This window comes from Dendrobium catenatum, unplaced genomic scaffold (assembly GCF_001605985.2).
Source record: "Dendrobium catenatum unplaced genomic scaffold, ASM160598v2 fragScaff_scaffold_847, whole genome shotgun sequence".
NCBI lineage: Eukaryota > Viridiplantae > Streptophyta > Magnoliopsida > Asparagales > Orchidaceae > Dendrobium > Dendrobium catenatum.
Genome location: NW_021319309.1, coordinates 5,061,656 through 5,133,744, shown reverse-complemented (window position 1 = coordinate 5,133,744; position 72,089 = coordinate 5,061,656). Strand labels below are relative to the sequence as shown.

Genomic DNA, 72,089 nt, shown 5'->3' with positions numbered 1-72,089 from the left:
CAAAGTCATTCTAGCTTCAAACCTTACATTGCTACTGACATCCTTTATTGTTTAATACAAAATTTAAGTCTTCGATGACCTCCAAATTAGGGGTGTCAATTTTTGACAACGACCGAAAAATTCGACTCGAACCCGACCCGAAAAGTTCGGGTTAGGGTCAAACCGAACCCGAAACGAGTCGGCGTTCGCAGTTCAAATTTTGGACCCATTTCAAAAATCGTTCGGGTTCGGGTTAACCCTTTGACCCGAATTGACCCGTTTTGACCCAAAACCCGTTTTGACCGGTAAACCTGAGAATGACCCGATTTTGACTCATGTTTGACTCGTAGAAAGAGGAAATAGACCCGTTTTTACCCGTAAAAGAAGTAGATAGAACCCGTTTTTTACCCGAAAACATATCAATTTTTTTTTAAAACGGGTCATTCAGTTTCGTCAGGTTGACACCGACCCGAAGTGGGTCGGTTCGCTCAGGAAAACGACCCGCATTTTAAAAACGGTCGGGTTCGGGTTGACCTGAATAAGTGTCGTGTCAGTTTCGAGTTCGACCCAACCCGACCCGTTTGACCCGAAATTGACAACCCCTACCTCCAATTATCTTGTTGCACTTCTCATCAAGATGCTCATGTGATCCTTCCATCAAACCCATCTCATGATAGTAGAAAAAAATTCCATGTCACACTCATATCACCTTTGTTATTTTTGTTTTATCTCTCTAATGCCCTACTCTCACAATTCCTCATTCCCCTCAATGCTACAACTGGCGCTGAACTCTTCATAATAGCATTGTTATGTATGTAGAAAGTGAACCCAATGATCCACTGTTTCTTCAATTGCAAGGGAACCTTCATCACATAACATTATTAGAGTTATTATCTTTAAATATATAATATAATAATATCATCACATGCGGCAAAATGTGAACCTAATGATCCTTCCTTTTCAGTTGCAACAAACTTATCGTAATTTAATCATTGTGTCAGGCCAAGCTCTGCAGCGTTCAATTGATTTGAAATCTTTTGATCAATTACGCCTGAAAGCATCTTATAGCCGTATTTTATGGCCTTCACATATTGTGAAACTTAACTGGATCTATAGCCTGGATCTAGCCGTTGGCGATGACTGTCTCTTACCTCATGATCCATTCTATAATTCTGTAGATCAAGAAATATTCTTGGATAACTCTACGCAAAGGATTATGATCAATGGTCTCTATCACATGATGGCTAACTAAATTCCATAGGTGCTGCTGAGTGGCAGAAGAGGCTATCCCTAATATGAGATAGGCTGCGAGCCTAATCCAATAAATTCGCACCTTTGCATTTTGTCTATCACCCTGCGTTTAAGTGTGGTAGTAGGAATATTTGTCAAACCTGCAAAGGCATCCCTCTCCAGCTGCATCTGATCTCTCGAAGTCGTGTATACTTATCTACAAATAATACATAATATAAGATTAACATGTGTATAATCGTCACCTAAAATATTTCTGTAAGTATAATATCTTAATACGTTACATTATGCCTCCAGAACTAGCTCATCCACCACTGTTGATCCTACTGACTCCCCATGAGTGTGACTATGTAACTCAACCCGCAGTGGGTTCTCTACCAAGCAATCTCCTTAATGCAATATACTTAGATAAGAATAAAATAATAATAAGTAATAAGAAAATAAAGTATTAATGCACCATCACAACTCGAAACCAAAATCAAAAACATATTATTAATAGCTAGTTATTATCCTAGTTACTTGTAAAGGGAAATAGAAATTTTTTGGGGGGGAAATTTGAGGAACGCTAGTCTAAATTTCTTTGAAATTTTTGTTACTAGAAAATAATTTTATAGAAGCTACTCCAAACAAAGCCTTAATTACGAAGAGAAGCCATATAAACAAACTCAAAGAAGAAGTACAGTCTGATGAGAGCTACATCTAAAACCAATACTCCTGAAACAAAGATAAATAAACGAGATAATACAATGCTCGTAAAAATTAGAAGATGGGAAATAAACAAAAGGCCCCCAATAAGACTAGAGAATCAACTAACGAAGAAACAGACTTAATTGAACTCAGTCGGCAAACAAAAATCCCACATGCAGAAAATTCAAGAATATGCAGGAACCAGCGCGCTGGTTGCCTGAGTAGCAGACACAGAGACTATCCAAGACAGCATTGACATGAACAAATTAAGGTTGCAGACTTAGTGGAATTCCAACAAATATAAAAATTCTGTTTGTTATCAGTTCCTCGTATGATATGATATATTTTTTACTCATTGGTTAATGTACTACTTAGCTAGTTCGCCTCCAATGTATATCTTTTCCATCTCTAATATCCCAAGTGATTAAAACCGCCTAAGTTGTCGCCGATTGGATACTAAATAATGATGTTATATCAAGAAACAAAATTGTACACTATATATAAGATATCAAATTTACCTAAATATGTAAATAAAAATAGTGCTAAATATCTTAATAATAGTATAATTCAATCTCTTAAGAGAATCCATTCATTTGTAATGTTATGAGTAAACTTGTTTTGCAGTTTTGAAGGGATTCGAAACATGATTGCACATAGGGAGGAAGCCTGCTTCGCTTCAACTAGCGAGCCGCAAAGCACTATACTCAGATTATTGAACTTGACGTCCTCTACTAAGTGGATAAGTAAATGAAACCATGACTTTTTTCATCAAAAAAAAAATTATGAAAAATCATGAGAAATAGGAGTTAAACAAAATTATAATTGTTGTTTAAAAAAACAAAGCCGTCAAAAAGTCCTTTCTTCAAACAGTCAAAAATAAATCAGTCTTTTCTTTTGAGAGTGAGTAAAATAAATTATAAATGCCAATAGTTTTAATGTATGAATAGATAATGAATTTTTTCTCACTAATTGAATATTTGCGTTTATTAAAATTGTGCAGAATAGTTAAATATATATATATATATATATATTATATATATATAATATATATATATATATATAATATATTTAAAATTACCCGACCCAAAACTCTTTGGAGAAATTTTAAGGAGCACACTCCTTGATATATTAATTAGTAAAATGAGAATGAAATCAATAATTTAAATTAGGCCTCAAATTACTTATCATGTTTTTTTTTTAGTTCAAATTACTTTTTTAATTTTTGGCCGTATTCATAGAATGCACTAAAATGTTTGGTGCATCTGAATGTGCCAAACTTTTTTATGCTTTCTATTTCAATACGTCAAAATATTTTGCGCTGCATTCTTTTGCTTAATTGTAAATTTTTATTTAGGCTTGGTTTGCGACGGTTTTTTATTGCTTTCTAAGAACGAAGTTTTAGTTACAAAAATAAAAAAATTGTATTTCAAAACTCCGTTTTTAGAAAGACAATATAAAAAAGCCGTCCCAAACGAAGCCTTAATTTTTTTGTTTCATTTATGCTCCTTACCAAAATCTTATAATTAATGATTGTGCCCTTTCACCAAAATATTTCTGATAATATATATTTATATATATATGGCACTGTCTATTGAAATTTTTGACATGACTTATCATTCGCTGCCATGTGCTACTCAAGACATAAATAAATAATACGGTTTGAATTTTAAACGTACCATCTTGATATTAACAATAGCTTAAATTAATTAATCAACAGTACTCATTAAATGAACTGATTTTACCTTAAAATTTCAATACAATACGCTATATATTAACTGCTAATATCACGCTTTTTTCAAATACTAATAAATAATAGTTTAAATAATAATAATAATAATCATAATTATAATTATAATTAATAGTTGTTAAAATCATTAAATACTAATGATGATCAATATAATTATCTCATAAGTTATTACTTATTAATTATTTATAAAATGGCAATTTTAATTATTTTTCTTTACATAGCTTTCATGATTGGGTTATTAATGAAGAAGCCACACGTGATATTGCTACAACTCCATGCCTAATTCACAACCACATTGCTGGTAATAATAAGCTGTAAGGAAAAAGACATTGAGAGAGGCTGATGAACGTACTCATCATATATGCAAAGGATTAAAGTTTTTCTCTCTTTAATTCCTCCTAATTATGAGTTCTTAATTACGTCATTAAGTTTAACAACTTGGTATTATTTTATAAATATATTACTTTCGACGAGCTAATCAATCCATAAAGCAATGAAGGAAATCATTCTAGCGAGAATAGACTCAACTAACTAAAAAAAAAAAAATCAGTGAACGCCATAGCGTTCTACGTGGTCAGCTTTTATTCTCTCCTTTTTATTTGGAGATTTTATTGTATAACTTATATTTTTATTTTTAAGGAAAAGTTGACAACGACAATAGCAATAATATCAAGTATTTGTCGCACTACGTGGGGTCGGCTACATTAATCCTTTTTCTCTATTGTGTCCTGTTAAAAGTCAAATTCTCGTTTAGATCTAATAAGGAAAGATCAGTTATAATATTCTCTATCCAAGCCTGTTTAGGTCTACTTTTACATTTCTTAACATAAGTCAAATCTAATAGCTCTACTTTTCTAACCGGGTCATCAGAATAAGGCTGCCATTTTATGTGACCAAACCATCTAAGGCGACTCTCAATAATTTTTTCTTCTACTGAAGTTACTCCAACATTTTTCACGAATATGCTCATTTTGTATCCTATCTCTAAGAGTTGAGAAGTTCAATTTATTAAAAATAAGTCACTTAAATATTGCCTATGAATGCATGTGGATAATAAAAATATAAGCTCGTTATCATTTGATCACGAAGTAGTCACAAGACGATAAAGAGTAAGGTTTCATTTGGGACAGCTTTCTTTTGGCTTCTTAAAACAGCTTTCTATTATAAAAATTAAAATTTGTGTACTAAAAAATTGTTTTAAGAAGCAGTAAGAAAGCCGTCCCGAACGAAACCTAATGCGATATAGCAATCCTAAAGGATCCTACAATTTGATGTATGTGTGTAGTCATCATCATCGTAGTTATAATTTTGATTTTGAAGGATTTGGATAATATAGCTTTAGTCAACTTGAGCTGATTATGATTTTGATTGATGAAGAAAATTGATGCCTAATTGGTTTATTAAATTAGTGAACAGTGAAAGTTGGTATGATTTGGTGTGTTTGCAAGTTGTTTGCTTGTATGGTTAAAGCGTTGAAAGTGTAGTGTTTTTTGGAACCTTTTCAACAAGATTAGCTTTTCCAAGCTCTGAGTTTAATTAATGTGCCAAATTAAGTACTAATTGTGCTCTTAATTTTATTGTAATTAGATTTCAAAGTCCATTAAAATATCAATTAATTATGAACAACTTACCAGCATCTTGTCGGTAAATATTTTTATAATGTTTATTTTATAAATTAGTACTTAATCATCTTTGTAATGACAAAACTGATGAGCATTATAGCTTTTAATGAATATTTTAAATTATGATTTGATGAGTGGCGTGCACAAAGCATTAACTATGCAATTATATGGCTTATTGTATTAATAATATATAAGAATTTAGGAGTAACAAAAACTATACATATAGAGAGAGAATATATAACCCTAAAAGACTCAGGCTTTGTTTGGTACAGCTTTATTTCTGTTTTTTTTTTTTTTTTTTTTTTTGTGACGAGGAAGCACTGACTTTAGGCCAGTACGAAAACCCCGGTCGATCTAGCATGCAACCCACACCAATTTACACGAGCCAACACTTAAGGCTTTTGCTGCTTGCCAAGAGATTCGAACCAGGGACCGAGGCTTTGTCCAGCCTGTTCTTCACCACCCGGACAAACAGCGGTGAATTTCTTTCTGTTTTCTAAAGCAACTCTTTAGTAACAAAGCTTTCGAACTAAAAATTTATGTGCTAAAGAGCTGATTTAGAAAGTAGTAAAAAAATTATCTCAAATAAAGTCTTAATATCTTTCTTCAACTTGTCATTATCTTGCATTCACAATTTACCTAGTTGACAAGTTGCAGCTTCAACTTTACTCTTGCTCTTCAACGTTTGATTCAAGGCACAAAGTTTCATATGTTTAAGCTTAATTTTAAGATGATAACTTTTTTTTATTAACAGATTAATAAACTAATATTATTAATAGAGTTATATCACTCTTGCTTCTACATTAAGAGGGATATATAATCCTAATCATATATCATTCTTGAAAATACTAATTTGTACGTTAATTAGCTCCTAATTAAATATATTATTGATATATCATAAAAAATAATCATGACTGGGCACGAATCTTGAGATAAAATTGTGTTGGAACCTTTGAAAATTTAATTCGGGATCATCCAAACTTTGATTTTAGCAAAATTATAGTTGAATTGAACATCTCGAAAAGACGAGCCTAACGGCACTAATTTGACCGAATCTGAGCCCAAATGAGTCAAAATTGAAAACCCAAAGCTCATTTGGAAGGTTCAAACCATAAATTGGACGACCAAATGATTTTCAAATGTGACATGCTTACAGTCGAATCGAGCAGCTCAAAGAGACAAAATGCATTTGAATACTCGATAAATTATCTATGATCAAAAGAGTTGAGTCGATATCGGCCATCCATTCGAAACACTCCAAACATATCCTTGATATTCTCTCTATTTTATTGTCATGCCACTCTCAAAAAATTATAAATAGACCCTTCATTCTTCACTAAAAAAGGTGGTGGGGGGGGGGGGGGGATAAGGAAGATAAGTAATAGAGGAAATAAAGAAAAAATTAGAGCTCTCTTTGCCACCAGACTCCTCGCACACCCAATCACCGCCATCATTGGGCTTTCGTCAGACTTCCACCTGGCCATCGACAGTTGCCAGACTTTTATCCAACCACCAGCTGTCGCCGCACATTCGCTTGGCCACCACGGGAACCAAATTTATGCCCAATCACTAACCGTCATCAGACTTTCACCAAACCACAACTGTCAATGGAATTTTGCCTGACCACAACTGATGCTAGATTTACACCCGACTACAGACCATTCTGATTTTTGCCCGGTCACCTGTAATTGCTAGACTTCTACTTGGCCATCAACCGTCGCCCGACAATAGTCTTTTTGATCTTTGTTGCAAAGCGACACGGTCCTTCCGACCACATTCACTTAGACTCTGGTCTTCTGACGCTTGTCACATGCAACTACGGTCCTTCTAACCACTATCATCAACTATGATATTTTCGACCTTAGTCGCTTGCCGATTATTGTCCTTTCAACCATCGTTATAAGACAACGGTCCTTCAAGCCGTCATAGCCTGACTATGGTCCTTCCCACCATAGCAACACAACTACTATCTTTCCAACCTTTGTCACCCGCGCTGAATATGGCCCTTTTGACCACCATTCACCGATTACGGTCTTTCTGATCTCTGTTGCTTTCCAACTACGAAACTTTTCAACCGGCGTTACCAAATAATGGTCTCTTTTGACCTCGTCGCCCGCGACTGCAGTCTTTGTTACCATAGTTATTCGAAACCTGATCTTTCTGACTTCCGTCGCCCTCAAACTATGGTTCTTCTGAACACAGCCATTGACTACGATCTTTTTGACCATCCGTTGCCCTCCAAACTACGGTCTTCTGACCATCATCGTGCAACTACGGTATTTTCAATCTCTGTCGCCCGACTACGATCCTTTTGACCTCTATCGCTCGACTATAGACCTTCCAACCTACATTGCTCGCCAACTATGATCTTTGCCGACAAACGAATATTGTTAACACTGATTCTTCCAACTCCATTATGTAATGCACCTATATGATGTATATTTCTACATTGAGCCATGGCTTTCCCTCCAAGGAAATGCCTCATTTGTAGTGAATCAGCTGCAAATACTAGTTGATTTCATTTAAATGCGGGCAAAGGCCCCATAGTATTTCTCCCCTTTTCATGAGTTTCCACGTAAAAATTCAAGTTTCTTATAAATGCTGCACTTCTACTCTATTATCTATATGCATGCTGAATCTTCATACAAATTAAGACGCTAAACATTATATTTCTCAACTGTCGCGAATGTCTAGTCCGCAACAATTGTTATCTTAAATTAAGCTTAAACATATCAACCTTTTTGCTATGGAGCACATGTTGAATATAAGAGTAAAGTTGAAGCTTCGACTTGTCAATTATGTGAGTTTTGGACGCAAATAATGACAAGTTGAACAAAGACAAAAATCATTTAGCTTGAAAGAGACATCACATGGCTTGTTTTCTCGGAGCTCATGATTTCTAAGTCATACAAGAAGATTTCTTATCATTTTAAAGTACTTAAAATTCATAACGGACGTATATATACTATACTATTATAAAAACTTTTCACTCAAAATAAAATATAATTCTTTTTATATATAAAAAAAAAAAACTCTTCATTAAAAAATATATTTAAAACATTTTTTTAGACATTTAGTTCAATTAAGGCAGACTCATACACACATCGATCATATACACAATATTCAGAATCAAGATCTCTTAGTTGATAGACTAAGCTCCCAACCAAACAAACCAGAGAACGCTGTTAACATTTAGACTCTTCGTCACCTCATCAATGTAATTCAAATTCATTTAAGTGATATTATAATCTATTTGAGATAGTTTTTCTTACTAATTTATTTTTAGATTTCAAACTAGTTTGCTTGACTATTATTTTAAAAATAATTTATAATAGAAATCTATTCTAACAATCAAAATAGTTAATAGATAAAAACTTTAAAAATTAGCTGTTTGATTTCAAAATATATTTATATTTCTAATATTCTCTGCAGCATTAAAAAAATTCTTCGTTGCATAATAATATTACAATTGTTTAGCAAAAAATAGTACAGCCATTCTCCAATAGATCATTAGCTTTATAATATATTATGTTAGTCTATTTGGACGGTTGCAGCTTTTACAAAGACGATTGAAAAAGTAATGTACAAAATTATATATATTATAGAAAACAATTTTCAAATATAAAAATTTATTCAAAATAGTTACAAGACAACGTCAATAAATATTGTAAATGTGATGATCTAAAAAGAAAAACAATAGAGAATGTTTCAAAAGAAGCCTGCAAATTTGTTTGGGATAGTCCAGCATTTTATAAAGATGATTATTAAAATTGTTGTAAATAATAACTTTTTAAAAATTATTGCAGAAAGCTTTTCAATAAAAAATTTATAAAAATAGTGAAAAGTCAATTGCCATACATAAATTATAGTTGTGGCATAGAAAAACAAACAATAATCAAAACATGCATGCACTTGCTATATATAGTAGTTAGATTTAATAAATAGGAAATATATCATTATTTAGTTGAAAATATTTAGATATTTTAGAAACATTCGGTAAATTGTTATATGCCGCACGTGCCTTTTTCGCTATAATGAAAAAGGAGCACCAACTTGATAAGAGTGCTTATTTGCTCTTATGAGATAATGATAAGAAGGTCACTTTTTTTAATAATTATATGATTATAACGCAGCTCTCTTTGATTTGTTAAGTTGGAGTTTGTCTCTCAATTAAGAATTAGGAATTTGAGGTTTCGTTTGGGACGGTTTTTTTCTGCTTCTTAAAGCAGCTTATTAATACAAAATTTTAATTTTTATACTAAGAAGTTGCTTTAAGAAGCAATAAGAAAGCCAAACAAAACCTGAATCTCTTAAATATATTTTTATTATCATTATTTGAAAAACATATTATTTTTTATTAATTATTTTTCTTAATATAAAATCAGTCGAAAAAATATTTCGAATAAATATTTAATATGTTATGCTCAACAATAGCTTTGAAAGAAACACAAATACATCAAACAAATTTAAAAAGTATATTTTAACAATATAAATCCAAAATTGATTATTTTCAATTGAGATTATTGTGAAATGATTTGATTTATTAGTTAATGAAGAATATTTTTGTAATGTTATGAATTTAAATCATAAATTTGATAAAAAAAATTGTTATAAAATAATGATAGTTTGAAGCAAATTATGAAAGTTCCAAAGAAAATAAAGCCTAGGCATAAAATATGATAAATTGAAGCTAATCGACGTCATTAGAGTTTAATTAAACTAATTAAAAATGTATTAATCAGCTTTACTTGATTATTAACGTGTAATATTTTTGTTGGTCCATTATCAGATGGGCCATAGCCCATTCAAACAAATCAAGTGGGCCGTGGGCGTTCAGAAAGTCTCAAGACATAAATACGCCTGACGTTGGTTTATCCAAAAATTTCATTTATTTGAAAAGAAAATTTGTGCCAGCGTATTTCGACATAAATTATACTAAAATTAATTTAAATTTTACTATATTGTTAGGAGTATTTATTATAACAGATACAGATTAATGCCTAAATTTTGTTTAAAGATATAGCAAGGAAGAAGATAATAGATGATTAGGTAGAGATCTAGAGAAAAAATTATTAAGAGTTGATTCCATTAAAATAAATTTACTAGGCATGTAAAATTACATAAATGGTTTTCTTCCCAAAAGATGAGATTACATAGTTAGAAGCATTTGATTGGCCTTTTGAATGGAGTATATATTATTGGTTAATAAGTGAAATGTGCTGATGACGTTCTAAAATGTTGATAAGATGAAGATAGTTGAGTTGACGACAATTGAGATATCTCAATTAAAATGATTATGGTGGTTAAGATGATTGAAAGATGACAATCTTACAAAACAACAATGAACGGATGGAACTATACTGATGGCTGAGAGATAACGTTAGAGAGATTTCAGGAGGAACAATAGTTGGACGATAACAGTAGAGTGACGTAATCTCTGGATCTGATCATTTGTATTGTAAGCCTGACAAAACTTTAGTGTTCTTCATTATCTTTAAATTTCTCCTAATTTTAAGTCAACATCTATTTTCAAATTAAGAGTGTATTAATATTTATAATTGTTTAGTATGAAATTGATTAACTCTAGTTAAAAAATAAAAAAAAATTAATTGTCAAACTACCCAATTAATTCGTTGATTATATATCATTCTTTTAGCATTTAAAATGTATTTCATGAGTTTAGAATTAAGGGATATTGAACCGATTTTTTAGTTGATGTGTCCAATATTAGTTATAAATAAATAAAAATGTTGTGTTGCCCTATTCTCAAATCAATTTCTATGATTCTAAGAGTTATTCTAATTCAATATGTTTCAGTAAAAAAAAAATTGTACCATATTTTTAATCATTAGATGTTTTTAGTGTCTTTTAGCTCGAAAATTAGATTTTTTTTTTTTAAATTTAAAATTCATCCACTTATATATACATATTTTTATAACAAGATCCATTATTCAAAAAGAAGAAAGATAAAGTCCATGCCCCGAGCCATTGCAACAACATAAAAAAGACTCAAAATAAATAGCGCGAGGCAAATCACAGATAAAATAACACAAACTGCGGACTCATGAATGGAAGCCCCCTGCACCATCCACTTGACAGCCATTAAACCACCATTAGGCGAGGAAGGACACCACATCCAGCCTCCAAGCAATCTAACACAAGTCCAAATCACCTCGATTGCCAACAAGCCAAATCAGCGAGGGGGACAGCTAGGGGATTCCTCGATCATTGTCCACACAGCCAACAAAAAACCATCGCCGAAGAACAAAAAGGAAGAGGAAAAACCTTATTTCTTATTCCCTTTTTTTACGTTTTACCACCATAGAAGACTAGGGGTCAGCAATGCTTAATAGGCACAAACCTCCTACAAATCGTCAAAATCCTCCTCCTCCCCATCAACACGACGGAATCACTCAAAATAAGCCCAATCATTGCATCAACACTGAATTTTTAACATATGTAGCCACCTGAGACTTCAAATCACTAGCAGACATAATAATAATCGGGACATTGATAAAGGAGTGTTGAACTTCCAGAAATGCCAGTTGGACACAGGAGGAAACTACGAGTAGTAGTGGACTAAAGACTGGGTAGAGGGAAGATACCAAACCTGGGACAGAAAGCACCCCAGAAATTAATTCCCAGACAATTTCGGATCGGGTCAAACACAACATCCACACAGAAAAGCGAGGCCTTATAGTAGTATCACATTGGCATAACTTCAACTTAGAGAGAGCAAAAAATGAGAAGGGCCCCAAAGGAGAAGCTAAAGTCTCAGAGCCGCCGTCACTCCCACTACGAGGTTAAATTCTTGATAGGGACATATGGGAAGGAGAGGGGAAGGGACTCCATTACCAACAACCGGGCCCTCAGAGGCCAAACCAGGGGACCAAGTTTCACACGCATCAGCCTGGTTTCCACAGAAATCCATTATTCGCAACGGAAATTAGCCTAAAGTCAGTATTCACCGATTGAACATTATCTCCAAATCATAGCACCGTCAAAATAGAACCCGCATTAATCAAATTCATCCCATGCAAACGCATACGGAGCAAAAAACAAGCCAATAATAGGTTTAAGTATGTGTTAGGACCACATTATCAGATGAGGATGTTAAAAATCCGGCAAATTCCCTTCAAATGGCCCATATGAATTACAATGCAATCCATATAGAAGTGAGGGATATTATCAAAAAACACAGACTGAATATAGCAATATTAGGCGACCCACTCAAATTTTATCATGATTTGTTTGGTGACATCTAATTCCACGAAGAATGCGAGCAACCGAAGGTTGGGAACCCGAAACAGTTGCTGCGTTCGATTTTCAGTGTTGGCGGCCAAAGAGAGAACCCAACCTACAAGAGGATTCGAGGAGAGAAAGATGGGCCTAAGATAGGAAACGAAACTGCATATGAGAATAATTCGAGGAATCAACCTCAACATACTAAATTAGGGGACAATTTCACCACTTTCATATAACAATTATTCAAACAAAATAAGATCGCATTGAGAGAAGATACGATAGTAATCAAATTGTTCACAGCTTAATCAAAACGTTCTAGTGGTTAAGAACCGTGATCAAACAATCACCAATGAGTTTCAAATATGAGAGAAAACTTTCGAATGCATCAATTAAACGGTCGCTTTATGGGAAATCGATCAACCAAAGCAAATTCCAATGGCGCAGCAAGCGAGAAGAAATTTTCTTCCTCCGAAATCAAACAACGCCGCAAACCCCGATGAGAGAAATACACAAATCATGAAAAGTACTGAAGACGAAGAGGCCACAGACAAGACCTCCTAAACGAAAAGCCGTAAGAAGCTCCATTCAAAAATCCCGGTCACATTAGCTGGGCAGATGCCCATTAAGGCCAAAAAATGAAAGCCAAAAAGCACACAAAAAACAGGGAGACTATAGAGGAGAAGCTTCCCCGAGGCAAAAATGGCGGCTGGAACCATCCTTGCAGTGAAATTCCGGAGCAGGGGGAAAAACCCTAGCATAGCAAGCATCGCCAAAGAAAAACCTTCACTAAATTCATACACTATAATATTTCATAGCTTATTGAGATAGTTTGGAGGTTCCTATTGTTGAGGATAATGAAAGTTTCCTTTGTATTTGAATCCCATAATTTTCCACTTCAAGATTTTCGATCATTAAAATTCTTTGATATTTTATATGCTTAATTCACAAACTATTAGAGTTCTTCCATTTTGTAAATTGACTATTAAATTGCATACAAAAATATTTTGATTTATGGCTATTATTTTTTTAACATTTCCATGTTACTTATGGCTTTCCAATAAGATAATAGATTATAGAATGTCTTCTAGCAAACATTTGAGTTAGGAGGCTTTATATTAATCCCTCATTCATTTATTTGATCTTAGGAACTATTTTTTAATTGGATTTTATTGCATTATTATATGATTATTCTGCTACTTAGACATCATTTGGGGCGTCTTTCTTATTGCTTCTTAAAACAGTTTTTAGTATAAAAATTTATAAACTTTTGTACTAGAATCTGTTTAAGAAGTAATAAAGAAAGTCCGTTCCAAAGAAGCAACTTACTTACTTTGCAGATAAACTTTTTTTACTAATTTACTTTTCACCACCATGGCCAATAATTCATTTTTGGCCACTTACTTGTTCGCCAATATTTTTTAAATTTTTGTCCTAGAAAGTGCTTTTATAAATAACTATTTTAAAATTTTAATTTATTACAGTAGTTTTACAAAAAGTAATAAAAAAGTATCCCAAATGAAAACCTTGTGATTTCTGAGAGACAAAGCGCAAGAGATGTGAAGGTTTAAATTTTGTACTTATGATTTTAAAATAAATAATGTTGGAGATTGCTCTTTAGCATTATCTTCAAATTGTTCTCTTTCTTAATCTTCTTTATACCATTCACTTTTCATTGTTTATGTGATTTTCATACAAATAAGATGATGTTTTCACCACTATCTTTTGTAGGATTTTATTGTAATCCTTTTGTTGGGATGTTGTGTCTGCTATATAACCAAATGACTATTTATGATATTCATAAGATCATATTCTAAGTTATAAATAATTTAATACGAAAAACTAGAATATGAAACTTAATAACATTGAAAAAAAAATAGAGTGGAAGGCGACGAAGCTGCCATAGTCAAGTTTCAACAATAAAAATCATATGAATTTTTGAATTATTATGAAAAATAAAATAAGAAATGAATTTGAAATTTTATCAAATTTTAATTTATATTTCCTTCTTCATCAAACAAAATCTAAAATTTAAAACTGTTTTATTCTCATTTTTCATAAGCCAAAAAGCCTTAAATGAAACTATGAAAGTTGGTTTATTTCTCGGGAAGCAATATCTGGATCTGGACCAGTGTAGTTGGGGGACGAGGTAAGGCTGCTATCCTGTGGAAAACATGGTGGCCCATCTGCCAGTTCAGAGTTCTTTCATTTTGGAACTAAAGCCCTTGGAACAAAATTCATTAAATGGGCCACAGATGAAAGCTTTCGGCCTTTTGCTTCGTAGTTCCCGTCATTCTGCCCTATTTTATACAAGGATTATAAAAATTCAAGCATCTTGCCATTTTAAGGTTGCATATTTGTCTCACTTAGGGGCAAAATTATTTAGTCCGGGTCATCTAAATAGAGCAGGATACATTCGAATCTTTTTCTGTCTACAGTAAAAGCGCAGTCAAAATACCAGTTTACTATAGTAGTTGCGCTTTGACTTGCGCATTTTACTTGTAAACAGTGATAATCCGGTGTTCTCTATATTATAATTTCCCCACTTAGGGGCTGTTATTTTTTCAAATAAAACTAGATTATTAATTTGTACTTACGAGTTTTTAAAAAATTGATATTCATTATATATATAAAAATAATGCAAAAATTTCTACTTCATATTGAAAAAATAACCCATCCAATGAGCAAAAACGTTCTTTCACCGCAGAACAAAAGTATTCTGTCGCCCAACCGAGCATTATTTATGCCAGCCACTGCATACGCCATCAGTTCTATTGGTCACCAATCATCTAATATTTTTACACTTTACACTACATTCATATCACTTCAAGTCAAATATATATATTCAATATATTCTCTTTAGCTTCGTTCTCCAAAAAAACAACTTCAATCCTTTCAAAATTATATTTTTTTTATTTTGAATAGCTTTTTCAATCAATATACTTTTGTAAATTAGTGGCATTCATTTTAACTTTAAAAGTTAGTCTTTCACGGATGTTTTCATCATTTCTTTCATAAAATTTATTAATTTTTGTCAGTTTGAGGTTTTGAATATTGGGGTGTGTTGTTTTTTCAATTTCCATGATTAGGAAAGTAAAACTTAAAACTATGTTTTTTTATGAAAAATTTTGCAATATTCCCCCCAAAAATTTAATTAGAAAAATTACTTTTTAAAAACAACAACAATAAACCTTTGTCCCACTACATAGGTCCGGCTACATGGAATTTTTTTTTCTCCATTATATCATCTTAAATTATCACAATTTTTTAAAAAGAATTAATGTCATGATTATTCGATAAATTTTACGCTAGTTGTCGGACTAACTAACATCAACTCCTGACTTTTCTTATCCTAGTACTTGGACCTGGTAACGACAGTTTTAAAAAATTATATTTAAAATTAAAAAAAAAAACGACTGACTTAAAAATTTTAAAAAAAAAATTAAAAGTAATTAAAATAGAAATATAGACCACCTCCGATGAATAGTTCCTTGTCCTTATCCAAACAGGCAATGCCATACAAAATAAGTTATTTAGTACATTAAATTCAAAAGCATTCCAGTTTAACAGTTAAAAACTGTGAAGCATTCCTATTGTAACAGCATAAGCGAAAAACAGGATGTTTTTAGGCTTCGTTTGGACTGCTTTCTTTCTTGCTTTTCTTAAAACAGCCTTCCTAATACAAAAATTTAATTTTTATACTAAGAAATTGCTTTAAGAAGCAATAAAAAAAAACATTGTCCCAACAAAATCTTAACCTAGTTTTAAGGAAAGAAAGCAGCGATTGATAGTCTCTGAAGGCTTAATAAGATTTTTTCTGCTTTCTTGTTCTGCCATCTTTGCGATTCTGCTTCAATTCTTTGCATGACGCTTTGCTTTAAAACCTGGATATGGTTCGTATCCTGATGGAGGCTTTCAATTGCCGTGGATCAGAAATGTTCATGAAACTCTTCAAGAAAATTCTTTGAAATTACAATGATTTTGATTATATTTATTTTTTTTAAAAAAAAAATTTAAGGTTTAAAAGAAAAAAAAAATGTTAGATATTCTATTAGTTCTAATTAAAAGATTTGGATTTATTTGAGATTATGCAATACAAATTTTTAATAATTTAATATACAACAAGATTGTGAAAATTAGACGGAAGATAAAATCGAAAGAAGAGATTCGAGATTTAATGGTTCGATCAGAGTTAAACTGAATGAGAATGGCGTTAATAAATATTAAAATCATTTAAATGATATTTCTAAGTGACATTATAAATAAATTAAATTTATTTACATTTAAATAATTAGTTTAATATATAATTTTATAATTAAATATAAAGAAGTATTAGTTTATTTTATATATTTAGTTATAATTTAGGCATGTTAGATAATATATAAAATTCACATTATTAAAATTATATTATAAATTTCATTTTAGATCATTAAAATAAAAATTAATTTTATATTATATAAATTAAGGGAAAAATCAACATTAAATAAATTATATTATTTGTATAATATAAAATTAATTAAAAATATATAGTGTTTTAACTTCACCTTATTTATTTAATCTCAGATCAGTTAGGCATTTTGTCTTAGTATTATTTATATAGTGTTTTAGTTGTATAAGAAAGCAAGTCATATGCAATGGTGGGGCAATGTGAAAAAACTTTTGTTGAAGCTTGTTTATCAAATGATTATTACAAAAATTTATACATCATTATAAAACAAATATATATTAAATTTAAATTAATTTTGTAAAATTCATATTTTATATTAATTTTATTAAATCAATTTATATAATTAAGTAAATGAGATAATAATAAAATCGATAGGTTCTTAAAAACTGAGGCTGATTCACCGGTCAAACTATCGGTTCAAATCGTTTTCTCTAAGTTTTGGAAATAGTCCGGATCAACTAGCCAACCGGTTCCCATTTGAATTGGTCAAACCAGTCGGTCCAGTCTGATTTTAAAAATAATATATGCATCACAAATCTCAAAATAAATTTAATGAGTTTCAAGCTCATCATGAAATTAGTATTATATATATATATATATATTCAGCCAAATCAAATTAGGATCAGAATATTCTCAACAAATTAAGAGGGAAAAAAAAAGGTAGATGGGAAAGAGTACCTCAAGCAAGACAAAGAATGGGGCCATTAGAAATGCTTGAGAAAGGTTGTCAAGAAGAGCTGGTGCTCGTTTCTGCAGAAAAATATCATGCAAATCAGATATTTTACATTGAGTTTAACGGTAGCTCAGTTAATAGGACTTAATATCTCCTGAAAGGTGTTAAGCTTACCTCGAATACTCCATGGCCTATGAATTGCCCAATCCAGCAGATCAACTGAGCAGCAAGAACTACCTGCGAATTATATATCAAAGAAAAGAATTAATCACTAACACAATCCAATGATTAGTATGTTAGATGATTGTTTTGCTAGAAGGGTACCAATAATTGGTTCAATGATAAGGACAGTAGAGGTCATAAATATAAAAAAAACTTCAAAACAACATTTCTTTGTTGTCTTTAAACTATTTGACAGATCAATTGGTCTATATAATTCAATAAAATAAGTGCATTTCAGGATGGTTTTAGATAGAGAATCTAAAACAATATCAAGGACTTTAACAAATGTATATTGATAGATAGTATAATCATTTCATAGATACATCAATATGCTGGTCTTTAAGGTTTTCTTAAATCGGGATCAAGCTGTGTAGCGCATTGGCAGATGAAAGCTTATTCATCCCCGCTACTCGTTCTCGAATCCCATAAACCACCCAACAACAACAATAATAAGCCTTTATCCCACTATGAGGTTTGCTACATTAATCATTTTTCTTCATTGTGTCGTGTTAAGAGTCAAATTTTCATCTAAATCTAATAAAGAAAGGTCATTTCTAATATTTTAAAAAAAAATTCTTAAATCATAACGGTTTTCCTAATGATGTTCAGTACGTAGTTTCTCTTTAGACACATGTAATTGTGAGATCTTGCTCTAGAGGAAGAAGCACTTCCTCTTCTTGATCTTGAGAGAGGAGGGAGAGAGGGACGGGGAGAGGGTGAGCAACAAATCAGAAAATATTATTGCTTGACCATACTCTATTACAACCTAAAGCCCCTATTTTATAGACTCAAAATAGTAACACCAAAAGCTACACTAATGGCTATACAAGCCATACAAGAAACAACCTAAATCTAGAACCAATATCTTACAGTAATAATAGAAGTTGATTGTAAGATTTGAGTTTAATAAAATTCAGGCTTAGGGTAAAAAGTAACCAGCTAGTTCTGCAGCATTTCATAGTTAAGTTCTTATTTTTAAGTTTATCAATGGAACTATGCTATGTTAGCTTTTAATTAGAGACTTCCAAATTATTAGAGTAATTAGGGATTTGTCATCCACAAGGTAGGATTTGATTTATTATTGTTGTTTTAGAGGTGATTAGTGTTTAGTTTGACTAATGATGTCAATACAGCTTAAGTTAGGCTAACTATTGTTTTATTAGATTCACCAGATTTCTTGTTATGTATTAATAAATATTGGAGTAACTATGAGCAAATTAGGCATTAAAATGTATTAATTAATGTTTATAGTGATTAGACTAATTAGTGTGTTGCTGGAATAGTTGAGTTGATTAGTAATTAATAGCACTAATTAGGAATATTAGTGTTTATTTGGATTGATAAAGGGATTAATCTGATTTTATTAAGGGTTATTTACAAAATCATGGCCTGATTAGAGATTACATAAAGATTAGATAAAATAACAACTAGACAGTTGTCTGGATTAAAAGATGGGGGTTTTTAATCCCTTAATTGTGTTGCTCAAGGTGTTTCGCCCAAGGTTTAAGGGTTTGCTTACTCTGCAACTTTAGCCGAGAGTTAGGCAGGATTTAAAGTTAGTCCTGTCAAAAAAAGTTACTGTGGTGATTCAATTGGAATTTAAACTAAAACAAACATTTAGACATCCATCTCTAAATCCTGAATTCAATCAATCATATCGACAGCAGGATTTGAAGAGTTTAAGGCTCCAAAGATTTAGCATCAACTAAAATTAATGTTTTTGGCAACCAAACTCTTTAAGGATTTAATACGCCAGAAATTTACAAAATCAGAACTTACACAGTTCTTAAGATCAGATTTATTTAATCCTAGGTTCTATTCAAACTGGCTTGATCTTATCAAGTTCACAATTATCAGAGTATCATCAGGCTAATAATTGAAGAATAGAAAGAAACAAATTGTACGAATTGCCCAAAAAAAAGGATCAACAAAAATCCAGTTCTAAACAAGCAAGAAAACAACAAAAAAGAAAAGAGGCGGAGGGATTCCACCTTCCAGGCCAGGGAGAAGCTGAGAGCTGCAGCGAGGGCTTGGCTTCCGAACCAGCAGAGGAAGCAGAGGAGAGCGGCGAGCGATCCGGCCTTCTTATCCAGTGCGATGTAGAAGAGTGAGTAGAAGACAACGGAGATGAAGGCAAAATTAAGGTCGAAGCCGCCGAAGACGGGGATATGGAGGAAAGGAGGGGTAAAGTAGAAGAGGATGAGGGAGGTAAAGAAGATGGGCCAAACGAATAAGGTGTGGATGAGAACGTTCACAGGGTTGCTGTGATACGCCCCGTAGAAGGAGAAATGCTTCTCTAGATCAAGCAATCCTTTTCCCATCTTCGATTCGACTCCGATCGGTGCAGTTCTCCGGGATTGAAGGGTATGTATAGGGTTTTTAGGTTGGAAAAAAACGACTGGAATAGGAGCAAGAAGAGGATGGAGCTATCGAGGGAGGAAGAAGACAATCTTCGGGAGAAAGATCAAACATTGACTGACAAGAAAATTAATAAATGGGAAGGCGGCGACAGAAATTTTTTTATGAAACTTCGAGCGAATCTAACCGGACGCCGTTTGTTTCTGCCCATCTTTCATTTACCAATAAATGAGAGGAAAAAAATACTTTGGAAAGTTGAAACATTTGTGCGATTTTAGTTGACTTTAACAAAGTACATAGAATTATAGACTGAAATTATTTTATTTAAAGAATATATTATTATTCACATAAATTGATAATGGGAAAATTTTATGTAAAGATATTACTCACATGATTTATGTGAGGGTGGACTAAGGAGTCTTTATATTTATATATTATTTTATGAGCTACATCAATTTTAATATAAATTTAAGAGGTCTTAAGTAGTGGTGGAGCAAAAAAAAAAAAAGTAGGGACATAAATTAGATTTTAAATATTTTCATATGGGCTTAGATCAATAGTTTTAACTCTTTTTATTTTAATTTGTTATTTAAAAAAATTAAATATGATATGATAAAAAAGTTATAATTTATAATGTCTATTATTCATATTCTAAAAAAATTCAATGATTGATTCACTATTAATCCAATCAAAAATTTATTTTTCAATCTAAGTGATTAGTGTATCATTGATTCACTAATTTCTAATTATATTTCATAGTTAATTTTTTATAATAATTGCTGCAAAACCAATGTTATTAACTTATAATGCATTTATCTTAATAGAAATGTTAAAATATTTAATTTATATTGATGAAAGTTTGATTATTGTTGCATTCCAGAACATTCGCAACAGTAAAGATATATAGAGTTTCGCATTCTGGTTTTGTATGAATATCAATCACGTACGCATATAAGAATATTGGGTGCAAGTTTCATAATAGACACTAGAATTTTTACGTGGAAACCCTAAAAGAGGAAAAATTATGGGGTCATGCCAAGTTAAAATGATTCCACTAGAGTTTGTTATTGGCCACAAAGGATGCCCTTCCTTGAGAGAAGGCGTTGACACAACGTACACATATAAATCACGTAGAGCATATTACAGGGTTGGATTTGGATGAATCCAATGTCATAAGACTTGTTCTCAAGAGAATGTTAGTGTGTCTTTTTGTCGGTAGGATTTTAGTTGTGCTACAGAGGTCAAAGGGATCATAGTTGGCGGGTGGCGATGGTCATAGGGACTATAGTCGGGCGACTGAGGTTGATGGGACCCTTGTCGGGTGGGAGAGGTGGGAGGAACCTTAGTCGGTGGGTGACGAACGTCAGAGGGTCTATAATTGGCAAGTGAGTATGGTCAATGGAATCATAGTTAGGCGACGGAGGTTAGAGGGATTATAATTGGGCTATTGAGGTCGATGAGATCATTGTCAGGTGATAGATGCCAGATGGACAGTAGTTGGTAGGTCATAGAGGTTGGATAGACTGTAGTCGGTAAGTAACAAAGGTTGGAGGGACTGTAGTCGACTAGCGATGGAGGTTAGAGGGATCATATTCAACATGTAACATATGTTGAAAGGATCGTAGTCGGGTGATAGAGATCAAAGAAATCATAGTTGATGGGTAATAGATTGAAGTCAGAGAAACTATAGTTGTCATGCGATAAAGGTATGAGGAATCATAGTCGAGCGAATAAAAGTGAATGAACCATTGTTGGACAACATAGGTCGAAGGGATTATTTTTAGGTGACAAAGGATGGAGGAATCGTAGTTAGTAGGCGACATAGGTCAGCTAGAGACTAAATGGTGGCCAGATTAAGGTTTAATGGCATGGTCGGTCAAAAAGTCTAGTAGTGTTGACCAAACAGTAAGGATTTATCAACAGTGGTGCCTGGGTGGAGCTTAGGGACTCTTCAAGCTTTAGAGTTCTCTTGAGTTTCTAGCCCAGGGTCCATGACTCCAAAAGTTCCTTTCGTGTAGGGAATAGGGTCTATTTATTGATTTTAAGAGTATCATGCATCATATAATATAGAGAAGATCAAGGAAAAAATTTGGAAGGCTCCATCAGACGACCCATATATATTCGCTTGATCATAAAGCATTCACTCAGCATTTAAGTGCCTTAATGATGTCAAAAGTAAGCTATCATAAGCTGGTTGGATTCGCCTCATCAATCCACTTGATTCAACTATATGCATGTCATATTTGAAGATCATTTGATTTTTAGATTTATATTTTGAATCTTCCAAATATGTTTCAGTCCCTTGATTTGAGCCCATTTGGGCTGGGATTACACCGATTTTGGGGTTCTTGGATTCATCTTATTGGGACATTCAATTTGAGTATAAATTTACATAAATAAGATTTTATCTAATCCGAAAATTAATTTTGAAAGTTTCTAATTTAGATATGCATCAAGATTCATTCGCAATCAAGGCGATTTTTCATGACATATTTGTTTCCCTCCTATTTTTTAATGTCAAAGCTCGTCTAGTCTGAAAATATATGTTTAAGATTTTTAAAAACTTATCAATTTGAAATTACAATTTTAGAAAAATTATGATGCTTGAACGCTCCCTAACGTCAACATGGATCTCCCCTCAGGATCATGAAACTAAGTAAAATGCTCTTGATCACATCAATCAGAGCAAAAAAATATTAGAAAAGTTTTACTCCTACATTTGCCTCAAATTAATTGTGGAGGCTCTATTGGGCTTTGAAAGTGTTAAATTGAGTCCATAACATTGAAAAATTGTTGTGGGGACCTCAAAGACATTTGAATTGAACTTTCTTAACCAAAAATTGATTTTTTTTTTTTTTGCCACCTCAAAGGAGGCAGCTTTGTAAGAAAAAGTAAGAATTTTTTTTTAATGTATATATTTTTTTTCAAAAAAGATAAAAAATTTAACTTTTGATTCAAAAAATTTATTTTTTTTAATTTTTAGTATATATGGATATTAACTTTTGACTGTCGTCGGACTTCAGCCCGACCTTCATCGGACCACCGCCGGCCCCGACCACCACCGGACTTCCATCCGGCTGTCGACCACAGCCGGACATCAGCCCAATAATCGTCGGACCATCGCCTTGCCGCTGACCAATGTCGGACTTCAGCCCATCAACTGAACTTCTGCACTGACATTGTCGAACTTCCGCCTGACAGTTGTTAGACCTTTGTCTAACCCTCCAAACTACTATAATTTGACCGCCTCTAAGTCGAGAGATGGGTTAACCTTTATAATTCACTCAAGTTTAGTAGAATCTTTTCACCTAGGCAAGGCCCCGTTGTTTTTCTCTCTTCGGGCTTACCACGTAAAAAATATCGGGTATTTTACTTCTCTTTCTGTTTGTGTTGGATATCCGTGCATCGCTAAGACGAAAAGTTTACTCTCTCTACAACCGTCGGACTTCCGCATTGTTCTATTACTATATAGATTTATCATCAACATTGTTACTAATTTATTGAAACAAAAAGCATATATTAAATAAATTATATTCATCATTTATTTTTTTATATACCATAAATATTAATTAATTTATTTATTATTTATAATAAATGATTTAATTTAACCTCAATAATTTATAAATGTAAAATAATAATATGAATCTAATATATAAATTTTAAATATAAATTATATATAAATATATAACATAAATTAAGGATTATTTATATTAAACTTATTAATTCATTTGTAAGTTAATTTTTTGTTAAATTTAAATTAAATTTAAAGATTGAATATGCTTAAATTTAAAATTATATAAGATATTAGTAATATGTAAGCTAATCTTATATGATTTTTATATCATCTAAATTGTATTTATTACGTCATCCGGTTCAACCCCGGTTCGACCGGTTGAACTGGTCAAACCGTGAACCGCTTTCTCTACCGGTTCGTTGTCCGGTCCGATTTTCACAACCTTGGATTTTAGTATTGAATGATGATTGCCTTAGTAATTTGATACTCATACTGATTTACTATCTTTCGTAACGTACAATTTTACTATTTATGCACTGATTCAGTAATCATATAAATAGTAATATTATGATTTGACTGTTGACATGTATATTACTCATTTGTGATGCTTTGAGTTCAGTTATAAGATTTGGTTTCCTATTATGGTTTTTAGCTCATTATACGTAGTTAAACAAATTCAGGTCAGGTTAAGGAAGCAGGAGTGAGATTGATCATGATCCTTCATGTTCAAGTTCTTGTTATTTAGCTATTCTTTTATACTCATAAAAGAGTAGTTGCTTATAATGTGTAGATCCTGAGTAGTGTATATAATTTTTTTAGTAATGAATACATATGGACATTGATGTTTTAGATTATAATTTCATGATTTATATTGATATGTGATATTGGATAGCTATGATTTTCGTGTTAAAAGATAAAATAATAATTTTTCAAGTTAAATTATGTGGCATCACAGTAACTATGCTTCTCTCTTAATTTGATGTATTAAGCTTGATTTAGCATTCATTAGTCCTCATGGGCTGTGTGACAGACAAGTCTCACACCACTAATGTGTAGTAGTGGTCTGATGTCTCAAATAATTTCACTCCATCTACATGAATTTTGGCGTATTACTTTATATTAAAATATTCAAAATCAAATTTAGGATGATCCAAACTCTAACATGAGCAAACTTATAGTCAAACTAAAAGTCTCGACCATATGATCCTACCATCAAATGTGATCAAATCTGAGTCCAAATGAATTCAACTCAAGCACTTAAAGCATATTTAAAACTTTCGAGACATTAATTAAATTATAAAGAAGTCTCCAAATCTTGCAAATCGAGTTTATTAACGAGTTGAGTCCAATGTGCTCAAGATTATTTGATTATGAGTTCTTAAAGTCATTTAAATGTTGAATAAATATTTTATAGCCAAATGATTCAATATAGATTGTTTAATTCAGTGTTTAAAAACTATAAATAGTCTCATTTTCCACGTGAGGGACACCTAGAATTGAGATGGGATAGAGCTTAGAAATTTAAAGAGCTCTATCCAACATTCAAAACGGACAATCTCTACTAGTTATCACCTCCAACCAACCATCATTGCTCGAATGTTACAGCCATGCTATTATCACTCATCTGTCATGGTTTCTTCATCATCATCTGAATTTCCTCATCTTACTAACATTGTCGATCTGACATCATCATCTTTCCACCACTTCTCTAATCTCTATTAGAACTTCAAGAGATTAAGCAAATGCTTCCAATTGTATATAATGTTGGAAGGTAGCTCAAACTCCCTAAACTTTAAAAAAAAAAATAACTTCTATTATTTCATCTAAGCTTGACTTTTCAAGTTTTCCAAATAAAAATTTTAATTTCTTATGCATTCTTTCCATTTATCTCTGTATATATAAATTTCTCTCTTTCATCGTAAAATTTTTAACACCCAATAAGGTCGACGATTGACCCCTTATAGTTCCCTACCTAAGTCAAGAAGGTAGCTTAACCGTAAGAATTATTAAGTGTCTAATCTCAAGTTGACTGACTTCGGCTTGTAATTAATGATTTGTTTATTGGTGGGCCCAATGTGATATCTCATGTTTAGTTATTATTATAATTATATTAATGGGCCTATTAAGAGATTTTGGGGTTCATCAATCTTCACTTATTTGCATCATACAAATCTTTAAGATTCGTGTTTTATTTTTTTAATTAAAAAAACTGATATTTTTAAGCTGAAAAATTATATTAAATCTCAATTTAAATTTAATAATTTCTAAATCCATCAATTTATATAAAAATATTCTTCCATAATTTTATTTTTCATTTAGACTGTCACGATCAAATAATATACTGTATTCCTTCAGGAGGTCTATCTTTCTAGAAGCCTGAAATTGAGTGCTTGGTATTAGGTCTATCTTTCTAGAAGCATTGAATTACACGCTTAAGAAGGTGGATTCCACATTACCTCAACCTAAAACTCACGTTACGGATTCAATATGTGATAGAACTTTTTTTTTTTATATAGGTGCTTAGGGTGTCAATATTTGACATGACCTGAAGATCCGATCTAAAAATTTTGGGTTAGGGTCAACCCGAACCCGAAACGGGTCGGGTACAGGTTCAGCATTTTGACCCCCCGTTTCTAAAATCGGGTCGGGTTCGTGTTAACCATTTGACCCGAAAGTGGCCCGATTTTGACCCAAAAACCTTGATTTTGACACGATAACTCGAGATTGACCCTTTTTTTACCCAAAAAGTGGAGATTGACCCGTTTTTTACCAAAAAATTAGCCATTTTTTGTTTAGAAACAGGTCATTCGGGTCGTGTTGGGTTGACCCGTACTCGAAGTAGTTCGGGTTCTGGTCCGGAAAACTGACCCGTTTTTTTAAAACGGGTCGGGTTCGAGTTGACCCGAATAGTGCCGGGTCAGTTACAGGTTCGACCCGAACCCGACCCGTGACCCGAAATTGACACCCCTACTCTTAGTTGATGAGAAATTTTCTGTACATAGTTCAAAGAGGGAGAATCGTCCAAATTTACTGTGTACTTGTAAATACTTAGCAAATTCTTAGTTATGTGTTTACTGAATATTATACTCAGCAATTACACAACAATCCGGACGGTTCTTCCTATCCGTACACCATAAAGAATAATTTCTCCTTCGTTGATAGTCTAATTTTTCAACCAACAAATCAAAGAGAATTGCATAACATCGCTTATTTTCACCGTTGTTTTTAAACATTATTATGAAATATCAGTAGAAAAGACATTAGGAAAAATTCTTAAATTGCTCGGATATATATATTAATATATATAAAGCAAAATGCTTTTAAATAAATTTTTTCTTATGACATATAATATAGAGTTAGGCATATTTTGATGTCATGTATTGGTCAGTTGGTCCAATTTGAAGAGACTTCAATTGCTAATATTATACAAATGAAATGATTCAATTTCTTTTGGGTTTTAAATTTAAGGATTCAAATAAAATATAGTTATATAATTAATGTTGCATTTTATGCTATAAAATAAAAAGATTGTTTATTTTATATTTGCCATCAACAACTTTTTTTAATTTTTAATATTGCAAATCAAAACAAATTCATTTTCAAATTGATTCAAATCATTCTTTACTGTCCAACCTAAACTATAAATATACTTGTTGCGGGCTAGAGTATACACGGCGGTAGAGTTAGAAACTTTTCGTCTGAGCGTTGCACGAATATCTAGCACACACAAACAGAAGATAAAAGAACACTAGGATTTTTACGTGGAAAACCCTGAAAAGGGAAAAAATCACGGGGTCACGCCCAGTTGAAAAGTTCTACTAGTGACGTTTGAGATACAAGAGGCTGATTCGTCCCACAAGTTAGGACGATCAGATTACAATGAGTTTCTTCTGAATTGAAATTCAGTTATAAAGTTGTGCAGAGTTTCGATGTCACCTGAATATCCGGCAGAATTCCGGCGTTATTCAAGCGGCGGAAGGAACTTTGGCAGTGGCTTTTTCTTCTCTTCTTCTTCTCTTCTTCTTCTCTTCTTCCTGCTTTCGGTCCCCTCTCATAAGAAATGAGGGGTCTATTTATAGATTTTTTGGAGTGGCATAGCTCGTAAATAGGTGTGAGATCAAAGGCAAATAGGGAGTGGTCGAATGGACGGTCGATATTGAATCCCTTGATCATGCACCGTTCGTTAGACCTTTGAAGGTTTTAGCGATGTTTGAATTCGGTGTTCTTGGGCTCGTTGGATTCGTCTCGTCGAGCCCTTCGATTCGACTATAAGCTCGTTAAAATCAGAGATTGTTTGGTAACTCAAATTGAAGTATGAGCTTTCCAACAGCACTTCGGGTGCTTGATTTGGGCTCGGATCTAGTTGAATTTGGAGTCGTTGGGTTCGTATTTCCGAGATGTTCAGTTTCACTATAAGCTCATTAAAATCGGAGTTCGGGGGCTCCCAGATTTAATTTTTGAAGTTTCCGGTTCAGTTTCGCCTCGAGATTCATGCTTGATCAAGATAATGTTTTGAGAATATATCAATACTCAGCATTGTATAGTTCAAATTAAGGCTTTGTTTTCGACAATGTGATACCATTATTTTTTTTTCCTCTTTTCAAAATATTTTTATACTAAAAAATAGCTTTGCAAAACAGTAATAAAACTGTCCCAAACGAAGCCTAAACTTCGAACTTGTATAGTTGTATGCACTATCAAAATTTTCATTATTGTGTGGTTCATTATTGTTCAATTCAAATTTCTATAACAAAGTTTTTTTCTAAATATTAATAATATGCAGCATCATAATATGATTTTTTTTTACATAAAATTATTATTTTAATTTATCATATTTATGCAATATTCAAGAACTTATTACTAATGTAATGGCCATGCATATTTTTTTTCTTGGATGAACTTATTTATAGGGCAAAATTGACCTCTTTTCTGAGAGAGAGCAATAAAATTGGAGCATTCATGATCCATAAAATCATGGATTATTATTATTTTTTGTTTAAATTTTGGACAAATACATCCATGAATTTTTTTTGTTTAAAACGCTTATTTTACTAAGAGAAAAAATTTCAAAATGAGCAATTGCCCACTAAGCTCTTTCTAGCTCGGCCCCTATCTTCTTATGATGTATATAAGTCACTTTTATGCACACCCTCATAAATTTCTCTTATATACACCTTATGTACAAATTATACATAATATTTGTATAAGCTATGGGACTTCGTTTTATTGAAGTGAAGACATGAGCTGAGTCCGAACTCTGCTCGTACCGCCCGACCGCGCCCGCGTTGTCCCCGCTTGCGTCCGCCCGCCGCGCTCGCTTCCTCCGCCGTCCGCCGCCGTCGTTCCGGCGCCGGCAACCCAAATCGAGTCGGGTCAACTCGGCAACCCGTCGGGTCGGGTCCGGGTTCGGTTTTCCGACCCGTTTGTCTACCCGGGTCGGGTTAGGGTGTCGACCCGTTTGAACCCGGGTCAGTTCCGGGTTCGACCCAAACCCGACCCGTGACCCGAAATTGACACCCCTACGTCTCATTAAAAGGTTCTCCTAATAATATTTCATAGAACATTTGAGTTTGTAAATATGAAAGGGTCACACTAACTAAACATCAAGTAATTAAGCTCGCATATATAGACAAAATAGCTGGTTCAAATTATATACATTGATATAAGTAAAAATGGCCCCAAAGAGCCTAAAAGTAGAGGAAAATGTAATTTTAAAATTGCATTAAATATCCAAATTTAGCCCAGCAATGTTACAAGATTTTTTTTTTTTTTTGGATATTTAGGCCATTTAAGACAAACACATACACAACGCATACACATAGACTCGAACCCTAGACCTCTTAGTTGGAAGCCTTAGCTCTCAACCAATAAGCCAAAGAGAGTTGTGTGCTACAAGATCATCCAACGATTTAAGCGTCTTCTCATAGTACACATGCGACTCGTACACTTTGGGGAATCGAACATAGCGATCAAGCTGCAAAAAGGAAATTAAAGTACTGACTACTGAGTGTTATAAATTATAATTTTGTGACTAAATAATTCTTTTCTCATTAACTTGATGAAGATTTTGTTTTCATAAATATTTTGGGAAATTAAAATTTTAGGTACTGTTTTTTAGAAAATTAAAATTAAAATTCAATAGTTTTCACTCAATAAATATTCTAGACAGTTTTGAATATTTCCATCTCCACCATTGCTCATTTGAATGTTTGTGAATGCAAAACAAGTAGAATTTCTGCAAATTTAGTTTCACACAAAATTGAAAATTTTTATTTATACCTTATTGGAATATATATAGCTAGTGGTGTCAATTTTGGATCACGGGTCGGGTTCGAGTCAAACCTGAACTGACTCGGGCTCAAACGGGTTGACCCTAACCCGACCCGGGTAGATAAACGGGTCGAAAATCCGAACTCGGACCCGACCCGACGCTGTAGGCGTCACCGGAGAAATAATATTAGAATCCAATTCACAAGCAACCAAAGAATCAATCCCTACCTGACGCACGAGCGTAATAGTCAAAGCCAAATCAACAAAATTTTGAGGTGATGCAGCATCAGTCGAACCACTAGACATCTCATGCCCAACCTCCCTATTAACCTCACATAAAGAAATATCCTCCTCCTTCGAACATTCCACAACCATAGGAATAGAAACACTCCTAAGTGAAAGATCACATTGTTACAATCACCTAAGGCATCAGGACCACCCAAACATTCTAAATGTGAATCACCATAAAAAATCTCAGTAACATCATAATTCAGAGGATCAACCGCATCAGGAAATAGGTCGTACAAGTCCAACAAGCAAATCTGCCTCACTAACGGGAGGAAGATTTTCATGTAAAGATAGAATAGGAATTAACACATCAGAAAGAACATGATTAATACCAGCAGAATCAAGCCTAGGCAGCTCAGCTAAAATTGCCACATTACCAATAGGAGGGGCAGAACAAACAGCTAAATGGGGAAGCAAAATCATACAACTAGCTTTTGAATGACCCAAAACTTTGCAATGAGTATAATAAAAAGAAAATTCTTCCATTTTGAACTGCTGAATATAGCCCATATTTTCAGAACCAAGCCAAACTTGGTCAGTATAACTCCTAGTAATATCTAACTCCACAAGAATGCGGGCAACCAAGGGCCCCTAGTTCGAATCGAGGTAGCATTATCAGTACACAACGAACGTCCAAACAAAAACCCAATTCCATGAAGCGCACGTGGAGAGAAGAGATGTGAACGAAGATTTGGGAAAGAAACCCAGATAGGGATGACAGGAGATTCAATATTAATGTCAAAATAATGTGTCCATTTAAACAACTTCATATAGCAATTACTAATAAAATAAGAACGATGAGAGAAAACCCTAGAGTAATCTAGGTCATTCATCAACTTAATAAAAATATTCTTAGATTTAAGCACAGTAACAGAAAAAATGTCATTTAACATAAGCTGGAAAAAAAATTATGGATAGAATTAAGTGCCGGACGACAACCGGTAAATTTCCCCACCAAAGCAAACTCAAACGGAGCTGCCATGGCCAACATCTCGTCATAAAAAATCCAAACAGAAGGAAGACCATGACAAGTGGTGATTTTGAGATCAAGAAATTCTGGAGGGATGAAGTCCCAGACAAAACCTCCCAAAAGGAGTGCGATTTCGCCTTGCCATCCAAAAATTCGGGATCAATGAGCCGATTAATAGTCATTCTAACCCGAAAAATGGATGAAGGAGAAAAAACAAAAGGAAATTGAGGGAAATTATGAAGAAACATAGTATATTACCCACAAGGCAGCCACAGAGCGATGAAGAAGACGCAGGAAAACCCTAGCCATTTTCCCTTCATTCATTGTCTTCTTTCTTGATATCCAAATCACTGACTTTCATGTAGTGATCACTCTCTCCCTATTAGGGATGTGATATTGATTAGGATTAAGGGTGTAAGTGAGCCGAGCCAGCTTGCTAACCAGCTTGATCTTGACTCGTTTATAGGCGCACGAGCTGAGCTTATCAAGATCATGAGTCGAGCTCAAGTTCGAGCTTGAGCTTGCTAGCCAGCTCGAATAATTATTAATTTTGTTTAAATAATTTTACTTTATTTATTAAATTTAAATATTTTAAAAAATAAATAGTAAATGCTAAACAAAATTTTAAATTTAAATATTTTTAAATCGCGTCTACATTTTAAAAATCCCACTTAGGCTCGCGAGAAGGCTCAAACTTATTTAACTGTGTGACGAGCTTGAGTTCAAACTCGCCTTATGACCTTGACTCGAGCTCGAGCGTGAGTTCAAGCCAACTATATATCTAACGAGCCGAGCTCGATAAGGTCACTTCTGAACTCGACTCGACTCATTTACATCCCTATTCTGTTTCTTTTTTTTTTTTTAGCTATTCTTTTGTGTTTAGGACAGAGAAGTTGCGGTACGATTGCATATATCTGAAGTAGTGTATATTATTTTTAGGAAATCAATACATATGTATTTATCGATGTTTTGATTGATAGTTTTCTTTTTTCTACTATTTAGATTGATAAAATAAATTAGATAGCTATAGTTGCGTAAATTAAAAGATAAAAAAAAAATAATTCTTCAAAATTAAATTCTAGGCATTGCATAATCCACTATGAAGGCATATGTCCCATTTTTAGGAAGGAACAAGCGCAACTATACTCTTCATGTGATGGGATGTAAGAAAATTAGTGTGCTCCATGATGAACATTGTTGTATTTGTTAACATAAATCTTGTTTATTATTATCTATTTAAATAACTATGTCAGCTTAAAAAATGTTAGATTTGGCACATAAATAAATAAACTTGAATATTAATCCAATCATTTATTTATATTGATGAACATACTTATTTGTTGTTTAACAAATGGCTCTTTTAAAATTTAATAAAATGCTTATTTAATGATACTTAATTATTTATTTTAAGAATTATATTGTGTGCTTGAACAACTTTATTTTTATTATTATATGCGCTTTAAAAACTGGGTTATTATTAAATGTATAAGTCATTAAAAATCAACTTTGTTGGGCCAAATTTTCAATGGATATTTGAGTTGAAAACCTCAAAATTAAATTCAAAGTCATTTGAATTCTAATTTCAATAAAGTTGTAATCAAACACATTAATTGGAGGTCCAAATGATATCCAAATTTTTTATGCTTCTAATCAATTTGAGTATCTCGATGAGATGGATCCAATAAGCCTAAATTTATTTAATTATGAGACCATTAAATGATTTAGAATGTTAAAAAAAATGGTCTATGATCAACAAAATCAATATTGACTGTTTGATGAGGTGTTCAAGATTTTGTCCATATTTACACCCATACTACTTTTATGAGGGGAGGCATGGACATTGGCCTAAGATAGAGGAGTGCTCAAAGGCTAGAACAATCAGGTGCTCCACCCGAGTACCACCACCAATAAACCACAATGCAATCATCACTGTTAGACAATTGCACGATAGCTACCATCGAACCGCCATCCAATCATTATAATCAAACTAACATCACGCAACTACAATCATCCAATCACTACTGTCTAGCTACAATCCTTCGACCATCATCACACAATTGCAATCCTCCAACCAAAGCCATTTGACCATTGTCGATTAACTACAATCTTTCAACTATTGCCTGACTATGATCCCTTGATCATTGTTCTTTGACTATAACTTTCAAACCACTATTGCTCAAACTACGTTTCTCTCAATATCATGGCCTAATTATGGTACTATAACCACTATTACACAACTATGTTTCTTCAAACAACATTGCATTAACTATAATCTTCCTTCCACTATTACCTGATATACAAGCCTTCAATCATTCTTGCTCGATTTTGGTTCTCCAACTATTATTGCTTTACTATGGTCCTCAGACTGCCATCACCAAGCTGTGGTCCTCTAACCACTGTCGTCTAACTGTGGTCTTTTGACTACCCTTGCAAAATTATGAATCTCCAAACATTTGTGCCTTATTATGATACTCTAATAATCATCACCCAAATACTGTCCTTTAACCGGCGTTACCTAACAACAGTCCTCCAACCACCATCATATAAATAGTCTTATTCTTTATTTTAAGCAGCTATGACTCGTTAATTTTGATTATAGTAAAAAAATGATCTTAACTAATTTTGTAGTGCATAAAATAAATTATTTGTCTTTTATATGAGCACTCATGCGCATAATTATATATATTTTAATTCGATATTGACATAACTTGATTTTATTAATGAGGATCAAGTTAGACTTCGTCTGAGACTGTTTTTTTTTTTTTTAAGTAAATTTTTATTATAAATTTTTTTTAAATTAATATTTTAAATTAATTTTTTAAAAATATTATTATAAAAAAGATGTCCCAAATGAACCATTAATCATATGCGGTTCATGGATAGGAAAATTATTCTGCGAGACCAACCATAACGTCACGTAACTTTTTTATTCGGTACCGCTGTGTACCAGGTGACGTGACTCGTTCTAGTTGATCTCCGGATCGTCCAATGTATAATTTCTCCATGGACATCAACACAAACTTACTTTGAACCAAAAATTTATAAAATAGAGAATGTTTGCCCTCTTAGCTAAATTCACATCATTAAACCAATTAAATGGCTTGTCAACGTAGAAAAGATGTTAGGTAATGTCCACATCGGTTAAGCGGCCTGCAGATCTTTGGATGGGCTTTGTCAGATCTTTAAAGCCCGCCAATGAAGCCTCCACCTGCTACAAAATAGATGAGCCTCAACGACGTATACTCTTTCTTAAATAATGCAACTTTACTATGTTTTCCTGCTTTAATGGTCTTCTCAGGAGGTTAATAAAATATTTATTTAATGTTTAAATTCAGCTCTATTAAGGAATTAAAATGATTAATTTGAGTTTTGATCATTTATAATTCGGGCATAGAAGGAACTAAATGCAAATTAAGTTAATCAACTAATTTGATTATTTTATCATTTATTATAATTTATTTTTTTACATTTTTAAACCTTTAACAAACAAACAATCCATATGATTTTAAGCTCTAAAAAATATAAAAACATAAAATAATTTAAAGTATAGAACCATATTAATATTATTTAGATAAAACTTAAAACAACAAAATCCCTTTCAAGATTATATTTAATAAGGCCTATAAAAGTTTAAGTTCGCCTTCAACCTCTTTAATAACAACAAATAGTTAGCTCAAATAAGTTAACCTAGGCTAAACACGAGTAACCTTCTAGAAAAGTCCAACAACCCAATAGTATTATTTGGAATATGGGAGTAAGTGAGTCAAGCTGTGTTGAGCCATGCTTGATAAATGGCTAGCAAGCCGAGCAAAATGAGCTAAATAACCAACCTTGAGCAGGCTACAACTCTACTCGTTAGCTTTTAAGCCAGTTCGTTTTTTCATATAAAATATATTTGATTTATATTAGAATTCAAAGGGGATTGCTCGTGCGCACGAACCGGGGAGGGGGACACCGCTTGCTTAGGGTTTGAAGGTCTTATCCCAAAAAAAAAAGTTTTTTTTCCCAATACAGTGAAGGATCTACTATATCATCGTCCATAACCTCCACAATCATCATGAGCTACCCACCAGCTTCATCAATGCCCTAATGCCTTCACCTTCAAGATGATGATTGACCCAACCGCACCAGTGCCTCCATTACCTTCTTATAATATTATGTAATGCATTTAGGTTGTGCCACCTTCGCCTCTATGGAGAGGAATGGATTGATGATACCCAATTGCCTGACAACATGCATAAGCCTGATGACGGGCAAAAGTCAAGCGTCAGTTAGAAATTCGTTGACGGGTGAAAGTTTGGCGTTGGGTAGAAGTCCGACGAAAGTCTGGCGACCGGCGGAAGTCTGAAGACGGGCGGAAGACCGACGACGGGCGAAAGTCTGGCATCGGGTAGAAATCCGACAATGGGTGGAAGTCCAACGTTAAGTAAAAATCCAACGAAGGGTTGAAGTCTTGTGTTAGTTTGTGGCCGGACATAAATCAGGCGTTAGTTGGTAGCCAGGCAGAAATATGGCGTCCGTCAATAGCCGGGCAAAAGTCCGGTGTCAAGTAGAAGTCAAATGACGGGCGGAAGTCCGACATCGACTAGAAATATGGTGATAGTCGGAAGTCTAATGTCAGTCGGTGGCCGGGAGGTGGTCGAGGAGTCTTGTGGCAAGAGAACTCTTCCTTCTCTTCCTTATCTTCTTTCTTAGGCTCCCTTCTTCCTCCCCTTTTGGGGTCCCTTTCTATGAGAAATGAGAGATATATTTATAATTTTTTTAGCGTTGCATGACCATTAAATAGGAGGAAGATCATGGGTAAATTGGGAGTGGTTTGAATGAACGGCCGATGTTGATTCCCTTGATCATAGATTGTTTACAAGACATTTGAATGTCTTAATGATATTAGAATTTGGCGATCTAGGGCTCATTGGATTCATCTCATCGAGTTGCTCAATTTGACAATAAGCATGTCACATTTAGAGTTCAATATGTAATCCAAATTATGGTTTGAACATTCCAATTGTGCTTCGGGTCTTTGATTTGCACTCATTTATTCTCGGATTGAGTCAAATTTGATTTCGTTGGATTCGTATTTCCGAGACGTTTAGTTCAACTATAAGTTTGCTGAAATCAGAGTTCAGATGATCCCGAATTTAATTTTTGAATTTTCCAACATGATTTTGCTTAGAGATTCTAGCCCGAGCAATATGGGTGTCAATTTTTGACACGAACCGAACCCAACCCAAGAAATTCTGGGTTCGGGTTGACCCAGTTCGAAAATGGGTCGAGTTTGGGTTCGGATAATTGACCCATTTCAAAAAACGGGCCTGATTCGAGTATACCCGAAAACCCGAAATAAACCCGAAAATGACCTGAAATCAAATCCAAGTCTGTTCGAACCATTCTGGGCCTCTGGCATTCCGCCCACTACTAAGGAGTCGCGACTCACCCTCGATTCTCTTCTACCCGTCCTGCTCCCGCGGCTCTGCCAACAGACTTTTGCCATCCTGCGGCCCCATCAAGGCTCTGACCTCCTTCCACTGTCCTGCATCCCTGTCGACCGCCTTCTCCATACCCTAAGCTAAACCCTAAGAAGCTAGGCCGCCGTCGTTGCTTCGTCGGCGGTCTGGAAGTAGCGACAGGTGTCACGGGCACATATTCGACTGGGAAAATGATTTTGCGCTTCTTCAGCCAAATCAAAAAAACTTGGGTCAGGTCGGGTCGTCTCAACCCACCAACCCGCCTGGTCAAGTTCGAGTCCGAAAAATCGACCTGTTTGTAAAAATGGGTGGGTTCGGGTTGACCCGAATAGTGTCGGGTCAATCCCGAGTTCAACCCGAATCTGACCCATTGACCCGAATTGACACCCCTACCGAGCAACATAATTTTTTTATGATGTATTAGTTGCCACTCTATTTTCGGACTTCAAAGCTCCAGAAGTCCGAAAAAACTTTTCATATTTTTTTTGGGAAATTTTTGGACACGATTTGTCTTTCCAAACTATTTTAAAGTGCCGGAAATTGCTTATAAAGACTCCGTTGAACTCCGGAAGTGTCGAAATTGGGTCTGAAATGTCAAAAAATGATTGCAGACCCCAACTACATACGATTTGGATTGTCCGTGCCGAAAAATCGGGTCCAAAAAAGCATAGGCAGCCCAACCGGCCGGCCGGCCGACCGCCACCTACTGTAGCCCACGCTGCCGTGCAGACGAAGAGGTGCGCCCCTCTTGGGCGTGCCTGACCAACATAATTTCCTGATGATATATCAGTAACAATTTTTTTTAATAGAAACAAAAAATAATAATGATCAAATATAAATCATAGTTACGATTTAAAACGCAAAGCAATAAAAAATTTGTCTCCAACAGAGCCTTAGTTAGTCAGTCGTAAGCCGACCTTTGCATTATGATAAACTTATATGAGAATGAAGTTGTATTTTTTTTTCTCTAAGAAATAAAGAGGCATCGTTTTAAGATAGATTAGAGGAACTGGACTATAATTATCTGCAATTAAGTCATAATAAAATCCACAACAGAGGCAACATGGCATAGACATTAATTGTATATATATATATATATAATCTGCATAATTTGGCAAGAATATTGAGGTAAAAATAGAATTAGAAACTTCTGAAATGAAATTCAAAATCATGTGAACTTAATTTCAGCAAGTTTGTAGTTGAACTAAACTTCTTAATGAAACAAACTCAAAGGTATCAAAAGTGGTTTATTCTAAGCCCAAGTCAAACACTTGAAGTATGATTGGAAACTTCAAACATTAATTTAATTGATTACGAAATGATATCGAAAGTAGACATGCTTATAGTCAAATCTAATGGCTCAATTAGATAAATCCAATTAGCCCTAGATCATTCAATTCTGACATCATTAAGACACTTAGACGCTAAATAAATATTTTGTGCAATATAAGTCTTATGAGAAGTGTTTTAGATTCTAATTCTCACATGAGGGGGAGGAATAAGGGAGAGAACTGGTCATCTCTTGAATTTTCCAATTATCACTGCTGCAGACCATCACCACATATTGCTACCAACAACAGCCGTTGTCGTTGACGACCACCGCCACTAATCAAATTTTTCATATATATATATATAATGCATTAATCTTATTTTCTATTGAAGATCCTATTTACATTATTTAGGCACTCAACTATTCAAAAAATAAAAAATAAAAATAATAATGGAATTAGGTTTACTTATATCATCCATGTGCATTGCTGGCGCTTGGCCGGACAAAGACAACTTTGTTGAAGTAGCTGTGCAGCAGTTGTGTGCCTGTACTGTGCTTAGACATAGGGTAAATGACCCTCTGTGTAGCTTTAGCTGAAAGCTACCTTTCCTTTTATGACTTGGCCACATCCATGGAATTTGCCCTCGTAAATTTAGAGATGGTAGGTCCCTACCGGATAACTATCAATTTAATCAGTGGATGCTACTATATTTCTTTCATTTCATATAGTTTAACACTATCATACCGCAAGTTGCAGATAAATTTGTCATGAAATATAAAGCTCATTTTAGTGTGTTGGTTGGGAGCTTAGGCTATTAGTTAAGAGATCTTAAATTTGAGTTTTATGTATATGATGTGTATGAATCTGCCTTAATTGACCTAGCCGCTCAAAAACAAATTTTGTCATGAAAACTATGGCTGATAATATGATTTTTAGTCATATTTTTAGGAAAAGCGTCGTAGAAGTTGCATATATATATAGTCTTAGGGTTCATTTGGGACATTTTTTTTTTTTTTTTTTTTCATTCTTAAAGCATGTTTCTAGTATTAAAATTTTATTTATTATATTAAAAAACTGCTTTAAGAAACAATAAGAAAATCGTCTCAAACGAAGCTTTATAGCGTGCGAAAGAGTTGTGAGAGATTATATATAGACTTATGCTTGTATTTTTCTTTTAATTAATATTTTAATATTTTTGAAGTTCTTATTATATGGCATAATGTGAAATGTTACAATCACTCATATAGTGTAAATATAAATATATATTTAAAAAAAAAACTTGGCTAAAAATGAATTTTTATCCACATTTTTTAATCCTGCGCCAAAAGCTTAAAAGACAGATATTAATTGACGTTGAAACTTTCATTGTTCGCTTTTTTCTAGCGAATTTAGTTCAGTTGTTGTTGGCCTTGCGTGTGGCTGATTAGTAATTTTCTTTCAATTATTTTGGACATTTGGGCCAATTAGAACTAATACACACACATATATGCAAGACTTAAACCTAAGATCTCTTAATTGATGATCAAAACTTTCAACTAACAGATCAAGATGAGTTGCGTGAATTTTCTTTTTCCTTCTCCAGTCTACCATACAAGAGGTTCTTCAGGCTTCAAACTATGATCACCATAACATCTTTACTTGTTTATTTACTGCATAAGTAAATAAATTGTATGTGATTTCATGGCAATACTAAGGCTTCGTTTGGGACAGTTTTAGATCAATATTTTTTTCTTACTTTCACGAGATTTTTACATTGGTTTTTTGTTGCCTGACCCGTGAGGCCGTGAGCTATGATGAATTGATAATGCATACATGTTGCCACCCCCTTTAGGAGGTGCTTGGTGGCATAACTAATCCATCGGCGAGCCTACCAACAACCAGCCCCACAGGTGTAGAACCCGCAGTTATTTTCTCCCCTCTTAAAGAGCCGCACCGCATGATAGAGGATTCGAATATGGGTTGCGAGATTCGCAATCATACTCGCCCACCAACCGACCTAAGCCCAGTGAAATTTCTCTTCTTCAGTTACTCGATCTGTAGTCTTTAAGCTATCATTTTACTCTATGTGAATTTGTGATATCTCCTCTCATTTTACTGTGCCAGTGTGTGTTTGTGATTGCTTCCTGCAGATTTTTCTTATTAATGAAACAGTGCTTTGTACTCACTTTTCTATTGAAAAAAAAAAATCCCTAAGAGTAGTATTTCATGTGGCCATGAATGCATGTGATATCGCATGTGCGCAGGGGCCACTTCTCCTGCCTAGAATTCATGCAATATAACATGTCACTTCACAAGCTTCTCTTTGGTCTATTAGAATAATATCTGCAAGTAGCTAAGCTGGAGCCTGGATGGAATGATAGTGAGTTGGTCTTTATTTATCTTCAAAAATCTTAAGGATTTGATTTTTGATGGTTTCGGTTGGGCTTTTTTTTATATCGATATGCTAATCTTATCAGATCATTCTTGTCAATAGAACTTGTTTGTACTGAAATCTTCATACTGATCTGTAGCATTCATGCATGTTGATGATATCGTCTGGACATCTACTTTGGCCTTGCAATAGTTATGATTTTTGTATGTTACGGTTACATCAAAACATAGTAAGATTTCGGTCATTTTCGGAGAGATATTATATATTTATGTATTTTTTTCGCTTAAGATTTAAAAGTTTATTTAATATTATTATGATTTATAAGGAAGCTTACAATCTCATTCACTTATAAAATTAATTATATATTTAAAAACTGTCTTACAGTCTTACATCATATTCATATAGTGTTTTATGTCAATTGAGTTCATGAGAATATATATAGAACCAATTTTTAAAATAATGTTTGCTATGAATAATTTTGGCGGAAACAAAACTCAAAAATAAAAACTTAGGAAATAACGCAAGACGTTTGGTAACCCAACGATTGGCTCTGATACAACAAATCAAGCTTACAGAGGGGATGGGTTCCAGCCGGGTCGGCAGCTAGCGGACTGGGTTGTGGTTGTAGGTAACCCTCCTGATCAAGACTAGCAGGGCAGCTTGGGCGAACTTGCACAATTATATACTGGTTGTCTGTTTAGGTTGGTTTAGATGTTGTGAAATGAAATTTTATTTTTTTAACAAAATTTTCATTGTTTTTAAATTAAATTAATCCTTTGATTTTGATGAATTGGTTATTAGATTTATTTGAGGATGAATATGTTTAATATTTTGGAATGATTTAATAAAATAGAATTTACAAATATAATTTATTAATAGTCAATTCATTTACTATTTAGATGATTTGCCCCTTCTATATATTAATTTAATTTATTAATTTTAATATAATATAATTAACTAATTTAATTTATTAAGTTTTCTATAATATTATTACTAAATTAAATTTTTAGTTTATTTTATCAATTTTACTATAATATAATTAGCTAATTTAATTTATTAATTTTGCTAAACTATAATTTACTAATTAAATTTATTAATTTCACTAAAATATAATTAATAATTTAATTATTAGCAATTATGTCATTTCCTTTTTAAACGACTTATCCCCTTCTAATTATTAATTGAACTATAATATAATATCATGAATTGGAATAATTTAGTCAAAATTAAATTAAATGGAGCCAATCATTAATACCCGACCCGTCATCCTGCTCCCAACCCGCAATCGACCCATCCCTTTTGTGTTGCGATTAGGCCCATCCATCCGAGCCAGAACTCAGCCCGTCCCACACGCACCCAAATGCAAATTCCCGATCAGCCATACTCTCTGCCACGAGGATTTGCCTCATCCAAGCCAATCGTTGAATTACCAAATGACTAACATCATTTCTAATTTTTTTTTAATTTTATTTTCATAAAATTAATTAACAACAGACATCATTTTAAAAATTTGTTTTATATATAATTCCAACATAACTCAATATTTTAAGTGCCAAAATTGTTCATTATTATGTTTCTTGGCAATTTTTATCATTTTATTATAATAAGTACTCAAATATTATTTATTTTTTCTCTTTCATAACTAGAACTGACAATTTCGGGTTACGGGTCGAGTTCGGGTCAAACCCGAAACTGACATGGTACTATTCGGGTTCGGGTCGACCCGACCCGTTTTTTCAAACGGGTCGATTTTTTGGACCCGACCGACCCGCGTACTCCAGATGCCGAAGGCGGAATTGCCGCGGACGATGGACGTGGAACTATCGCGGAACTGCAAGACGCAGAACTACCGGAGGCAGAACTGCCTGCTGCTGGACGCGGAAGCGGAAGTGGAACTGCCGGACGCCGGACGCGGAAGTGCCGGACACCGGCCGCTGGGAGCCGGACATGGTGCGGAACTGACGCGGTCATCTGACATGGCGTGGAACCGTGACTCCGACTCGTGATTCCCCTCAGACTTCATCCTCGACGCGATTGCGAGGCAGGCAGGCAGCCTCGGGACGCAGCGGCTGGGCAGTCTGGCGCCGGGCAGGCGGGCAGCCGGGAAGCGGGCACTTAGGCAGGCTCACTCCGGGCAGACCGGCAGACATATTGTGTGCGTTCCGGGTCATTTCGAGTTGTTCCCGGGCCAATCCGAACCCAACCCGGTTTTTCAAACGGGTTGGTTTTTAGAACCCGAACCCGACCCGCTTTGGATTCGGGTCAACCCAAACCCGAAATCTTTGGGTCATGTTCAGGTTGGGTTTTCGGGTCGGGTCCAATATTGACAGGTCTATTCATAACAACAGAGTCAGTCCATAAGCCAAATTAAACTCATATAATTAAGCATAAAAAAAGAGCTCAAACTCTAATCAAACTCAAGCTCAAATGCTCAAGCTGCTATCATAAACCATAATAAACTATCGTAATTAAATGAAATTAATGCATCAATTCTTTTCCTATTTTTTTTTTTTTTATAATGAAACGTTGAGAGCGTGCGTACAAATTTAATGAACCAATAGAATATGAACAAAAACTAAATTAATTGCATCTATATAGACCATATCGTATGGCTGTTGAGGAGCACATGGCCACTTGTCCTGTAGCAACCATCCGAGCTTTTCACGACATTTTTCTTGTCATTTAACGCGCTTGCTGCTGCGTTGTTCATATCTGCTGATCGAAAAGCCTTTCAGAAGAAGACAACGCATTGCATCAATATTTTCACGTTATAAGAGAGCATGCATGTGCAGCCATACAGCTTCCAATTCGCGTCCGGAAAAGCTCGCCACGTCGCATAATTTGACAAAGCTGATGTTTGAAAGCTTACCGGTTTTATATACGACTGTAGCTTATTCTTTCAAAATTATATTTAAATCCAGCAAATTGGATTAAAAAAAGAGTAATTTCATATGTCATTTAAGCTTGGTTTGGGACGGCTTTTTTACTGCTTCTTAAAGCAGCTTTTTAATACAAAATTAATTTTTTTTTGTACCAGAAAGCTGCTTTAAGAAGTAGAAAGAAAGCCGTCCCAAACGAAGCCTTAGATTTATTTCTTTTGAGATAGGGGTCCTCTTTTTCTTTGACAAAAAACTTCCCTACCACCCGATATAAATTTCTCTTTGAATTAAATTATCTATTGGGCGTATTATTTTCATTATTTCAATTGACTAGGGTGGAACTGTGTAGTGGTGAGGGGGGTTACCCCTCTAAAACTCGAAAAGTCTCTTGGCCTCTCGTTATTTTCGTCCAATTATGTTGAATTTTTCTAACATTAACAAACAAGTTCGTGAAAAACGATTGTGTAAAATGAATTATTTTTGCATCTTTATATATATTTTTATTTTTTTATAAAATTGTCCCCTTAAAAAAAAAATTAGTATAGTAAAGATTATTTGTAATATGCTCCACTGAATTTTATTTTTTGCCCCCATCAGACATCTTTTTTATGCAATTTGACCCTCTAAAAATTGAAAAGCCTCTTGGCCTCCTGTTATTTTCATCCAATTATATTGAACTTTTCTAACACTAACAAATTAAACAAGTCTGTGAAAAGCGATTATATGTAAAATAAATTATTTTTGCACACTTATATATATTTTAAATTTTTTTTTTTAATTTGTCACTTGCCCCCCTTGACAATTAAAGTTGGTTCCACCCATGGGGTGATTGGATATATAGTAACATCTTAGAATTCTTTTTAGAATAGGAATTTGATATTTATTTTTTATATAAAAAAAAGCTATAAAGGCAATTCAAAAAAATTTCTTTTGAAACACTATTATTCAGTTGGATCATTCAAATTCTTCCATTTAAGATAATAAATTTAGAGTTTATAATATTTTGGAGAAAGATCTCATCAATAATTCACTAATTCCTTATTATTTTGAAGCTAAAGACATTCAAAAAAATTTAGATGTGCATTAATTGTATTATGGAATCCTAATTTTTCATTCCTATGGTAGAATTGCTTTGCTCTTTAAGGGCTAAGATTGCCTAAGCTTACTTTACCAAAGCCAAAGGATTAAATATAGAAAAGTTTATAACTTTATCAAAAAATTCTTTCTCTTAATAGCGCGCTCTCATCTTCAATCAACAATTACTTTCTCTAACTCTTTACACAATAATGAACACTACTTTGATTCTTCATTTGCTCGTCATATTTTAGCTTACTATACCATACTTAGGAGACGATGGGAGCAATATATTACCTATTTCATTGTTCTAAAAATCAAGTAGGCTCTCTTTGGCACCAATAAATATAAAACTTGAGAACTATTATCGAGATTTGTGAGAGAAAGAGGGCTACCAATGGCTGCAAAAAAACTAAAACATTGATTATTATTAGTTTAATAGAGTGATATATATATATATATATAAATCAAAGCTAAAGGGTTGCAAATAGGAGGGAGAAAACCCCCCATATAATCCAAGCTACAATGGTTTCGTCTACTGGAATTCTAAATGTTCTTTCATTCTCACTTTTTCATATATATAATGAATCATGCGCCTTAAGTAGGAATTTTTATCACGTCCGGTGTAAGGACGTAGAGGAACGTCCGGTTGAAGGCAAAATCCCGCCAAAAAACTCGGTATTTTGCTCGGTACAACTAGGTATTATTTGATAATAACGAGGAATACCGCTCTCTGAAGACCAATACCGAGTTATACCGAGCATGTACCGAGAAATACCGAGTTGTCCGAGTTTTTTCTAGGAAAAACTCGGTACAACTTATGTATAACTCGGTATTGCTCGGTATAGCTCGACATAACTCGTTATTGGGTCTTCAAATGATGGTATTCCTCATTATTGTTTGGTATTTGCTCGGTACAACTAGTTTTTTGGTGGGATTTTGACTCCGACCGGAGGTCTACGTCCGGTCGGAGGACATAATAATTGTTCCTTAAGTAGTGATGTGCATGTATTTGAAAAACAAACGGTAAAATGAGTATTCAGTAAAGAGTTATTTTATTTTTTTATATAGAAACTATTTTTACTTATCGTATTGTTATTTTTAAATTTAGTTTATTGCATTATTGATTTTAAATACAAATTTTTTTAATATAATTAAGCTACAATTCTTAATTTTTTCATAAATAATAAAAGTTTGGTCATTTAGGTCATTTAAGGCAAATTCACACACACAACACATACACAAAGACTCAAACCCAATATCACTTAGTTGGAACCATAAGCTCTCAACCAACAGGTGACTTGTGTAAATAATAAAAGTAATATATGATGATTTTTTTAGGATAGTACTTCCATTTTAACTATATACTATATTATATCATATATCATATTAGTACCATGATTTTTTTGTAAAAAATAAAAAAATAAATAAATGTTTACCCAAAAAAAAAAAAAAATTAAAGAATATAATATTATTCATATACGGAAGCAAAGATGGCCACGTTGCCATATAGATATAATAATACTTTTTTTTTGGAAATACAATACTATTTTTCACTCATATTTTTCTTCTCAGAAATTTGGCTCTTATTCGTCGAATTCGCTGGATTTATTTATTAAAGCTCTTAAATCTATTAAAACTAAGAAGATCCGCGATCAACTTTGATCAACGAGAGAATCACTTGAATCTAGCTGCGCCAGTGGACCATCTTCTACAAAAACACATAACAATGACAAAATTACCAAAAGAAAATATTTATTTTAGAAAGAAAAAATATTTTTATGCGAATTTATTAATTACTCATAAAATTAGTTTTTGGTCAAGTTTTAAAAATAACAATATATAAGATTAGTAAGCAAATAATAATAATTAGAAGTAAATTTAAAATGAAATTTAAACATTAAAATATTTTATATTTTTTTCTAAGAGTGTAAAAAATATTTTATGTTTTCATTGTTTTTCAAAACTTATTAAATATTTTAGTCTTTAAACTTCTTTATAAATTTTCTATTAACTATATATTTTACTTATATGATTTTATATGGTGTTTTTTTAATTTAATTTATTCATAATATTTTGAAATAAATATTTTACTTAATCAAAATTTATTGATAATAATTAGATGACATGAATGTAATGACTATTTTACCCCTCTATTTATTAGTTATAGATGATTGGGTAACGTTGTTTACTTATATAATATTATATAGTGTTCTTTTTTATTTATAGATAATAATTTAAGACAAATAATTTATTTAGTCAAAATTTATTGATAGTAATTAGCTGGCATGAATGTAATGACTATTTTACCCATACATTTATTAGACATAGATGATTAGGCAACATACTTAGATAGGTGGAATCAATTAAATTTAGACGTCTCTTCCTTTAAATATATAAAAGGATATGGGATCAAATATATTCCAATTAAAGCTATTATTATAATAAACTTATAAAAAGTATGAGAAATTAGAATATAAATAATTATATATCAACTTGATATAAAATTGTGAATATTTATAATGATTTTATACTTAAACTTTTTATTTTTAATATATTTTAAATGTATTTTATATTAATAGTTTTTAAACGAGCTAACTTAGGAGCTAATGAGTCAAGTTGAAACAAGTTCAAATTTTGCTTGTTAGCTGATTGAGCTTAACTCATAAGTTATTTATCGAGTTGAGCTCGAATTTGCTCACGAGTTGAGTTGACTCATTTACATTCCTATATAAGATTATATGCTCATGGCTACTACTCTGATGGATAGAATATTGAAAAATTAGAGCTTCTAATTAATATTTTTTTTTATGGTTAGTGGAAGCCTGGAAAGCAATACTATCATAATTTAAATATATGTATATTGATTATGAGATGATCAATAATTATCATGTAAATATAATCCTAATGAAATATTTATTTTCTATAATTTTTTTGGAGTAATTAATTTTTTTTTCTTTTTATCTAAATATCATTGGTCCGTATCTATAATCTGAGTAATATAATAAATATGATATAGAAACTTTTAGTATAAGAAAATTTTGTGTTAAAATTTTATTTTAGAAAATAGTAAAAGAAACTGTTTCAAACAAAATCTTAAGCTTCGTTTAGGACGGCTTTTTTAATGCATCTTAAAATAATTTTTTAGTATCAAAATTTTAAATTTTTACTAAAAAATTATTTTAATAAACAATAAAAAAGTCATCCAAACAGACCTTAATCTATAATGCTTTTTAAACAGCTTTAATTTCTACTTTATTCTCACAATTTCTCTCTTTGTGTACTGATTTTTAGGCTAATGATTCCTTCCTTATGGAAGCTCGTAAAGCAAGTTAAAATCAGAGGTTGTTAGCATTATGAAGAAGGCACCGACCATTAAAAATTGGTGATGAGAATTTGATTAGAAAGCTAGAAAAGAACCTACCAAAGCTAACAAAAGATTAGATCTTCAATCTTTTCTTAGAAAATTTTTAGCACAAATCTCGGTTCTCTTTTCAAAATTCAATGCTTTTGTAAAAGAATGGGCCACATTATTCATCTAGAGAACCAAGATTTGATTCTTTTCATCAAAGCTAGCCAAGCTATATACATATATAATATTTTAAAATTATCGAAGTTTTATTTGATTGAGAAAATGAAAAGTACATAAATGTATATGAAATCGTCTTGGATTAAGGTTTCATTTGAGACAGCTTTAAACTAATACTTTTTTCTTGCTTTCAAGAGTGATTTGCCGCCAAAAAATTATCTTGAGCAGGCACAAATCTCGATGTAAACATGAATCAAAGGCTTCCAAAATTAAATTCGGGATCATTTAAAGTAGTACGGCGGATCATGACGATGGATTATCTGCCGGCACTTCCAGCACAACTTTTTTGCCGGAAATACCGGTGGATTAAACGCCAGAATCCGTCAAGGAAAGTTGACGTATGAACATCATTTTTTTTCTTCGGAATTGTGCCGGAAATGCCGCCATATTTTTTTTTTTTGGCGAAAATATTTGTTCGGTTTAGATTTTTCGACCCGCGAATTATCGTTGAATGGAATTTTGCAGGTAATTAGCCGGAAAATACAAATTTCCGATGAATTTTCATTATTACAGGCGAATTTTTTCCGCTGGTAACACGTCATTTTCCTATAGTGCAAGCTTAGAGTCAAATTGAGTGCCTCAATCGACGAGACAAATCCAACTAGCCTAAGATCGTCGAATTTTGACATCATTAGGATACTCAAAGACTTGATAATGATCCATGATCAAATGAGTTGATATCGGTAATTCATTGAAACACTCCCAATATGCCCATAATCTTCTCCCTATTTCCTAGCCATGTCACTTCCAAAAAAATAAAAATATAATATGTCACCAAAAATCACATTGATCTTGCATGAAACTCAAGGCATATTTGAATTGGAACTCATCAAAATTCAATTTGCAATCATCCAAACAACAATCTTAACAAACTTATAGTCAAACTAAACGTTTTGATATGACTAACCTGATGACACTAAAATCCGTCCAATCTGAGTTCAAATGGGCTCGAATTAAGGAACTGAAGCTTATTTAAAAGCTTAAAATTATTAATTGGATGACAAATTATTATCCAAATATGACATGCCTATAGTCGATTCGAGCGTCTCAATTAAACGAATCCAACGAGCCCAAGATCATTCGATTCTGACATCATTAAAGCATTTAAATGCTAATCAATATGAGCAGTTAGGTATAACACTCTAAATTTACCCTAGATCTTCTCCATATTTACTAAGCATGCCACTCCAAAAAAAAAAAAAAGACCGCCATTCTAAACATGAGGGGGAAGAAAAAAGGAAAAATGAGAGAAGGGAGAGCACTCTATCATTCTTTAGTCATCATCATTGCCGACGACCACCAGCTATTATCGTTAACAACCACTAGTTACTAATACCGACAACCACCATCATCACCAGAATACTATAAAGATTTGACCCTACTGTTAGATACATTTGTCTGACTGTGAACATTTTCTAAAATTTCTCCTAGGAAGATTAAGCCCTGTTGTTGGGTATAAATATTTGATATTTATACTCTTCCTCCTCTTCAATAGTGAAGAAGGGAAGATCTTTGTATCACTTATTATATATTGGATGTTGCGACTGGGCTAGGCCCAGTGGTTTTTTCCCTTCCCAGTAACTCCATGTAAAAAGTTCTCAAATCTTGTTGCTTTTGTTGTTCGTGCTTAATCTTTATACATCGCCAAGACGTAAAACTTAAATTCTACTAACTCAAATTTTCTAGCACGCAATAAAACCCCTCGTTCATCACAAAGGGGAGGGGCAGGAAGAGAAACAAATGAAGGATATATATATCTTAGTGCATAAGCACCAAAGCAAAGGCAATGGAAGCATAGTTCACCTTTATGATTTTTTTTTTTAAAAAAAACAAACCAAAAATTCCATTAAGAGAGAAACTGATACATCACAAGACCACAACCATGGCCACATCAATAGAATTACAATCAATGGTAAAATAAAAAATAGCAGTAACAAGGCAAACTGAGAGTAGGATAGACAAAATCAGAAGAATATCGGACTCAGACTGACACCTAGTTGCCGGGGAGGGGCCATCCATGGAGGTCAAAAAACACATCCGAACCGAGAGGAAGCATACCAAAATGAGCCACCAAGGTTGCCAACCAACCCTGGCCATCGAAGGCATATGCAGCAAAGCTGCTTCATCATCGTCCATTCCGAATCGAATCCAGCATCGCAACCAAAGCAACATAAATAGAATAAAACCAAATAGAACATTCCAAAAACTTCCAAAAGAAGAAAATCAATTCTTCTTGGATTTCTGTTTATGTTGCCTAACAAAATTATCGAGCGAACTCGTTGCCAGGGTGCTATATATCCATAAATTCCTCATCACTATCAATCGACATGTCATCATGTAATCAATCACATTGCCACCAAACATCTCTAGCAACATTGGCTAACATATTAGCATTTGAAATGATAGATATATGCCCATCCACTAGAGGCATCACAACACCATCCTCCCCAACAGCAGCCAAGGTTTCCTCACCACTATCAACTAAATAAGCAGAATTATCAACAGACAACTCCACACAATCATCAACAATAGGACTGTCACTAAGATTAATACAACAGTTGATATCAAATACTACCATAAGGGCAGGAATCACATTAGGAGAAGCAACATAATCCACAACACCATAAACCACAAATTCCCCATTAACAACAGGAGAGAAACTAGAACGGACAGCATCAGCAGGCACAGGGGTTGTAGGGGAAAGATCAGGGCAAGACAAAGGCCTGACGGTAGGCACACCCGCATCATAGGCATTAATAGCATGGATAGGGGAATCTTGCACATTAACCAACTCCACCAAAATAGCAGGAGACCCAACCATAGAAGGAAAAGAAAGAGGAGAAATAGCAACAGGAATCACAGGAGACACAGAAATAGTAGAATATGCGGCCAATCCAACCGAATAATCACCCTCACTCACAAAACCCGACTGACCCAAAGGATTAGGAGTAACCAAATCCACAGGCACACCACCACTAGCATTCTCCACAATCATTGTATCATTCCTCATAGGAATACTAAGCTTCGTAAAAGAAACATGAATGGGTGCAGGGGAAAAGAACAACATTCACCCCTATTATGCCCAATAGCTTTACACATATCACAAAAGGGGGGAAAACCTCCATTTGCACATGCTGAACATAACCCAAATTATCAGAACCCAGCAAAACTTTATCAAGATAGTTTTTTGTAATATCCAATTCAACCAGAACACGCGCTAGTGAGGGTCGCGAGCCAACAGAGGTGGCGGTATCGATTTTAAGAGGTCGACCAAATAAAGAACCCAAAACATGAAGGATACGGAGAGCAAAAAGATGTGTCAGAAAGTTAGGGAAGGAAATCCAAATAGTTCACTTTTATGATGGAGATCTTTAAATGTTTCGTTAGGGATATCTTTTAGTCATTATTTTTTTTGTTGATTCTAAGAAATTTTTGTGCTATAAACTACTATGAAAAGCAATAAAAAAGCTATCACAAATAAAGTTTTAGTCCAATTCAAATTATTCCAATGGAGGTGGAACAAGAAACAATTTTGATGAACAGTTGAAATAATTTTCTAATGCTAGGTGATTAAATAATTTGCTAAAAAAATCATAAAAGTAGTATCCCTCAGTGGCACATTTCTTAATTTTGACTTCAGTCACAACAAAATTATATAACAATTGCATGATTGACATATAATCAAAAATTGGTGGGCTTCTTATCGTACAATACACTATTATAAAAATTAAAATGTAGTTGTTTTATTCTATAAAAACGACATTGAAATCAGTATTTTTCTTCACACAAAAATTTAAATGTCTTATACTTTTGATAAAGTGTTTATCTATTTGGATCATATCTTGCTCTTCATTCTAATATAAAAATATATTTGAAGCTTAGGATTTTGCTTTTATATCAATCATTATGCCCTTGAATGAATGTTTATTGGAGAAAAAAAAGTTCACCACAATCTTCAAATTTACACAAGCACTATGTTAATTTAAAAAAAATTAATAAAACCTTATTAATCAGTGCCTCAAAGGATTAAATGAGGTGTTAATGTGTTCTAAAATATTATGATTAATCAAATACTAATATCTCGCTCATAAGTCAGTTTTTCATCTCAAATATAGAGTCAGCCAGGGAGAGGATCTCAATCATAGTTTCGTTTTGCTATTATTTTATAGAAATTATTGTGGTGGAATATTCCTTTTTCCAGTCAGAATTACTAATTTTTGGTAGCTTTTAACATACAAATATCAAAATTTTAAAAGAAATATATATTTATAATATCCACAACAGCTTTTTTTAAAAAAATTAACCAACATCAACTTTATAATCACTTTTACGAAACTCTATCACCCTCCCAAGCATACTAAATGTGTTAGGACATTTGTAAAAGAATTAACATTAATCAATGTATTCTCTTAAATCAAATTCAGAGCTCTTATATACAACATGACATAGGAGAGAGAATTTAAGATAGGTTCATTTAAGAAAAAAAAAAGACATCAATCATTGATCTTAGTTAAGTAAGTAAGACAAATTATTAGAAAGCTTTAAAATTCATTGAACAATAATTGAAGATCTCCAATGGATCTACATGATCAGCCAAAATACCAATTGGATTCACTGTCCTTAAGTATTATTACTTAATATTATCATGAGCCCTCTTGAGTGAGTCTCCACTTGCTAGGGTGAAGTGAAGAACATGTATATAAGCATAATATTTATCAAGAAAATAGCTATTTAAAATATAAAGTAGTAAGTATTGAAATATAATTCTTATTAAGGAAATAATCATTCAAGTTCTAAAGATAATAATTCATATCAAGGCTATAATTATTTGATTTTGTAATTAATTGCATATATAGTATTTATTATTTTTATTCATATACTTATCATTTAAGGTATGTAATCTTATATATTTAATCTTTTTTAAGGAAGAATATAATCAATCATTTTCTATCATCTTTGACCTTGATCAAATATTGTCTCTTAATTTCTATATGCTATTATTATTGGAGATAGTACAAGTGTTGAAATCACACTTACTATCCTCTCTTCTCGTTCGACCTCATTTATACTATATACTTTTCTATGTGCTCCTACTATGCATCAAAATCTAATATACATTTTTCCTTTGCACCACCAATCATCAGTCAATTGAGTTTAACCGTACATCCTTTATATCAAGGATCGTGCTATGGACCTCAAGCTCAAGGGTGGAGCTGAAATGATATGTACGAATGATCCCATATCAATGAGACTCCATTGGATTTCAAGCTAGGACATATTAGCTTCAAACCCAACCTTGAATGCTGACATGATCACCTTGACCATCCTTCATAAAAAAGTCTTACATCAAGTCATATCTTCAAATAGGATTCCAACTCAATCAAAATAATCTCATTTATCATTTTTGTGACCCTATGAATGGAATAAAAGCAACAAACTATATTTTCATACCTCAATCATCTTAACTTATCATCCAAATGATCTATGGTACTCTGATGTTTTATCCCCAATATAATTCACTAAATAAATGATATTTCATATTATATTATTTTAGTGGGTCATTTTACAATTAATCTTGGCAATTGTCAATGACATATAAATTAAATCTATTGTTCTTTTTATTTTCTAATTTAAATCAATGGTTAAAATTTTTTTCATGACATCAATCACCACTATCTGCATTGATGGATGCAAGGAATATGAAGGATGAAAACATCTTTGCGAAACTAATGGTAATCAATGGCTTATTTCACTGCGAAGTACTCCCTTAACAGTCTATATCCCATGAACGTGTCACCATTACATTACTGAAACTAGCCCAACTCTTCTCCATCATGCAACCCTACCTCTATCCTTATCTATTTAGAATAATGAGTATTAAAAATAATAGTTATTAGGAAAATAACCATTCAATATTAAGGCTATTATTATTTCATCTTGTAATTAATTGCATATATTACATTAAATGATAATATTTATTATTTTCATTCAAATACCTACCACTTGTGGCATGCAGTGTATGCACACCTTCTTTAAAAAATCTATTATGGACAACACATTCATCATTGTGATAATAGGTCTATCTTCAATTAGAAGCTAGTAGGGCAACACAATAAGAATGCAATATAAATATTTTTAAATTGAAAATTATTTAATTTTCATTTTTTTTAAATGATCCACCAAAATAGAGAGAATGTAATTCTCTTTTATTTAAGATGTTTCTTTAAGGGAGTATAATATTTCCCTAAATTGATGAAATAATATAATTACTTCAATTATTTGATTTTTGTTGGAAGATAGCATAAACTTTATTGGCAGCATCTTCTTTTGAAGGAATCTATACACGTTCATATAGCTTGTAAAAGAATCATAAGAATATAGTATATATGAACAATATCTAAGATTATATCAAAGATATTTATATAGAAATCAGGACCGGCATTTCATAAAATACAGCCCATAGTTTAATTCTACTCTATTTCATATAAAAACTTTTAATAATTAGCTGGTCTTTATGTCTCTTAGGAAGGAAAAGCTGCATAGAATCTTTTCAATGAGAACAAGAAATACAAAGGAAAATGGACTGAAGTTTAAACTTTGCATTGTTGTAGTTCTTTATGTGATATAGCTATGATATGGAATAATTGCATGATAACTCTTATAGTAAGACACCAAATAAGGCATCAAACAAACAATTCATTCAAAATTAAGGCTTTGCTTGGGATGACTGTCATACTTCTTCTTAAAGCAGCTTTCTAGTTAAAAAATGAAAAATTTTCTACTAGAAAGCTGCATTAAGAAGTAGCTAGCAAGAAAGCCGTCCCAATTGAAGCCTAATATATCAAAGACTAGGTTGTAAATATCTATTCAAGATATAAGGTGATGAGAGAGTTACAATGATCAAATACGCACAATATGAAATTTGTGATGGTTTTTGCTCTAACACAATGCATATGATCACATAACTATCAAATTAATTATCATATGAACATTTAAATCATTAAAGCAAGCAAACACAATAAAAAATGTGAATCTAGTTATGAAGAGCGGTCGCAAGTATTTTCATGTTGTTTGAGGCCCAATTGATATTCATTTATGTACAAGTACACTTTTGCTTGCAATTTCATTGCAAATACCATCTCATATACAAACAATGAAGAAGTTGGTAAAATGTCTTCAATTAGCAAGAAGTGTGTCATTTTATAATCTAATGAGAGAACCGAAATGCATTTCTGATGAACAAAGAAAAATCAAAATAAGGTTTATAAAATATACCTAATAAAGTCTCCTTAGACTGCAGTGATCAATGATATCATGAAAATCTTCGAATAGATTGAGATTTATCTTTAAAGTTTTGAGCTAGAAGGAGCTAGGCGGCGAGAGAGGGCAAAAATGTTTGAAAGTTGGTTTTTATGTTCTATTCGTGTGAAATAGAGAAGAAAGGGGAAGTCGGTTAGAAATTTTCACCGGAAATTTTCTTCGGTTTTAAGTAAGATTTTTCGACAAAAATTTTCATTGCAAATTTAGGCTTAGTTTTAGATATTATTGCTTCTTAATTGCATATGGGAGAGAAGCTTTGTACATAAGGTGGAAGGAGAATTGTTAAAGGTTAAGCCTCCGACCCACAATATTTCTTTGCTCATAGGAGGAATGCATATGGCAATTAATTGCAGGGGTAGTAACTTAGTGAATTTTGAACAAGAGAAGAAATTTTCTTATAAAGATGAGAGGCAAGAGACAAGTGGTAAACACAATAAGGAGTTGTTATCATATAGATGATGATTTAGGGTTGTTGCCTACATGCGTAGTCCAACAAGGGGGTTCCACTATAAATTAAAAAAGTTTAACCAACAAAAAAATACTCACCTTATCCAATTTGACTATAAGCATGTCATCATGTTTGAATATCATTTGATTTGTCCGATTAACGCTCTGAAACGTTCAAGTAGGCTTAGTCATTTGATTTGGGCCCATTTGAGCTCGAATTAGATCGAATTTGGTGTTGTTGGGTTCTTCTCCATGAGATGACCAATTTGTCAGTTTCCTGAAATTGGAGTTGGGATGACCCTAAGTTTAATTTTGAAAGATTCTGAGTCATATTTGCATCAAGATTCATGCCAAATCAAGGTGATTTTTGATGTCGCATTAAAAAAATAAAATAATACAAAGTTAAAATTAGCATAAGAATTGTACATGTATAATTAGCATAATAATTTGGAGAAAAGTGTTTAGAGGAAATTTGAAAGTGATAAAATTGAAAAAAAATTGACATTGAGCATAGCATTTTTGGAAGCAAAAAAATGCAGGCAACAACTAACCTCAGTAGCTAGTCATACTAATTAGTATGGGTGTAAATTTGGGTCAACGGGTCAGGTTCGGGTCGAACCCGAAACTGACCCGACACTATTCGGGTCAACCCGAACCCGACCCGTTTTTAAACTGTTGTCAGGTTTCCAGACCCGAACCCGACTCGATTCGGGTCTGGGTCAACCCGACCCGAATCGGGTCAATCTTCGATTTTTCAGGTCAAAATCGGGTCAAAACGGGTCAATCTCGGGTTTCCGGGTCAAATATGAGTTTTCATGTCAATTTCGGGTTGCTGGGTCAACTCGAACCCGACCTGATTTTAAAACGGGTTGATTTGTTGGACCCGAACCCGACCCGTTTCGGGTCTGGGTTATCCCTAACCCGAATTTTTCAGGGTCGGGTTTGGGTCGTGTTTCAGGTCGTGTCAAAAATTGACACCCCTACTAATTAGCCAAATTTGTTACTATTTTTCTAATAAATTGACCTCTTAGGACATCTTTAATATAACTCTTTATTTTCTACTTCAAATAATAATATTCATATCACACAATAATTCATCTCCCACCAAACTCATTTCTAACACAAAAAAGAACATTTCATGTAAATTACTTCTCATCTTCATTTTCACCAAAAATTTATTTATGTGAATAATATCATATCCATATTGACGTTACACTATTCACAACTGTAAAAATATATTTCTTTTTTACTTTCACATGGAGGCTCATAGCAATTGCAAACAAACGTTTACATTTCAATTGCAGATGCTCTTATAATGGCATTTTGCCTTTTCATGCAAGTTAAACTGCATGGAAGGGCAAAATAACTTTACAACGAGCGAGTTGCTACTCTTTTTTTTACACCCCCTAAGAACTAATTTCTTTTTGTAAGTGCTCTTTAAATATTTCATATGAAGAAATTAAAATTAAAATCAAATTTTAATTTGAAAATTTGAAGAGGTCGAAATTGAAAAATCAAATTTGAGCTTGAAAGTTTTGCTCTGTACTAATTTAATGTGTAATTAAATTCTCAAAAAAAAAAAGAAAAAGAATCTTTATTAATGAACGAACCGATTGGTCCATTTGGATAGACAAATCGTTAGTTGGAACTGCAATAAATGAAGCTGCATCTAAAGCTTTAAACCGTTATTTAACTCGACTATTCAGCAAAACAGCGAGCAGGACAATGGAGGGAGCAGGACAGCGAAACGTGTCTAAATTTTCACGCTCTTCAAAGAAAATTTATATAAAAATTATAAGCCTGCCTCCATCGATCAAATTTTTGTTTTTTATTTAAATATAAATGTTTTTCAGAGTAAAACACAACCTTTTAAGGAATTAAACCATCTCCAACCGAGGTGCACACGATGATATGCCGTCTACCATTCGCTCATTTGAACGCTAAGGTTTCATTTGGGACGGCTTTCTTATTGCTTCATAAAGCAGCTTTCAAGTACAAAAAATTTACAAAAAATTGTTTTAAAAATCAATAAAAAAGCCGTCCCAAAAGAAGCCTAAATCGCATGCCAAAATTTAGGTGAACAGTGTGACACCAATATTGATGTATTGGCGTCACAGTGTTCACCTACATAAAATTGGGATATGAGATTTGTCAAAGATGCGCGTGAAAGAGGATGAAGATGATTACATTCGATGCGAGATGAAGAATCCCACCAAAAGAGGAGAATCAAATGGAGTTGGATTGTTACTTTGAAGTTTTACTGTGTTTTGAAGTGAAAAATAGATTTTTCGGTTGGAGATGCTCTTAACCGCTCGAGGAATTCAAACTCGAAGGCTTTTTATTTTTGCAGCATCTTCTTTTTAATCGCATGACCTGTTTACCTTCATTGTGTTTTCCTTTACCGAGGAAGCCTCCAAAGCTGTGATCTTTCAAATATCAAAACCGCCAGAATAGCCACAACAGAGCTCTCTTTTTACCCAAAGGTTCCAGCTTTCATCGACTTGTCCATGCCTGGCCTCAGAACAGTCCTTGTTTCTGTTTGAACCTTGAACAGGTGGCTGTGACCTCCCTCCCATTCCCTCTATTTAATCCTCCTAACTCTTCCCGTTCTCTCCCACAATCATTCTCTCTTCTTCTTCTTCATTCCATAGTTTCTTCAACAAGGAGATGGTTTCTTTCGTGGTTCTCCTTGTTGGTATTCTACCTTTCTTTTCTCCTTCACTCGGTTATGGAGTCGGAGAAGGGTGGACTAATGCTCACGCCACCTTCTACGGCGGGAGTGATGCTTCAGGCACAATGGGTACTCTTCTTCTCCAAGTTTTATTTTGTCTGCAACTCCTTACCTTCTCCAGCTTTCCTTTATTCCTAAAACTCTATGTTTTGTTCTGCTGAAGGTGGTGCTTGTGGTTATGGAAATCTGTACAGTCAGGGTTATGGAACTAACACTGCAGCTCTGAGCACTGCTCTCTTCAACAATGGCCTCAGCTGCGGCTCTTGCTATGAGATTAGGTGCGTTAATGAACACCAATGGTGTCTTCCAAGCTCCATTGTCGTCACTGCAACTAACTTCTGCCCACCAAACAATGCTCTCCCTAATGATGCCGGTGGGTGGTGCAATCCTCCTCTCCAGCATTTTGATCTCTCTCAGCCTGTTTTCCAACGTATTGCGCTTTACAAGGCTGGGATTGTGCCTGTTTCTTACAGAAGGTCAGTCTCTGCTTCTTCCTCTGTTTCACATTTTGCTAAGAGGATGGAACACCAGAGAGCTTTTAAGTTCTGTTAAATATATTACCAGATTGATATCGATTAACTCAAAAGCTAAATAATTAGCATTCCAAAAGATTTTAATCCTCAAATTTACTGTAGTGGGACTAATCTTTGAATACATTTTAACTCTGTTTTTTTTTTTTTTTTAAGCAGAGTTCCATGTAGGAGAAGGGGAGGTATTAGATTCACCATTAACGGGCACTCCTACTTCAACCTGGTTCTAATCACCAACGTCGGGGGCGCCGGAGATGTTCATGCTGTGTCTGTCAAGGGATCAAAGACCGGCTGGCAACCCATGTCAAGAAACTGGGGACAGAACTGGCAAAGCAACTCCTACCTCGACGGCCAATCTCTCTCCTTCAAAGTTACAACCAGTGATGGCCAAACTATAGTCTCTTACAACGCAGCGCCACCAAACTGGTCCTTCGGCCAGACCTTCGCCGGAGCTCAGTTCCATTAAGGCTCGCTTATCTGACCATTTCTCCATCTCTATTGCTATATATATTATAGCTTAAGAAGTGTAGTATGTCTTAATTTAGAAGATATATTTAGCTGTTATTGTGAGAAGGGGAAGGGAAGGGGCTTATTTTAAGATTGCTCCTTCCAATGTTGTTTAGGGATGAATGATGTGTGGGAGGGAAAGGAGAGGGAGCAGAGGTGAACTGAACTTCAGCACCCGCTACTCTCTCCTTTTACTACTGTGTTCTGCTTTGATGGATTCATCGAACACCTTTGGGAGATTATTACTGGTTATTGTTATCATTTTCAGCAACTTGCTGATTATTATTAAGTCTGTAATTGGATTTTAGTTGTTAATGATGGAATTTGGGTTCTATTATGGTTGATGTTTAGTTCTTCTCTACAAATTTTTATATTTTTAAACATAATCAAAGAAAATAATACTAATTGACTTTGAGTTGAAAGAAACTCATAAATTGGCTAAAGTTGGAGAGAAGCGGTCTGTAGAATAGAACGAGTAGTAAGGGCATCTCCTATTGAACTACTACCGTTTGAATGGCGGCAGCTTCAGTCGAACGGCAAAACTTCCGCTATTTGATTGCGGGTGAACAGTGGAACATCAATATTGACGTTGTATTGTTCATCTTCGTTATTTTTCTATCTCTACTGAACTTGTCGAAAAAACGTGCGAATGAAGAGAACTACTCTTAGGGCATCTCTAACGGAGAACGCCATTTTTCACCGCAAAATACAGCAATATTCCAAAATGCTGTGGTGCTGCTCCAATCGAACTTTATTTTAAGTGCTTCTGCAAAGGTAACGATCCTTCTCCCTTTCCCGCGTTTTTCCGGTTGAGAGAGCAAAATAGTGTATGTGAACAATGCAACGTAAATATTGGTGTCGCACTGTTCACCCACAAATAAATGGCGGAAGATTTGAGATTCAGTTGGAGCGATCGAACGATGCCATACGATCCTTTGGCGTTCGGTTGGAGATGCTCTTACCTTCGCAAAAGGGACAAAATCGAGTTAGTGCACTACATTTTGGAGTTAAAAAATGATATTTTCGGTTGGAGGTCTCTAAGAGAAGAACTCAAGAAGAGTTATGAATGCAGAGTTTCCAAGGCACGATGAGATTCTTTGACCTTGGCTGTGTAGCCGATTTTGCAGCTTTTGACCATGACCGACATAACTGAGAGCTTTTAATGACCGAAGCGGTGCTCATGTAAATGATTTTCTGGCTTGGCCGACATTGTTGAAAGCTATCAATGGAATGAAGATGGAGCTCAAGGAAATGATTTTCTAGGTAGTGATGGACTGTCACTCTGGCCTCCCTCAGTTGCCCCAATCTTTTGAATACTGTTGATGTTTATATTCATGAGAGAGATTGCTAGTTAGGTGCAAATCTTTTTAAAATTATTTGTGGAATTGGGGTGAAATAAATTGAGTTTTTAAAAATTTGACATGGGTGATAAATATTTTTTTATATTAAAAGAGTTAAATTTAAATTTTTTATACCAATCATGCTCTATAAATTTGCATGCTAAAAGTATGTTCCAATTAATTTTTTAAAAGAACATTTGAGTTGATTACTTAATAAATACTTATGGTAGAATATGATTTCTCTAATTCTTCATTTGAATGGTAAAATCTTATTCTCTACCAATAGAGAAAATAATATTTGTTTAAAGAGAGAAAGAGAGATCAAATTAAATTTGTATTATTTTGTGAAGTGATCGGAGTATAAGAATCACAATGCATCATATGCAGAAGATTTATAATTGATGTCACCAAAAATCATTTTGACAGGCGTGAATCTCAATGTATATTTGAGTTGAAAAGTTTCAAAATTAAATTAGGGACAAACTAAACCAAAACTTGCAATCAAATTGAATTTCTCAATGAGACGAAATCAAAATTGGTCCAGTTCAAGCCCAAATAGATCCAAATCAAGAGATCGAAGCATATTTGAAAGCTTCAAAGTATTAAGTGGATGCTAGACTCCTTAGGATGCAATATGCACCAATTCAAAACTATGCTTAATTAAAAAAAAAAATAGCAGTGGAAAAGAAAAGGGCTATAAATATATCAAGAGTTAATCAACTCCTGCAACCTATTTGTTTAAATTATAAAATAAGGTTTAAATACTTAGAACAATATTTCAATTTGACACATGAGAACATCTCTACCCAACCTTTTCAGAAAACCAGTGAACTGCGCGCCCCACCCCGTCAGTACTGTGTTGCCTACGCTTGCGCCCCAAAACGGTTGGCGCTAAGGCAACTTGACTCTCCCCCGCTTGCTGCTTGCCAGTTTTTCCATCATCCAATCCACAACAAATCAAATGAAACCGTTTCTCTTTCACTACGTGCCTTGTTCCGCTCTCGCTCGCCGCTATCTACATTATTTGATTCTCTTTATTTCTCCTTGACTCCTTCAATGTAATATGCACTAATTCAAAATAATACTACATTAAGAAAAACAATCATGTAGCCTATCTTTATCTTATTAGTTGGGAACTGTTTTTTATTTCTCTTTCCCTAGCATAGCAGGTCTCTCTCTCTCTCCAAAATGGCATGCTACTGAACAATTTCAGTAAAGATGACTATAAACAAATAGGGTCATGTTCAAAAAGCCAAATAAAAGCAACAATGGGCATGACTATCAAATGAAAAATACAACAAAATACACTAAAATATGAAGTTTGGAACTAAAAGGCCATAGAAATTTACATTTCATCCCTGGCACATGCAATCTGAAGCAGGATATGTGTAAATGGACTGCTTAGGCTTCCTCAGCCGAATCTGTCCTTCTCTTCCTTTGTGCCCTGCTTGCACCTCCCTCTGGAACTCAAACCACTCTAAGCTCTTGTTCAGGAAAAGCTGACCTAGTAGAGCCATGTTTGGCCTTATTGTCTTCAAGTTCTCATAGGTCCGGTGGCCAACCTAATAACATTATAGACGTTTCATGTGATTTCTGTATTAATAGAATATATGGATTCAAATAGCAGAAACAAGATACTTTGATTTGTCAAAGTTGGTTAATGTTATATTAGTGATTAGAGAAATGATTATACATTTTATGAACTGTGAACTAAAAGTTCTCAAAGCTTTAGGTTTTGTTCGGGACCGCTTTTTTCTGCTTCTTAAAACATCTTTCTATTATAATTTTTTTTTTATTTTGTACTAGAAAGCAGAGCCGTGCATTAGGTACCGGTATGGGTACGCGCCCATGGCCACGTGGGTGGGTATGGGTGGATACTCAACATAAAGGGACAAATCGATTTACATTACTAATCACAATATGCATGCAGTATATTACAATATTCCTTACTACGCAGTGCGCAACATTGAACAACGCCACGAGCAATCTTGAAAGTTTGGAGTCAGAGAAAAGGGCAACAAACCTCAAGGCCGTGGCAGACTCCATTCAAGAAGCGTGAAGAGTGGGTGAGTGTGGGTGGCTATGACATCCCGAAAGTCACCAAAGATGGGCATGGGTGGACAAAGCCTACCAGCACAAAGCGTGGGTACCCAACTAGGACCCCATATAGGGATCTGCTAGAAAGTTGCTTTAAGAAGCAGAAAAAAAAAAAAAAAGCCATCCCAAATGAAGCCTTAAACTCATATTTCTGTACTAAAATAAATTTACCATGGCATTGTGCATATTGCCTGGGGATGCGGAGATGAAGATGTCGCTGTGCATGCTGACATAGTAATCAACAGCAGCAAGAAGAGAAGCCTTCCCTTCAACCCTTGCAAGTTCCTCTGAAGAAGCAATGCTCTTCTTATCTTCCATCAAGGGAAAAAGGTTGCGCAAGCTTGAGATTCTGGCCTCCCCACCGTAGACCTATAAATAATATTTAAAATCAGATTTCAGAACAGAAAGAATCCATCGTGAGGGAAGGAAATTAGAAGCAGATAAACCTTATGGGAGGCTAGATAAAGGCGAGTTTTGTTGTCGAAGCCCAAGGCTGCTAAGAGTAATCCAATTTCCTCAGGCGTCATTGGGCAGCGACCCTGGTTACGTAGTTCTTCATCTGTGAATTGGGAGTTCATAACCCTTCCTTGCCAAATCACTTGTCTGTACTTAGCTAAAGCCAACCTTTCAGCTTTACCACCACCAAAGTCACAGGCTGAATGAGCTGCCATGTCCTGCAAAGTTGCCAATTTTAGGATCTGCTGCAAAATGTCTTCAATTATAGTCAAATGGAAATACTAATCTACACTTAAACGCATCTAGAGTATTAATTGCACATTCCTAACAACTGTTATTTCACTTAACTAGGTACTGTGATTAAAAAAAAATGATCAAATGATTCCAAAATTTTTTAAGTGGGACTATCTTAATCCTAAAGTTTTTTTTTTCGGATTTCTATTTAGTTCTACTACTCATCAAATCTAAAACAAATTTGATCATATTGTCAACTTAATCATTTCTTCAGACAAATTATTGAAGGGGAAATTGTTGGAGAAAAGCTTTTCATGAGAGTAATTATGACATTTAAGATCAATCTCATTTGATAAACCTCCTTAGGGAATACTTTCCTCCACCGATCTCCGTTCAACGAATGACAAGTTGATGAAGAACCAAATTGATTCATATTTGATAAACTGAGGGATTGATTAAATATAAGTAAAAATCTTAGATTATAATGGGCAAAACTAAAAAGTCTAAAGATCATTGTGAACATTTACTATGAGAAAAACTAGTGTTCAAAAATACCTTGTCAAACCTCAAATGCAATGTGACATACTTCCCATTCCCATCGTTACTAACATTTTCGTCGACAACCTCCTGTATATATTCATCAGAGCGCACATGTTTTGGATATCTGAGGCGTTTAACGAGCATTTCTCCCAATGTGTTGACATGAGGAACAAATGCTAATGCCTGAAAGTTGACTTTGCAACGCAACCTCTGAAGGTCACCAGCCAAATTGTCAAAAGCAAGGCGGTGTGAGAAGGGAGCAATTGCTACAATTCCATAACTGAAGAAACAAAAAAAAATGAATAAGATAAGTTGGTATACACCATTCCCTTTAGAATTTTTTTAAAAAAAGCTATCAGCCAAAATGAGCTGGCTCATGCTGATAAAATTGGACGTGAATTGAGGAAGTATATATTATGGGATTATTTGTGTTATAATATTATATGAAGCGTAGATTTGGGCCAACAAGTAAACTTACCATAAAAAGATTGACAAAAAGTACAAGTTGGACTCGGTAAGTCATACAATATGGCAACATAAATAAGAATCAGACTAATAAAAATATTGTGGAAAGATTGTAGCTGTGATATTTTTCATCAATCCATCATCAAGGCATGAAATAGTTTTGAGTACTTCTACGCTTCCTAAAAAATCTACTCAAAATTAAATTGGGATCCACGTTACTTAGGTGGCCCAATAAAAGTAAGATATAACTCAATGCTATGAACTTTAACTTGAAAAGTACTTGGACAATCGAAGTAAAATGAACTCCAACTTTTTAAGAATTTTTTGTAAAGTGAAGCCTTACCCAATGAATAAGCAATCCATATAATAAGCATGGTATATACAAGTCAAATGTCGAACGCCACCCAATGATTATTATCATTACGAGGTCATCAACATCGTTTAATTAGCCCAATGAGATATCATTCCAAATGTGTCTATCTCATGAATTTAATTAGCCACACACTCTAAACCAAAGCATATATTTTAAATTATATATTACTTCAACACCCAAAACCATACAAATAAAGAGACAGATGGCCATTTAGGGAGGAAAAGAGAGGCAATTTTTATACTCAAGTTTATTATAATCAAGTCATAAAGCCTCTCTCTCTCTCTCTAAATTCCTTATTTTCCTTTGGCATATTTCTATCTTTATTCTCTCTCATTCTTCTAATTCGCTGAAACTTCATGAATCCTGTGAGTATGATTCTAGCATAATCAACATACAAATATGAATCCGACAATTGGAGAAAAAAAATATAGAATTATAACAACTTCATTAATTTTGAAGAATCAATTTAATTAAGTCTAAGAAAATCTACCAATAAAGCTATTTTTTAAAGACAAAAAGTAAAGTGAAGTATATAAGAGCAAAAAAAAAGGGATTTCTTCATGATTTCTAATTAATTTAGTACAAAAACAAGAATGGTATCGAAAATATGTTAAATTTTCTAAATACATGAATAATGGAGAACATCCAACTGTTAAAAATAGTTGTGAATTATATTAACTATAAGGATGCTTACAAATGATATTAAAAGTAAGATACATTGATATATATTTTTTGTATATGAAATAGCTCTAAAAATGAAATCTACCACTAAAAATAAGAGTAATAGATAAAGCATTTAGAGGATAAAAAATTTAGAATCAATACAGCAAAAGATGACTATACAATCTAAAATTTTAGATAATGTGAAATTAACAATTATTAATTAATATTATTAAAAGATAAAGCAAAAGTCAGGGGTTAAAGGATTAACCATCTTGAATCTATATACAGAAAAATAAAGAAGAATTTCTAGAATTAATAATGAGTGGTTAAAATGAAGAAGAATATCAAGAGTATTGCGCAAGAAGAGGATATAATAAAGGCTTGGAGGAAAATTTTATAAAACTACAGATAGGTCGACAATATAATATGGATTTTGACATAGGAAATTAAAAGATATATGATGAGGACATCGATCAGAGATTCAAGCATGTGTATCGCCGGAAGAATCGCAGATCGATGGCCACAATTGAGAGCTTGTATTTTTAGATTTATTTGTGCATTTCAGTCTTTTATATATTCCTATTGTACCCTTTATTTTCATGTTGAGTCATGATGTAGCCCGAGGGCAATTTAGTATTTGCGTCTTCTTTGTGTTGAGACCTATATATAGGTCCTTGTTTTTGTATTTTGGGGATGAATTTTGGGAATGAAAAAAAGTTATGTTTTGTCTCCACTTTTCTAGCATGAGTGCTTGAGAGGGAAGAGAGCTCAAGGTGAGCAAATCGCAAGGCCCACCAGTCGTTGGAAGAGTCCGCAGCTCGTGGTTAATTTATCGTCTTCTCGTTGTGTTTCTCATCTTCTTCCCCTTCCCATTGAGATCCAACCGACCAAACCCCTAATTGCCGCCCCCCCCCATTTAGTTATGCAGTACAAGCTACAGCTTTTTCTGTTTTAAGCTTTAGTAGAAAGAAAGGTTTAGTATATACTACCGGCATTGTAATAGCTACAGTAGTTTTGCCTTTGATCAATACAACCAAACACACAGTTACTGTGAGTATTTTCTTGTTGCTTTCTCCCTGTTCATCTCATTCGCAGGTGCTGCGGCATCACTTCCAGCAAAAGAATTTTCTTCCAACAGGATGGTAGATGAAAATTTCTTAAGATCATTACAATTAACCATCACAAAGCACGAGAATTTTGCAATTGTTTCTTAGGTTTTAAAGAAATTCCTCCATGTCTCTCTCCCCGCTATGGAGAGGATTAAATGGGAGTCTGTTAAAAGTACTAGAGAAAATGAAAAATTAAAGATTAATCTTTAACTAACCTTTGAAGAACAGGAAGAACATTCTCTAGGTACCAGTTTGCTGATGCATGAACTGGTGCAGTTTTGATCCTTGTGGTCCTAATGGCAACAGCATAATACTCCCGCGTGCTCCATGCATATTCTGGAGGCAACTCTCTTACTACAGAGATTTCATCCTTCAACACATTAATGAAGTGATCCACATCATAGATTTCCTCAAACGAGCTGCAAAACAACAATGATTTATCAGTATTGTTTTTACTTAAACTACACAACAAATAACTAAAAAAGAGGAAGAAAAACACAGCTTAGCTAGAACTACCTTGAATCTTTCCAAACAGAATTTACTTCAAGATGAGGGATTACTAGGGTTGCATTTAAGATTTTAGCAACAGCAACAGCATCACAAATCTACATAAGAAAACATATTTTATATCTAGTGATATGGTCCATTTTACAGGGAAAAATATTGAAGAGAGAATACAAATGTTTCCATAAAATTTTCATGTCTGTCAAGTGTACACTCAAGTTTCGATTACAAGTTAAAAGACCGAAGAGCCTACCCCCATCCTTTGCTGGTTTAACCCTCCATCAAGAAACACTTGGATGAATCCACTTGACTTCACAGGGCGTCCTAGATGCAAGAAAAAAAAAATCAATAATTCAGAAGTACATTATTAAGATAATAAAATTAAGTCTCTTGCTATGAGGTACATTTTGCCCATATTGTAAACAACAGTTACCAGTAATACTTGCTGATGGAATGCAGGGTTTCCAACCCTGTGGCGCCAAAGGAGCCCAGAGCTCAGACTTCCGCTCATTGGGCTGCAAAGAAAATTAAAATAAGAAACATCAGCAAAGGCTAACACAAGCAAAAAAAAAACAAATGCAGATGCTTTTTCAACAACTGAGCTCACAATTTCAGAAATCAAAGCGGCCTTCAGAAGAGATGCGTGTCTTGGTTTTGGAGCATTCCACTCCTGCAAGAAAAAATCAATTTCTTTTTATGAAATTATGGAAATGATAAAATGCTATTTTAACTGATTGGGGACGGAAATGTGTACATGAAGCTTGTTGCATTTAATCCTAAGATAAAAAACACAGGTCAGCCGCCAATGGGAGATATGAAGGATTATAGTATCTATATAATAACAACAACAACAAGCCTTTATCCCATTGTGGGGTAGCTACATGAATTCTTTTTTCTCTATTGTGTCATGTTAAGAGTTAAATTCTGATCTAAATCTAATAAAGAAATGTCATTTCTAATATTTTCTAACCAAATCTTTTTAGGTCTACCTTTATGTTTCTTAACATAAGTCAAATCTAATACATCTATTTTCCTAACCGGGTCATCGGAAGGCCGCCATTTTATGTGATCAAAACCATCTAAGGCGACTCTCTCTAATCTTATCTTCCACAGAAGCTACTCCTACCTTTTCAAGTATATGCTCATTTGATATTCTGCCTTTAAGAGTAAAGCCACTCATCCACCTGAGCAAGAATTATACTATCAATACTGAGTTTTATTATTATATAAACGGAGATAACTTCAAACATCATTTATAAATAATGTATAAAGCACTGTGTATTCCTGGAATATAAAGCACAAAACAATTTTCCAAGGTAATTGAGGACAGAATTCACTTGGGATTCTTTTATTTCTTTTTCTATATTTTTAACTATGACGGCCTGCTTGGTTCAAACTTATTAAACATCTTAGGTCGGCTTAAGCCATATTTCTCAGCCAAACACAACTCTGTGTATTTTTTTAAGGCAGGTTACATAGAGTGTGGCTTTTCTTTGCTTAAGAAGAACAGCAAGGAAAATCTAAGTGCCTGCTCTACCCCACTTAAGCAGCTTGGCGCACATTTGACTCCACAATGTCTCCTCTGTAGCCTTGTCTTCTTCCCTCCCTGGTGTTTTTTTTCTTAGCCAAGGATGGGTTACGAAATGGTGGCCGAGCCAAAGCAGGAAGGGAAGGAGAACATGGAAGTGAAGAAAATGACAAGATCAATGAAAATGTCAAGATTTTATTCATTAGAAAAATAAGAGAGGACACATTATATTTTTAAGTTACCATTAAAATTCCCTAACAGAATAGAACCACAAAGCCTTACATCTATATGGCTCTCAGGCAACCCTCATTTCAATTCATTCAATTCTAAGTCTGACGCAAAGCCACCACATATTTAAATGAATTTGAATATAATTATTTGAAGAATAAAATAAATATATAATTCCATGGAGAGGGAGGGAGGGATTGGCTACATGCTCCTTTAGTTTAAATTTAGATTTCCTTTTGTATCCTTGATTTGTGTTATTCCTCCATGAGCCATGTCTTAGCAGGCCGCATGCTTCAAATTCCTTCTAAAATTTTGAAGTCTTCGGCCATGTCTTTCTATGGAAAGAGAGCGGTTTTCAATTAATCAATTAATCATGAAAAGATAGTGGTTTTTGAATTAATCAATTAATCAATATCAAGCTCCTTTTGACATCCATGGCTCTATTTGAAAGGTGCAACGTTCATGAAGATTGCAATTCTTGCCTGATTGGCTAAATTATACATATAAGGAAGAAGGTGAATTTTGGCAATGTTTGAAGTGTCCTCTGGTTGGAATTTCAATGCTTCCTTGATCATGCTAAGCTCACATGAATGGATCTACTTTGGTTGGAATAGTGATGAAGCTAGTTATCAAACCATCTTAAATAACATGATTATAACGATGACTATCTTCTGTTAGACCGGTCCAGCCGGTCCAGGCGGGACCGGTTCAAGGGCGGAATAGCAGAACAGGCGGAGCTTCCGCTAGAACGAGCGGCCCGACCGCTCATTTAGAGCGTTTTAGGAAGGATTTTTGGGGAGTTTGAGAACATGATTATAATGATGACTATCTTCTTACTTGTTCTCTTCAGTTTGGAGTTAGGTTTTTTAAAAGGCTCTCATCTTTTCATCTAGGAAACCATTCTCCCCTCCTCTATAATCTTTGAATCTTCTTCCTCGTCCAAGTATGATTTTCGGTACCGGCATCCTCATCTTTTGATCTATTTCTAGTGATGCTCTCTTTGGCAACGATCTTTTTCACAAGCTAGGAGATTCTTCTATGCGACTATAAGTTATGATGTAATGGTTTTCGTAATTAGTTGATTAATGCATGAGTCAATACTTACTCTGCCATCTGCAACGCCAAGGCATTTTATTACAAAGGACTTCTTGTGAAGCCTCAAACTAGTATTCAATGGAATGAAAGCTAATTAATGGAAAATAGTTGGCAAAATTTTAGACAAATTCTATGAATAGTGACTAAGAACCAACAATAGTCATTATATTGCACATCACCGTAGTCAAAGAACACCACATTTTTGTTACTCTTCTAGAAAGATTCAAAGAAGAGTACTACTTCTATTGCAATGTTCTTCTTCTCAGCATATTCATAGCTTCATCATGATTATTTTGATATAAAATGTTGTATTTTTTCCATCTTTTAATTTGTTTTTTCTTTGTACTATATTAAATGCTTATTTGGTACAATTGATTGCCAAGCCTCAAGTGGTTAGTAAAATATAATAAGGTGGTGATGCATTGTAAGCATATTTGTAATTCATGATTTATGAGCACGTCATGATAGGATTTCAGTATATGTAGCCCTCTTCTTAATTAAATAATGTGAATAATGAGATTGATCACAACATCTTTAACACCAAGCATGATGATGTTATGTGTATGTTATCTTTGAGTCAGAGTTTATTTATCAATGTTCAATGTCATATCTTAAGTGATTAGTAAAAAGTAGGAATGATGTATGAAAGCATGTTTCATATCTTTGTTTACGGAATGTGAACGATGGAATGGTCACACTAGCATTATTCTACTTCCATGATATAATAAAAAACAACAATAAAATCAAGCCTTTATCCCATGAAGAGGGGTCAGCTACATGAATTTTTCTTTATCCATTATGTCCTATTAAGAGTCTGTTTCTCATTTAAATCTAATAAAAATGTCATTTTTAATACTTTCTAACCATATCTTTTTAGGTCTATCTCTACCTTCCTTAACATAGGCCAAATCTAATACATCTACTCTCCTAACTGGTCATCGGAACGCCTATGTTTTATGTGACCAAACCATCTAAGATGACTCTCTCTAATCTTATTTGCCACCACTCCATCCTTTTCTCATATAAAATTAGTTTATGTGTCCCCTTAAAAAAGTTTTTCCGGTTCCTCCGCTGCTATAAACAAGCAATTAACAATTCTCAGGTTTACAAACAAACTTCAGATTCGTGGCCTCTCGTTCTAGTAATCATGTCAATGTGAAACAAAATAAGAGCTAAACAATCCCGACGAGACGAAAAAAAAAACCTGCTGAATCCTACACATCGTTAGTTCATCATCCGAAACAAATCGACCTAGGAGTTGGAACAAACTCCCAGTTTCCAACTACTCTCACGCTGCCCACTCACATAATCCAGACAATTTCACAATGTCATCAAATCAAAACCTTCAAAAGCTCTTAGAGTCACACATCAACGGCATGGGAATAGCAACTCACCGAAAACATGGAAGGAGAGGCATGACCAAGGGGTGAGAAAAGCGCGGGCCAGAATACCGGGAGAAGCATCAAAAGAAGAGCGGCGTACACCGCCCTCCTCTGCGAATGGTACTGATAGACAAAGAAGTTAATCATCTTCCCCTTTCGCCGCCTCCACCGCCCCCAAATCCTGTCTAACAAGCTCGCACCGTGGCTCCAAACCCTAACCTTCGTTCCCGACAAAGTGAGTGGCGAAGGCGAAGTTCGATATCTCATCGACACCCATTCCCTCTATATCCCCTCTCCGTCTCTCTCAGTCTCCCGGTCGTGCTGGATAGAATAGAACAATCAGAACACTAGCGGTAGCTTTCGCGGACAGTCTGGTGACTACACGTAAGTGTTGGCTTCTGAATCGCTAACAATGCTGTTTTCTGATTTGCAAAGTGCAGCTTCTCGTTCTTATAGAGTTATCACCGTCGGTCGTCATAGCCGTTGGGGCCAACTGGTTCGAGCCGACGGCGACGGTGCATTAAATCCGGTTTATAATTGGATGGCTCTCACTTATTGTCGATTTTTTTTTTTTTTCACGGATTAATAGTTCGGGATTATTTTTTTTTTCTGTTTTAAAGAACT

The 72,089-nt window shown here is 33.9% G+C and overlaps 3 protein-coding genes across 3 annotated transcripts; 1 reads left to right on the top strand and 2 right to left on the bottom strand.

Moving 5' to 3' along the window:
• Positions 1-17,574: 17,574 nt before the first annotated feature.
• Positions 17,575-20,422, bottom strand: LOC110107848 (uncharacterized endoplasmic reticulum membrane protein YGL010W). The gene is made up of 3 exons (XM_020838272.2): positions 19,859-20,422; positions 17,820-17,882; positions 17,575-17,722 (listed from the first exon to the last, which is right to left on the bottom strand). Exons 1-3 carry the CDS (start codon positions 20,186-20,188, stop codon positions 17,606-17,608), a joined length of 510 nt encoding a protein of 169 aa, XP_020693931.2. The 5' UTR covers positions 20,189-20,422; the 3' UTR covers positions 17,575-17,605.
• Positions 20,423-58,150: 37,728 nt separating this feature from the next.
• Positions 58,151-59,801, top strand: LOC110107866 (expansin-A10). The gene is made up of 3 exons (XM_020838297.2): positions 58,151-58,483; positions 58,578-58,890; positions 59,104-59,801. Exons 1-3 carry the CDS (start codon positions 58,351-58,353, stop codon positions 59,408-59,410), a joined length of 753 nt encoding a protein of 250 aa, XP_020693956.1. The 5' UTR covers positions 58,151-58,350; the 3' UTR covers positions 59,411-59,801.
• Positions 59,802-61,998: 2,197 nt separating this feature from the next.
• On the bottom strand, positions 61,999-71,732 carry LOC110107865 (O-fucosyltransferase 31). The gene is made up of 10 exons (XM_020838296.2): positions 71,478-71,732; positions 67,840-67,902; positions 67,666-67,747; positions 67,486-67,556; positions 67,245-67,333; positions 66,944-67,147; positions 64,134-64,398; positions 63,335-63,562; positions 63,060-63,257; positions 61,999-62,353 (listed from the first exon to the last, which is right to left on the bottom strand). The coding sequence occupies exons 1-10, from the start codon at positions 71,730-71,732 to the stop codon at positions 62,144-62,146; spliced, it is 1,665 nt and encodes a 554-aa protein (XP_020693955.1). The 3' UTR covers positions 61,999-62,143.
• Between the last annotated feature and the right edge of the window lie 357 nt (positions 71,733-72,089).

Bases quoted from the DNA above. Each gene is read 5' to 3' on its own strand.
- LOC110107865 (XM_020838296.2), bottom strand. From the start codon at position 71,732: ATGAGATATCGAACTTCGCCTTCGCCACTCACTTTGTCGGGAACGAAG. The intron at 67,148-67,244 runs GTAGTTCTAGCT...GTTGTTTTGCAG, and splicing joins TCTGTTTGGAAAGATTCAAG to CTCGTTTGAGGAAATCTATG. The intron at 63,563-64,133 runs GTATTTTTGAAC...GCAACTTTGCAG, and splicing joins TGCATTTGAGGTTTGACAAG to GACATGGCAGCTCATTCAGC.
- LOC110107848 (XM_020838272.2), bottom strand. From the start codon at position 20,188: ATGGGAAAAGGATTGCTTGATCTAGAGAAGCATTTCTCCTTCTACGGG. The intron at 17,883-19,858 runs GTGGAATCCCTC...TATAATTCGCAG, and splicing joins GCTTCTCCCTGGCCTGGAAG to GTAGTTCTTGCTGCTCAGTT. The intron at 17,723-17,819 runs GTAAGCTTAACA...ATTTTTCTGCAG, and splicing joins TAGGCCATGGAGTATTCGAG to AAACGAGCACCAGCTCTTCT.
- LOC110107866 (XM_020838297.2), top strand. From the start codon at position 58,351: ATGGTTTCTTTCGTGGTTCTCCTTGTTGGTATTCTACCTTTCTTTTCT. The intron at 58,484-58,577 runs GTACTCTTCTTC...GTTCTGCTGAAG, and splicing joins TGATGCTTCAGGCACAATGG to GTGGTGCTTGTGGTTATGGA. The intron at 58,891-59,103 runs GTCAGTCTCTGC...TTTTTTAAGCAG, and splicing joins GTGCCTGTTTCTTACAGAAG to AGTTCCATGTAGGAGAAGGG.